Here is a 72,089-nt window from a genome sequence, read left to right on the forward strand (position 1 = left end):
GTTGCTACCATATCATTGTCACGTTTGGTGACGAGGAGCATGACTGAAGCATTATCTCAGCATAAAAACATTAAACTTGTGACAGATTTGAATCATTTTTTTGTTGTTTATGTGGCAGAGGTGGAGTTTTGGGGCTTTTTTTCCTGGGCTCTCAATGATGTGCATTAACTGATTACCAGAGCTCCAATGGCCCTGAGCAACAGTACATCTTTCTAGCAGATTGATCAGCAGCTTCAACACAATCAGCAGGTTACCTCCTGGCTCACCTGGAAATCATCGAGCTCGGCGGCTATTGCTCATCTGTGTGACAAACATCATATCAATCCCATGCTTTCATGATGAGAAGGGGATTTAAGATCCAGTGATTTATTAGATACAGATATGAGAGGCATGAAAGAATTTGTAGCTGATCCCCTATGTTTCTTTGCATTTGCATCGCTGTGTAGACGCCTATAGATGTGTTGAACATCTCCCTGTATAACCAGCACGAGTTGTTCAGTACAGACATGCACTCAGTGTTATTTCCAGTTTAGAGCAAGACTCGCCATCAAATGTTTCTTGAATGCAGTGAGTGATGTGTGTAGGCACCAGAGATGAGCAGTAACGCGGTAAAAGTAACACGTTACTGTAACTCAATTACTTTTTTCAAGTAACAAATAAAGTAAGGGATTAATATTGCAAAAAAGTAATTAGATTACTGTTACTTTCCCGTAAGCACGTTGCGTTACTGAACCGTGATTTTGTTTTTGAGAGTGTCTCATGACAATGATGTATGAGTGTGCGGCGTCTGTGGCAGCGACATACATGTGTGGATCAACAATAATGTGGAGTGCGGTAGAGAGTACGACCGTGCAGCGTTTAAAGCTTGAAAGTACTTACATTACTTTGAGTTTGATTCCATAAAAAGTGGCAAAAACATTAGTGTCCGCTGTACACTCTGCCAGGGAAGAAAACGTCTTTCTACAGCGAAAACAAGGGGACAGGACTTCGTGTCGCTCAATCTTTGATTTTATCTATTTTTTGCTGTGTTTTACTTGCATCTGTTTGAAAGCGTGAGTGTAAACGCGATAAATTATTTTATTTTGTATGCTGGAAAATGCAGAAAATCGGTTTAAATGTTACAGAATTTCTTCAAGTCAGAGAATGTTGCATATAATTTCATCTTTGGTTGATGCAATGTGCATAAAGTTAAAAGATTAAAACTATTTCTAAAAAGAGACTTTTTCATTAAATTCAATTTTATATGATGGATTATGCAGAAAAAATAGAATTGGGCTGAAAGGTCTATTGTTTTATTACATATTTATTACATATTATATAACTAAATAATAAAGTAACTAATTACTTTTGAAAAGAAGTAATCAGTAAAGTAACTTTCTTGGAGAAGTAATTAGTAACTAATTACTATTTTCAAGTAACTTGACCAACACTGGTAGGCACTGTAATTTAATTCAAATGAATTCAAATGCCTCTAACTTGATGCCTTGGTCATGTTCAACCTAAAAAGCTCCGACATGTTTCAGTATATGAGCTTTCATCAGAGAGCTGGGCACATTTCCTGAAAACATCGTTTTTTTTGTTCCACCAACAACAAACTTCAGTAAAATATTCCTCTAGTAGTTTTCTATTAATAGGAATCTTCACACTTGGACATAGTGTAGGAGTCAAAAAACATCAGAAAATATTGTGGGATATTGTGGGTCAAAATTACACTTTTTAGTTTTGTATTTTTTTTCTCAGTGTATGTTGACAGCTGAAAAATGAAACCCACACTTCAGTGCAAACACATGCAATACTTATAACGTCCAAAATTTCCCCATAGACTCCCATGCTAATGTCCAGTATGCCACAAAAGTTTCAGGCTCTATAAAAAGTTCCCCCTGCAGACATCTGAGGATTGCTGAAGCATCTGGATACAGAATTAGCTTTGTGGCCACTTTGACTGACAGGTGTGCAGACACGAAACTGCAGCAGGTCGGTGTCACTGAACTGGACCTCTTCACTGTGAGTTTGCAGTTTGTGCCCTTTGGAGCATTTAAAATGCGTTTTCTGGCTGATATTAGGCCATGCAGTGTGGGACAGACCATCCAAAATGCCTATGCTCCAGTTTGGTGAACGATTTCATTATTCAAATAAGATTTAAAGCTCTTTTCCTTATCTTTACATTAAACTATAATAGCCGAACAACAGCAGTACACAGTTATTCCAGCTGACCTTATGTTATTTATGCCCGCAGTGCAAACACTGTGTTTCAGTTCAGAGCAGCATGACTGACTGGAGCATCATGCCCTCTTCTGGCAGGCCGCTCTCTGTCCCTGATGGAGATGATCTATTAACCTTCACGCTGCTCGCACAGTCTTCACTGAGGCTTTCATCTGTTTAATTTTGTACTTTTCTGTAATAAATACAATTTGAAGGATTTCTCTTCATCATTCGCCACATTATTGTGCTCTGTAGTTTTACTTTACTATGTCTGAAAACCAAATATTGTACTTTTCAATTTTACTTCTTTTCTTCTGTTTTCGTTCTAGGTTTCTGAGTAAGATTTTAAAGGTAAAGTCTGTCATTTTTGAGATTATTTAACAGAAAAAAAAGTTTTGTACTCATAAACATAACATAAACACAACAAACTGATTAATGAGTAATTTTATCTTCCTACAAACTGATGCCTTCTCATAATTTTAGAATTAATCCATTAATAATACAAAGGACTGGGTGCCAGTTTGCAGAAGCTGCCGTGCTGCTCGCTATGTTGAATACAGTGGCCAAGTTGGACTTTGCCGTTCTCCCTGTGTCTATGTACATGGCTCCAGACTGGCCACATACAAAGTACAACAGAGAGAAGAGAACTCGTAGGCGTGAAGGCAAATTTTAATTAATGTCTGCACCTTCAGACTCAAGATATGAAGGCTCATACCTATGTTTTATCATCTGAGAAAAACACAAAAAATGTGACAAAACAGCATGATCAGCATCTTAAATAAATGCCATCCTTTTCATCCTCACCTCAAGCCTCATCTTCTGAAGGGCTAACACATAAAACTTGCATAAACATGCTTATTTATTCCTGATACAGTTGCAGATCCCCTTATTGTCAACAGATTAGACATGTGACACTCCCATCTGTGGATATCTGACAAGCTAAACCCTCTGATAAACAGTTTGATTACATTCTCACATCGTATGAGAGTTTATCCATGTCAAAGTCCAACAAAGTTAGCTCCACTTCAAACCTAGCCCTTTTTTCCACTAGTACCTACTCAGGTCGGCTCGACTCGACTTAACTTGGTTTTTAGGGTTTTCCAATAAGTGGTAGTACCAGATAGATATCTGGGTTTTCTGTCATTCTCCCTTTCAGACTCTTTTTTTGTGCAGCCCTCCTCCTCCCCACCTCCAGCATCACACAAATCAGTCAGAGCTCCATCCAAGCCTCAGTATTCATCTTCACCACCAGCGGCGTCTAAACTCCAGGGGGGTCCTGTCCTCAATCCATTTTGCCGTGATGGTTCATCGGGATCTAATCACTAAATACATTAAGTTCTCCATCTCAGTAAATCATGTCAGTTCTTCCAAATGATCTCTCCTTATTAAACAAGTGGCAAGATTTTGCACACTGTAACTTTAAGTGCATTCATAATACACTGTTTCTAAAATATGCGAACATGATTAGAGTTAAAGATTTTAATGGTAAATGGACAGGTTCTTATATAGCGCTTTTATACTCTGAGCACTCAAAATGATTTACACAACTATTATTTAGACTCAAAGGCCATTTAAATAATGGAAGACAAGGAGATGCTGAATTTATATTTATTAGATATTCATACAAATCTTTTTTTACTCTTTCTGTGCTTCTCTCAAATCCTGTCACATTCATCCTCTGACTGTTTGGATGTGTCCTTCAGAGTGCTGTAGTTATTATGCTGTTTCTTTTTGCTGAATGTAAATGTGCACCCTTTATGAAGTCATTTTTCCAAGTTGTTCCTGCTTCTTTTGCTCGTTTTAGTAGTCGCCACAGTGGATCATCTGCCTCCATCTCACCCTATCCCAGCATCCTCCTCTGTTACACCTACCCTCTGCATGTCCTCCTTCACTACATCCACGAATCCGCTCTGTGGTCTTTTCCTCCTGCCTGGCAGCTCCATCTTCAACTTCCTTTGTTCAATATATCCTAATCCCACGGACAAAAGGAAAACTCCAGGAGCAGTTTTAATAATAAAGAAAAGGTTTCACTGCGCTGTGTGGAAGAGGAAAATACAGAATAACACTCATGTCATGATGGTCCTTTTAAAAACACTGCACACACGTAATCTTATTTTTAAGAGAAAGTTAAGGATGATTTTATTTTCAGCTAAACCTGATTTAGTCTTTTTTTTCTTATTGTTTCCTCTGAGCCATGATTGGTTTTTTGAGGCCGCCGTCTCACATCCACCTCACTCTGCTCATTCATCATGTGGAAATTGAATTGTTCTCTGTGCCAAGATGCCACAGCGTACAATCAGCCATTAGTTTTTAGCCCAACAGCTGGATGCTCCTGTAGCAAATTGCTGCAGACTGCCCTGGAACAGGCCTGTGATTTATCACCTCAGGGGAACCTGCTGGCTAAGGGGCCAGTCAGCCTCTGGGGGTACTAATCTTTCAGAGCTGCAGCGTATTGATGTTAATCTTTTCTTTTAGAATAGTTTTACTTAGACTTTTCAGTCCTGCCATCCAAGTGAAAGCTCCAGTTTGCAGGATTTTTTGTTGGGACTATTGACTACAAGTGGATGAATATTAAAAGCCAGAGCTTGCATGAAATCACTTTTTTCTGGGATAGTATTTACATGAATTTATGACTATTTGGTTTTTAAAAATATGTAATAATAAAGTACCAGTAAAGAAATCACTGTTATCATCCTGAAACCCTCACTAATAATAAATACCTAACCGTCAGAAAAGCGAGTGGGATTATTTATAACCATTTTTTTAACCAACCTCTTTTCTGTTATTGTCCTACATCAGAAATCTTCATGAGTTCATCAGAGTCTGACTGAAATATTAGTCGGCCACTGTGTGCACTCTGTGATAGGCCAAAACAGAAATGAGCCCCAAAATTTGCAAAAGAGTTTGAAGTTTTGTATTTCTGGTTCTCTCATCTCAAAGGTCAGTGGATCTCATTCATGGATTTTTGGTCAGACTTGTGAAATAAAGTCTGTTGTTAACATAAACTTGCTAATATTTCTTTATCAAATCAAATGTCAGTTACTTCCTGTTTTGGTCAAAATGGCTGCAGCTTGTGGATTTACAGTGCAGGAGAAGCTGTACATGTTGTCATATTTACAAAGTCCTAAATTTAGATTTTGGATTTTCCTTTAAATATAGACAGATCTACTCAAGTCCTGCATTTGTGCAAATTAATGTAATTTTAAGGACGTTGTCTGAAGAGCTTGTAAAAGACATGATGACACAGGTACAGAGCCATTCATACCCACAATCAGACTGAACAATTGCTTTTTCCTCAGCGCTGTGACTGCTATGGACCAGGCCAGAATACACACATACAATAGCTTTGTAATACTTGAAATATCCTTGCAGTACAACGCACTGTTCTGTACACATTATCCACTATTCATTTTCACAGCAGATGCTGTTGCACATGGCACTTTACTCATCCTGCTGAACTGTTGCATAATATTATTGTATCATCATTGCAGTCTGTGTGATTACTGGTGTTATTTTGCTTTTTTATATATTATTACATGTATTAATATTTAAAAAATCCTACCAATGGCTGCACAAAGATGGATTGTAAAACGGCAGAGAGACACTAATCATGGCAGCACAGGAACAAGCTCTCAGCCCAAGATACATATAGGCTGGGGTCTACCACTCCAGGCAAGACCCCTGGTGCAGGCTGCATATAATAGCAGGATGCAAGATGTTAGCAGGCAGGGCTTACATTGAACGCCATAACCAAGTGACTGGCATCATATACAGGAACACTAGTGCCAAGTATGGCATGGAAGTCCCGAGGTCAAAATGGGATAGGGTTTTTAGGTTAGCCCTCTTGGGTGGTTAATGACCACACTGAGCTGAGATCCTGTGAGACTTCTGGATGACTTCCGGATATAGATGGACAAACTGGTGATGGCTAACAGTAGTTGTGGACAAGCAGAGGCAGATGACTGTAGTAATAGATGTAGTTATACTGAATGATAACAACATTGGGAAGAAGGAACATGAGAAGCTGGAGAAGTACCAAGGGCTGAGAGAAGAACTCGAGAAGAAGTGGAGGGTGAAGGTAACAGTGGTCCCCGTGGTAATCACAGCACTCGGGACAGCGACCCCCAAACTGGGTGAGCAGAACCGTCAGAGATCTCTGTCCAGAAGAGCGCAGTCCCAGGAACAGCAAAGATACTGTCACAGTACTGTGTCTGACACAGTGTTTTATGTTTATGGGTTTATTTATGTTCTTGGATTATTGTAATTCATGTTTTTTGCTTGTGTTTATTCTTAGTTCCTAGGATTTAGGTTTCTGTCATTTTTGCCTTCCCTGTGTTCCTCATCTAGTCACTCTTCTCTCCATGTTCCCCCTGTTTCCCCAGTGAGTAGCGTCTCTATGTCTCTGTGTCAAGTCAGCGTCTTTGTGAATGTTTCTGTTTTAGTTTGATAGTCCTTGTCCTGTGTGCCGTGTATCTAGCATTGGTTCCCGTTGTCACATTATGCCCAATTAGTCCCAGCTGTGTTTCCCTCCTGTTTCCAATTCCCTCGTTACTCCTTTTGTATTTAAGTCCTGTGTGTTCCTTTGCCCTTCGTTGTGTCGTACCACCCTGTGCATTGTAAGTGTCTCTAGTTTCCTTGTTCTGTGCTCCTTGTGTTCTAGTTTCATGTTCCGGTTTTGTTTTTTGGTGAGTTTATTTTATGAAGAACTTGTCCAGCAATAAAGCTGGCACTTTAAGTTTACATTCTGTGTATGAGTCGTGCGTTTGGTTCCTTCATCCTGCTTGCCACACTCATGACAGATACTGCCCAGGACTCTCGAGCTCCCAGGGCTCTGGTAGAGGACCCGAGCAAGGATAAACAAAAACTGTCCAAACATCCATAATATACCTTTGGCAATGACAATAAAGATATATTCAATTTTATTCTCTACAGGTATTTTTCAAACAGGGATTTCATTTTGAAAAATAACTCCAATAATAAAAGGCAGAAAATCATCTCAAGCACTGGAAAGAGCATGCTAATGAAACAGGTGGCACTGTATCTGTAACCATGAAGAAATGTTGGCCAATCAGAAGCCCACAAACATCAACGTAGTTTGACATCAAAAAAAGGTGCTGTTGTGCACACCTTTCACATTGTGACACAAAATCATTCACTCTCCACCATTGCACTATAATTATGTTGTTTTGCCTGTTCTCTTTTGCTGGCTTGCCCACACCCCACAGTTTTTAGCCTTCATCCATCCATTCAAACTAATATCCAGTTCAGGGTCGTAGAAAGCCCGTGGATAAGTCACGAGGCTGTTTATTGTCCATAAAAGACCAACTTTGGCTTTATGTTTTACTCCACCTGCATCTGCAGTGTGTCTTGTCCCAGCAGCGGGGTCGCCCATAGTTTGGGAACCACTGCTAGAGTATACAACGATTGCGCGCAAACTGATGTTCGTTTATATTTTTGTGTCAACTATATTTTATACATTTATTCTCTTTGGATGATTAACGGCGTGGTGATGTTGTATTTGCTGTATTATACAAACACCGTGTTAAAGAAAAATTCTATAATAAGGATTATTTAAACACGCATTTTAAAAAAAAAACATCCCACTCTCACGATAGATTCTCTCCACGTAGAGTTCTTCTTTTAAGCGCCACAGTTTTTTTTTAAACAAAGTCAAAAACACCGAGTTTGGATGTGTTGCTGCTTCCTGTGGGCCGGTGCAAACCCAATATTACCGCGTGGCACTTACAGACAAAAAACACCCAGGTTGGCTCGAGAAGGGACCTCCCTCCGGGTCAGATTTCCAGAGGAGTGCGACCCCCTGAACCCTTCACGCACGTCCTGTTTGCGCTCAGCCTGCGCACACGGGCTGATCTGCACACCCCGCAGCTGCGCACATCCAGCGGCTTAAGCCCATCCGCATGGCTCACAGATCCGAGCCGTCCCCCCTTTCCCCTTCCCCCCCACCTCAGCATCCTTTTCCAGCAGCAGGAGAAAAAAAGCGGAGACGCTCAACAAGCAAAAGTTTTCCTCTGACTCTGGAAAAGAGGAGTCGACATGGAGGAAATGGAACTGCTAGTGTGACCCCACGGAGAGACTCCCGACCCCCGTGGAAGAATGATAACTTAGCCACCACTTTGGGACGCGGCTTTTTTTTCCTGTGCGCGTGTGTCAAGTAAACTGTGGGAAAGTTTGAAGCTGGGGGGAGCTGGCTATGGCGCGGCACAGCGAGGAGGACGCCGGGATGGCCAAAGCTCCGCCAGCCGCACGGCAAAGAAAGAAGAAACCCAAAGAGAACAAAACCAGGACTGTCCACGCAAACATCCTGCACGACTGCGCCAAAGGGGACGAAAACCCCAACCGACACTATGCAAACAACAAGATTAAGACGACCAAATACACCGTGCTGTCATTCCTGCCAAAGAACCTCTTCGAACAGTTCCACAGGTTCGCCAATGTTTACTTCGTCTTCATCGCTCTGCTCAACTTTGTTCCGGTTGTCAACGCGTTCCAGCCCGAGCTCGCTCTGGCTCCCGTGGTCTTCATCCTGTCCGTGACCGCCATCAAAGACCTGTGGGAAGACTACAGGAGACACAGGTCCGATAAAGAGATCAACCACATGGACTGTCTGGTCTACAGCAGGTAAGCTGGGCCTCGGCTCGATCCTGCAGCCAGCGGTGTCCAGCTGCTGCGCAGAACTTTGGGGGAATGTGTTTTTATAGCGTCTCTCTGCTAAGCCCCACTCACACACACACATTCATTCATGGCGTCCACAGCTCCCTAACTTTGTACTTTCTGCTGTTTAAGAGGAGAAAATGCACATCATTGAACAAGAGCCTGCTGTAAATGTGCGACATTTAACCACACAGGCTCGTGCCAGGCTGCTGCCATTCAAAGGAAACCCAAATATGTAAATATACACAGAACAGAGTGTGAAGCACCAGCTCACAGGAACACAGTATACAGTAGTTTATTATCTTAATGTTCACACATGGTCCAATATTATAGGGATTTTTAACATTTTGCAGTAACATATACTGTGATTTATCACCCTTTTCAACTGTGTCAGTAACTGTTTTATCCTATAAGATAAAGTTTTCTCACTTCAGTTGTTTGTTTGTTTGTTTGTTTGTTTTACAAACTGGTCAAGAGTACCAACACTGTCAGCACAACCAGTTGGCAATTCCACACAGTCCGTTTCTGATAATACAACAATTAACTGTGATAACTGTTGAAAATCACATATTTGTTGCTGTTCACAGACAGAAACTCACATTTAACTATTACAGCTATTGATTCGCACTGTTGTGTTACAGCAGCAGGATAAAGGATAAAACTAGTGCAGTCTACAATAAACAACAAAGTAAAAATAAAAGTGCCGCAGGCTCCCAGTAAGCTCTTATACTGCGAGAAGGTGCAGAAGTGTAAATGTGCAACAGTGATTTAAAAATCAAAACAAAGAAAAGTACAAATAAATTTGGTTAGAAAAGAGAAAAAGATTAGAGCAAATTGTATTAATACAGAATATTACAATACTAGAGTATTCGGATACAGTCAGCTGGCAGCCAGTGGAGTCGAGTCCCCTCGTGTTGTGCTCGTTGACAAAGACTCAGTCAGACTGATGGCAGCGTGCTGTCTGTATTGATAAGTTAGACACTTTACCCATCAGGCAAACCTATCACATGAAATCCCCCCCCCCCCCCCCCCCACACACACACACACGCCCCTCTAGTATCCAGCCAGTAGGTAGGCACTGATTTACAGGTTTAAACAAAGCATTAAGAGATGCAGTGTTTCCTTTGCTGTTGTTTCATATAGCAGGCACAGCGCATGATAATGGATTTCAATATGATAATTTAGGATGTAAACAAGGCAGAATTTAGCACTGCTGCTAATTTACACCTGAGCGGGTCACACACAGGTGTTCCAGAAACACTTCAAAGCACACAGAAACAAAGACGTGGCTATGCAGACCTTTTTTCCTCTTTTAGAAATGGTAAGCTTTTTCAGTATGTATTCTACTTTCTGACGGCACAGTTTATCAAACTGTCCAAAGCATTCCAGGTATGTGACGCTCGACTGCCCAAAAGCTCTCTGCTCCACATGTACGCGCTTTAATTTTGTTTAATGAAGTCACGGAGAGAGGACGAGCAGCCAGACTGTGAACAATTTCAATTACAAATAAAATATCTGCAGATTTAATCGTGTGGAGATTCAGTTTAAGTAGTTAAGCATAAAGAGGAGTTTCTTAACCTGTTAGTCATCTTGACCATAACTGCTGATGATGTGACCAAACCGTCAACAGGTTACAGTAGGTACACAAAAAGCTTTGCGCCCCCCTCACTAAAAAAAGCAAATTAAGTGCACACAGACATCCCTTCATGCAAGTCCAGAATATTGTGGTCACCTCGGTTTCAGAGGAGTATGAAACTGTGATAGCTCAGCCTCTTGCCTCTGTGTTGTTTCTGCTTATTATGAGCCAACCTGATGACCTGTTTCTGACCATTTTCCTGACTCCGTGTGTGTGTGTGTGTGTGTGTGTGTGTGTGTACGCAGACTGTATTTTGCTAATGAAAAGCAGCACTGTGGTCCATGCACAGAGCATAATTCACCGTCATCAAAAGGCTCAGTGTTTAGTGACTCCACAGTTTTAGCTGAGTGCTGAACCTAAGTTGTTGTGTCAGGGCTGGACATGAGTGAACTTTTTTTCTGCGGTGGCAACATTGTGAAAAATGTTGCCTTTCTCAGCTAGAGCCTGACTGGTATGTCACTCGGCTGATACTGGGTTATCTCTGAGATTAGTATCCGCATATACGAGGTTATACGAGATGTTTTGCATAGACCGGATTTTTTTCTTCTTCTTTGTTCATTTAAAGTGTTGTCAACAGCTCCATTGTTCACAACTACAGATCAGTCAGCGTGGAGGTGTATTCTGTGTAATGGCCACCAGGTGGCGAGTCTCCAGTTACAAAAAGACTTCCTGCGATAAATATATCTATGGCTCTCTTTCACCTCTGAAACTTACCTGATGAGTTTATGGGGTCATGAATATTTTTATTTTTCATTATTAGAGTCAGAAAGGAGGATTATCCGCACGGTATCTCAGTAAGATCTTCCCCTTGCTCATCACCTCCAGTTCCCAAATATACGGCGACTGGGAAAACACTCAGCTCGAGGCTTGTTAACGAGATTTAACGTCACAGCGGTCGTGTCCATCTTTTCTTTCCAGTCTATGTTTACAACGTACGTGTAGTACACGGTGTGGAATCGTCACATTCAGAGTAGAAATGTAAAGAGTGCTGACCTGCATATCTCTAAAAACTTTTTACCTTTGGCACTATAGACTGTATGTGACAGATGGACCAAACAAACAGACTTGACCTGAGTGTTTGCGTGGTCATACACTAACAAATTGTGACTGACAAGGCCTTAGCCAATGAGCATTCACTAAAAAATCAGCTATGAGCATAATTTATAAAATAACAAAAACAAAAAGAAACGGAAGTGTTTGGCTCACATGATGATCAGTCATGAAGCTTGTTTTGTTTTGTTTTTTTATGGGCTGTGGTGGCGTAAAGTTTGGGACTGGCTGTGTTATACAATCCCTGAAGATCGGTGCAAATAAATGTAGTTCTGTGGAATGTAAATAGTTTGCACCTAATCTGCTGCACAGGGTGCCAACAGCTGGAAACCATCTGCACTCCGAGTCTCTCAACCAGTTCGACCTCAGCTCTTTAAGGCTGGCATATTCTGCCATAACTGAGTAATGAATAAGCGATCGCTGAAGTGTGGAGATTAATTGAACATTTTAAGCAGCGCCGCAGGACACACCTGTGACTGTCGGCGTACTTTTTATCAGGCGGTGCGCTTCGCGGAAAGCTTTGGGTATGTGTGAATCTGTTAACAGTGTGGATTACAGGAACTGGTTCCCCACAGTAACAAATACAGTCATTCTTTGTTTTTGGCACGGGTGGGGGAACGGCTTCACAACCAGCAAATCCTTTTAGTTCTTATCATTTGTTCCACTCTCCAGGTCAAAGATGGATTCCTCTATAGGAGCACACACGAGTCAGAGGAATTCTGGATTAGAATCAGCTTCAGGTTGATTAGTTGCAGCTTGTCATAGTCTATTTTTTCCCTTTATTAACGGACTGATGCCAATGTCACTGCTTCTAATATCCAAAGTATGCACTCGAGTATTCGTTTCTAGAGTGTGAGACATCTCTTATTTCCTCCTCCTTCATCTTCCTGCTTCTTTTCACTCAATAATAAATTTATTTTCATGTGGTTTTGCAAATATTTATCGTCCTCGTTGTGTTTTTGTTCACTCCAAGATTTATTTGTCAGGCGAGGAATGCAGACTAGAGCTAAAAGTAATTTTTTTCTGCTGGCACTGAATGTATTTGACTGTCAAAGTTCACGGAAAGGAATGTTTTCATATTAATGTAGGGAGGGTCGTAATGAATTAGTAACTCCTAGGCTCTGCACTATGGAGTTCAACGTATCCACAATATATTTTCTTTACCTGGTTTCGCTTATCCTAAAATCATCAATCAGGCTCAGAGGTCATAAGAAGGTGGTTATCAGCTCGATAAATCAAACCACGATTTATCACTATAGCTACAAGCATGTTTCGCACGAAAGAGGCGCATCTTGTGACCAATCAGAGACACAGACAGGACCACTTTCATTACGACACAGGAAGCTGTCCCTATGACAACAAATGTTATGTTCAGCTAAATTAGTGCACTTTATGTAAGTGTTTTTCAGACATTTTCAGTCTTACCCTTTCTGCCCGGCAGGGTTAGTCAGCTGACTTGCAAATTTTATATAAGGTCAACAAACACAAGGCCTAAGTTTCCTGTTTTTGAAATATGTTTCTATTTTAAGGCTTCTAACCACAAAATTTTGTTCGGATCGCTTGGAGCCAGAAGGAAAAAAGCAAGGAAGGAAGCCGATCCTCGCAACCTGTGTTTTATCAGTAATGTTTATCAAAGACAGATTAATCAAACTCATTATATTTCATGGGTTATATACAACCCGGTTTGATGCCAAACAAGTAAAACCACTGCATAAAAATTCTTATATATTTAAAAAAAAAGACTTTTTCATTTCTTTAAATGGAAAGAAGTACTCTCTGAAGATGTTCATCTGAGCCGGGGGTCTCAAACCTGCCTCTTCCATCTTCAGTGGCTCCTCGTGACTTGAAACTATGTGACAGATATAGATATAGGCAGATCTTACTATGAGGCCTCTTCAAGGGGTAAACGTAAAGCTGCATCCCGTCATGCTGCTCTGTTGTTCAGGCTCCGGGACTGTTTATATGTCGGTAATAAGCTTTACTGACGTGAAAAGTTTCAGAGTAATTCATTATTTATAATAGTGGCATCATGTACTTCCTTTGACTGACATATTGAGGAAGAAGTGAAGCTGAATGTGCTTGACCGCGAGGAATGTCGCAGTCGCTTTCACCAGTTTTAGCATCAACAAACAGGCCGTCCTGTTTCTGCGTGGAACGTGTTTGCTGTCCAGATTTATGGAGGACGGGCTGAAGTTTCCATTTTTAGATTGTTGAACTGTGGAAAACAATAGCTCTGCATCTTTCACGGTTCGCCCTCTTATTGTTCCGCCAGAGCAGAGAGACGCTATGTGGAGAAGTACTGGAAGGAGGTGCGGGTGGGAGACTTCATCAGGCTGCGATGCAACGAGATCCTCCCCGCTGACGTGCTGCTGCTGAGCTCCAGCGACCCGGACCGCCTGTGCCACATCGAGACCGCCACCCTGGATGGAGAGACCAACCTGAAGCAGAGGCAGGTGGTCCGCAGCTTCTACGACCTGGTGAGATGGATGCTTCTCACTTCCTCTCTGCTGTGTTTTCTCTTTTTTTGTCAGAAGAAAAAACTTTTAACAGGTTGAAACTTTGAGTTCTCTCCAACTTTTAGTTGTCAGGAGTCTCTTTATGGCAGGCGGGGGAGTTAACGTTGTAAAAAGTCCCCTCGAAATAAGATATAATTAAAATCCATGGCTGTTTGTTTTTTATTTTAATTCTAATTAATATTTGAGAAAGTCTTTCTCTTTGCAAATTGAACTTCATGTCTTGTTCTCTATAAAATCTTAATGAGGCCTGGACTTTGTCACTGGTCATACTAGATTTTATCTAGAGCTACATTTCTTGCACTCATGTACAAATCTGCACTCGTGTATTTGAAAGCTGTCACACACGAGCGCCCTGCCCACCAGCAATAGTTGTGAAATGAAGCAGTATAGACATATTCAGCAATATCAGCCATTTTTAACGTAGTATTTCACATGTGTAACAGTCAAAGCCATCAAGCCTATTTTGGCCCACAGGTGCGCAACAGCTGCGAGCTGAGAAACGTGCTAGGAGAGAATGCAGCGAGCAGGGAGGTTAATGCTGATCTTTTTGCTGAGGTGGGAGAGGTTAAACGAGGCTTCTTCAAACCCGGCAAGAGGTGCACGACCAGCCGGAGCGCAACAGGCCAGCAGTTGTGACGCTGCTGTTTTTGGTGCGTGTGGGAAGCAAAAACCAGGCGCTAATCGCCCGGAGCCTGATTTACAACTAGGAGGACTTGATTTTGGGAAAGTTCCTCAGGTCCAAAAGCAACTGTTTAACAACAAGACAAGCTGATCATTTATTAAATAACTTGTGTGGGTGGTTTCTGAGTTGAAAGTCATTGAGTTTTTTTATGGTGGTTAGAGGAAGGGTAAGTCAGCTCAAACAGTGCAGCCTAATCAATCTAGTTAATATGCAAACTGCCCTATTAAAGACTAATACGTTCCATTAGCTGCAACTTTAGTCAACTAACAGAGGAAATAATAGAATGAGTGCAGGTGGGAGTCTCACTTCCTTCACTTTATCCTATCTCGGATGGGCTGTTTGGGCATTAGTGTTTTGTAATGCTGTGTAACTGTACTTCCTGGGGAAAGGATAAATATTCCACCTGTCACCTGAAGCTGCATTCTTTACCTGAGTATTGTTTGCTTTCTGTTTGCAGGACTGCGAGTTTGACCCTCTAAAGTACAACAGCATCATCGAATGTGAAAAGCCCAACAACGACCTGAACAGATTCAGAGGCTACATGTGAGTCCCGCCTTTTCTACGCAACTGCCGTGAGGCTGCAGCTGCCACACAGCAGCTTCTAATGCTCGAGTGTATTAGTGATATCAAAGTCTTGTTTTCGTTTCCCTGTAAATGAATGCAGTGTTGTTTGGAGTATCGCCTGCTGCTGGCTTCTGACTGGAAATAATGCGAAACTGTGGTTTGTTGAGAAGCCAGCGGTTTCCAACTCGTAATTATGACTCAAACGGTTTTTCCAAGTCGAGATTAAAATTTGCTTTCCCAGGAAAAAGGGCGCAGGGTTTGAACAGTTGAAGGTGTATGTGCTGTCTCGTGACCAGGAGAACCTGCAGATAATGAGCCCTGTGTGTGTTTTCACTCTCTTTTGTCTGTTGCGGAAATGGTGTGTGCACGATGTACAACAAAGAAATAAGAAAGGAAGGACTAAGAAACATTTCCAGAGAATAAAACCTGAAACAACAAAACCCACTCTGGAATCTCACTGAAGGGAAAGTGAATTAAAAACATTCAACATGAAATAAAAAATAAATAAAAATTGCAGAACTATAATAACTCTGGTCCATCTCCACTTTTCCTTAACTGCTACCAGGAAAGGAAAGCACATCACTGTGTGAGATGACAGATTTTCACATTTTAAAACCCTCTGTGTGTCATCTCCACAGTATATTTGTCTCCAGGTCACCCAGTGTAAGGTTTGTGCCACAGATGTTCTAAATTAACAGTATTGGCAAATACAAAATGAATAATTCTATCAATGAATTTTAAAATGTATTATTTTACAAAATAACAATGATTAAGATGCTAAATTGCAGTCATTAGGAAAAAGATTTGTTAATTTCCCTCATAAATAATATAATTGTTGTGACAGGTGGTCTAAATACTTAGCTAACAGGCTAATGTTTCAGGACATAGAGAACCTGAAAGTCACGATGCCGATTAACTTTTTACAAACTAAATGTTTACAAAATGAGCAAGAAGTGAGCAAAGAAAACCTAAAAGTTAAGTAGAGTCAAGAAACTAAACTAAAGCTGAAGTAACACACTGAGAAAAAATGCAAAACACAAGCTAGGATGGGTGAACCAGACGAGTGGACAAAGAGTAGACAGAACAGGAAACGGGAAGTAATCAACGCAGGTGAAGACGGACGAACGGGAAGTAAAGCCCAAAACATAGACACAAGTGACAGCCCGAGTGTTAGAGTAAAACAGACACATCCTAAACACGGAGACGAGATGACGCACGGCAAACATGAGCGAGGAAAAGGCACGAACTCACAAAAATAAACTTCATCGCCAGGATTTGATTTCACAAGTGCAAAAACTCCGAACGATAACAAGTAAGACAAATTGGGCAAACACAAAGCTTCAAATCCTGGAACAACCTAAAAACGAAAAGCACAGATCATTCATATTCATGCACCAAACTCTCAGATCGTGACGGAGTCGGATGAAAGATGCTGCAGAGTTGCATTTGCAGCATCTCTCTGGGACTTTTTGAGCTTTGCTCATATAAGAGACGAGAAGTCAGAATATGTGAGTTTCTGCTGCTTTGATTTTGACGCACGTTTTCCAAGGCGAAGCTCGAGACACCTTTCGACGTTCCTCAGAATGAGTCAGGACCGTTCGCGTCTGCAGTCCTGCAGTAGCGCTTGGATATTTGATGCGTGCAGTTGTGTTCATGCTGCCTGTAGCTATTGGTTACATAATACTTCCTGTGTGGGTCAGACTTGGTCACTTTTCTGTTAATTGCATTATGTTGGACAAAATGGTTTATATTGAACATCTCACACAGCCATTTGAGGTCATAACGCATATCTATTCCCACTCTTTTTACCCGCGGTGGTAAATGCCGCGGGGGTCAGGTTTCCGCCGTCTAATTGAAGTACACTTTATGGGACCTCCTAACTGGATTTGTTTCAAATATATGGCACCCCTCGCCCGAGAAGCCTTCTGGATGTGTCTGCTCAGGCTATTTTTGGATCTTTTGTAATATCATAGTGGAAACACTCGTTAAAGGCATCAAATACGTCTTTCCAATAATTTTCCGACTTTCCTGGGGATGAGTAGAAGAATGGGTGCCAATTTATGGTCCTGCACTTAACCTCAGGTAGTGTTGCCTTTACCTGCAGACTCTGACTTTTTCTTTATTTATAGTACTGCAGTAAATTGGCACTGTAGCTTTAGCAGAAATGGAACTACTCTTCACAGCAATGCAGACCTCAGCTACTGCTGATAGCAATATGTGGTGTGAATACAGGGGTACTTCCTCAGTGAAACACCATGTAGTAATAACAACATTATTTTTATTTTATCATTTTTATAGCGGCTCTGAGTTTATAAAGAGCTTTAACAGACAGGCTAATGAAGTTAAACAGAGAGCCAAGCAAAATGGTTATAATGTGATGGTTAAAAATACACACCAGGCAAAAACTTGCCTGAAAGATGATAGGATACATGGGTGATTAGCCAGGTGGACGCTGAGGATCTGAGGCTACGAACTGATTCCTAAGAGCTCGTGTAGCTCGTGTAGCTCAGGCCCAGACCCAGATGTGTTTTTTAAAGCTTTAAGTACAAAGCTGTGAAAAGTGCAGGGAGCCAGAGGTGAAACGCAGGGATCGGGCTGACGTGATGCTGTTTGCTAGAACTGTGAGAGAGTGATGTTTGATTTATAGCAGAGAGGAGGGAGCTGCAGAAGTCCAGCCTTGAGAAACGGACGCTCGGGTGATTTTCTTTCAAAAGTATTGGTTTTTGAGAATCTGAGATTCTGTTTTGGAGAAAGTTAGACTGGTCAGCTTCTCTAAAGCTTGAAAGTTTAAATATTTTGATGTCATTTTGACACAAAAGCTTAAATTTTAATTTAAACTGCCTCATTTAAAACTTTGGAAATGTAGTTTTAATTGTTTCTAGCTTCTCCTTTTGCTTCAGTGAAAACATGTCTTGTTTTTGTAGCTTCTTCTAATGCTGTCAGCGTGTGCAATTTTTCAAATTTTGATGGATCGGCTCTGAGATCTTCTCAGCTACAAGTTATAATAGCAAAGGTACATAAATAGCAAAGATATGGCCACTACAGCGCAGGTTCTTTGAGGATTTAGAGAACAACAAATCATGCAGTCTTTCTCCCCAGACGCCGACTGCTGCTTCTCTGGATTTTGGCTCTATGAGTCATAAAGTGTTGTTGGAGTTCGTGGCTCTTTATTCTAATTAGATTCAGTGAGTATTTTGGAGTAACTCCATCTTTTACAAAGGTTGCTCCTTTTAGAGCAGGAGTCGAGTCCCGCTTTAGTTGATCGGCAGCATAAAGCCCAATCTGTTCCTAAATGAGCCGTCCCAATAAAACAAATGCATTATATCTGACCTGTCTTTAATATCAGTGCAGTCTCAACAGCATGTCTTATCACATGCGGTTACAGAAGGTATAAGCAGTTGTGTTATTTGATTCTTTATGACTTAAACAGTTTGTCAAGATCTGGAAATACTTGATATTTTCAGGCATGTGAGGAACACTGAAGTTGTTAAAGATCTTCAGTCATCTCAAAGATCTCAGTCAGTTTCCCTACTTTGTGCTGGACTGGATCCTTTGCTGTGCCAGTTGTGCCCCACTGCTTTATACACATGTTTAACACTTTATGTGTTACTTAACTGAAGCATAAATCATGCTGAGGATGCTGGTTGTGTAAGACGCCAAATCTGGGAGTCCCAGCCCTTCTTTTGGTTTGGATTGTTTAAACCATTTCAGTCTTCCGCTGGATCAGTTTTCCTAAAATATGACTGCGGGGATCATGGGAAATAGGCTGAGTAACCTTGGTTAACCTCGCTAGTTCTCAGGAACATGTTTATCTGAGTTAAAACTGTTATAGTTGTTGTAGTGTACACCTTTGAGAAAGAAAACTGAAATGATATTTTGCACATTTAAAATTAAAGTAAATGAAAACGTGCAAGAAACGTCTTTTAGTTTTCATCTTTCTGTTTTTTTAGGGCAGACTTGTCAGCAGTGCCAGCCTGAGGAGGCTTTGGTGCTGTGAGCTGATTTCAGTTCAGTTCAGTTCAGTTCATTTTTATTTCAAACATTTCAAACATGTGCCTTCACAATCATTACAAAATATCATTCCATTATTTGTTTGAAAAGGAGTAGGCTGAAGTATTTACTTATTTGTCCCTACCCCCTCAAGTTTTACCTCTCATTCATTTAATTTTTTTTTTGTCTTAAATTAAACAAACAACATATGAAACATATAAACATATGAAGTAAAACAAAACATAACATACATAAATCAAAAACAAGAAATTAGCAAGCCCCACCACAGTATAGTTTCTTTCATATGAAAAATACAGAATGTGTATATTTGCAGATACACAAGTTATGGAAAAACAACAAACCAAAACAAAAAAACAAAAAAACAACCAAAAAAGAACCGCAACACCATTACCAGCAACATTACCATCCTGGGTTAACCCCGTTTTCTTCATTCTTATACTTATTTAAAATTAGGTTTTTATATTTTACTTTAAACTGTTTTATGTTTTGACTGTCTTTTATTTCTTCTGTTAGACTGTTCCATAATTTAACTCCTGCAATTGAGATTGACATAGTTCTTAAAGTTGTTCTAGCACTTTGTATTTTTAAATTCCATTTCCCTCTTAAGTTATACCCACCTTCTCTTTCTATGAACAATTTACAGATTTCTTTGGGAAGCAATTTATTTCTGACTTTATACATTATTTGCGCTGTTTTAAGCTTCACCAAGTCTTGGAATTTAATAGCTTGCATTTTGACAAAGAGTGCATTTGTATGGTCCCTGTACCCTACATTATTTATTAATCTAATCGCCCTTTTCTGTATTATAGTTATTGTTTGTGTGTTACTTTTGTATGTGTTTCCCCAGACCTCTACACAGTAGCTCATATATGGCAGTAGTAAAGCACAGTATAAAATGTGCAGTGCTTTCTGATCCAACATATGCTTTGCTTTTCCCAGGACGGCAATGCCCCGTGCCAATTTCCCCCGAACATAAGTAATGTGTGGCTTCCAACAGAGCTTGTGGTCAATGATCACCCCAAGAAATTTTATTTCATTTACTCTTTCTAAATATACATTGTCAACACATATTTCTACTTCGATGTTTTTCTTTTGGTTTCCAAACAACATAAATTTGGTTTTATCGAGATTCAATGATAATTTATTTATATCAAGCCACTTCTTTAATATCGTTAATTCCTGTGTGATCATTTCCAAAACCTGTGGCAACTCCCCACCTGAACACAGTATATTTGTGTCATCTGCAAATATTACAAACTTTAAAATCTCCGATACTCTGCAGATATCATTTAAGTACATAATAAACATTTTTGGACCCAGTACTGAACCTTGAGGTACTCCACAAGCTATATCCATCAAATTAGATTTATATTCATTTATTTGTACATATTGTTGCCTATTCCCTACATAGCTTTTTAACCATTCCAAAACCACTCCCCTAAACCCGTACTTTTCCAGTTTTTTTTTAATAGAATTTCATGATTAACAGTATCAAACGCCTTCTTTAGATCTAAGAAAACTCCGAGCGCATACCTCTTATTATCCATACATTCCGTTATCTTTTCCATTAAATCTATCAGTGCCAAAGCTGTTGATCTGTTGTTTCTGAACCCATACTGACTATCTGTCATTAATTCATATTTTTCCACAAAACTGTCAAATCTTTTTATGAAGAGTTTTTCCAGTATCTTAGAGAACTGGGAGAGTATTGACACTGGTCTATAGTTTGTAAAATGATGTCTTTCACCGGTTTTGTAAATGGGAATAACTTTAGCAACTTTCATTTTTTGTGGAAAAACTCCTTTTTGAAACGACAAGTTGAATATATATTTTAATGGTTTTACGATACCATCAATAACTGTCTTTACCGTTACCATATCAATATCATTCCAGTCTGTACTGGTTTTGTTCTTAAGTCCTCTAACCATGTCATAAATCTCTTTCTCTTCCACTGCTCTTAAAAACATTGAGCTACTATTCCTTTCAATATTTTCACCAGTGTCCCTTTCTATTCCATCAACCTTTATTTCTTCTGCCAGTTTTGGCCCTATGTTTACGAAGAATTCATTAAAGCCATTTACTATCTCCTCCATGTTATTAATACTTCTTGTCCCTTCTATAAAGTACCCAGGGTAATCATTATTCCTTGATTCATTTTTGATTATTCTGTTTAATACATTCCATATATCTCTTGTGTTATCTTTATTGTGTTCTAACCTTTTAATGTAATACTCTCTTTTACAGGATCTCATTATATTAGTTAATTTATTTTTGTAAGTTTTATACTTCATTTCAGTTTCTATTGTTCTCTTTTTTATGAATTCTCGATATAGGGTATTCTTTTTTTTGCTGGCATTTTGTAGTCCTTTTGTCATCCATGGTCTTCCTGCATAGTTGTGTTTCCTATTGATTTCAATTACTGGGCAGTTTTTATCAAGTAATGTGTTAAATGTTCTTAAAAATCCTTCGTAAGCTTTATTAACTTCTGTTTGTTCATATACAATATTCCAATCTTGCTTTAAAAGTTCATTTCTAAGACAATTTAAGGTCTTCTCTGTTCTTATTCTTTTGTAAATAATCTTATGTCCATCGTTGTTCACTTTATAATGGCAATTATACGATGCAAAGACTGGTAAATGGTCACTTATATCATTGATTAACAGCCCACTTTTTATCTTTCCTTCTATTATATTTGTAAATATATTATCTAATAGAGTTGCACAATGAGATGTTATTCTGGTCGGTCTTGTTATCAGTGGAAATAAACCTATGCTGTACATGGAATCAATAAATTCTTCTGTACTCTTATTATGATTTGGATTCAATAAGTCAATATTAAAGTCCCCACAAATAAACATTCTTTTCTGATTTATATTTGTAAATAAGTCCTCCATATTATCCTTAAATAAATATGATCATATAAAACCTGTCCTGAGCTTCCCCTGAAAAATGTCCTCCAGTACAAGAAACGCAAGCTAACAGAGTTCAGAAGTTTTGTCTTTACACCCCTGCTTTTACCACCATCATGCCTCTCCAGGTGTTGTCAGTGTGGTTTGACAGCTGGATTCACGCCAGCTGTTCTTCCAGCGTGTCCCCTCAGTGAGACGTGTTGTGTGTGAGAGACAGAAGATGAGACGCGTCCTCTGCAGCAGTCGGGCTGACCTGCGCACATGTGATTATGACTTGTGTTCGTCTCTCAGAAGGAGACCAGATGCTGCGGGTATTCAGTTGCCAGGCTACAGTGCAGCGTTGGGCACAGAGCCTCATCTCACCAGAGTTTTATTATATTACAGCCACTGACACGAGTCTAATTTCAGACTTAGAGCACTCTCTGCGTATCACGTGCTGTTATCGGCTTCTCCCACTGTCTGAGCTGCTAGTGACGGCTCTGTTATCAATCTATGACGTGTCAGTCATAAGCCAAGCGCTGGACTTTCCTGTTGGTAAACACGCCGATAGTTGTGACTCTAAAACCGGCAACAACAGAGATGATTAAATGCGGCTCTCCAGCTAAAGCTTGCTGGGCTGTTAAACTAACGTGCTTGTAATCCTTGATTTAGTAATAGGATTAATGCTGACATTAAAAGCTCAGCACCTCCCTCATAATATCACTTTGAGTTTCAAAGTGAGGGGGGGGGGGGGGGTGCTGCTTGGTAACTGCTCCAGTATCAGAGGGAATTTGTGCTGACTCCTCTGGAGAGGTGCGGGGATAGGAGTGATTGATTGACCGAGGTGCTCGGCGGTAAAAATCGATGTTGTGTTTGGACCGGTAATTTTGTTTCTCTCAGTATTTCTCACTTGAGTGTAACTGTGATCCTTTGGCTGTCATTCTCACGCCTCCTCTCACCTGACAGAATCCATCGAAGCGGCAGGAGAGACGCGCTTTACAAAGAGAACCTGCTGCTGCGAGGCTGCACCATCCGCAACACGGAGGAGGCCGTGGGAATTGTCATCTATGCAGGTCGGCCCCCGAAATGACACCTCGGCTGCCACGCAGCTGATCCCACCTCTGACTAACCCGCCGTGTAACTCTGCAGGTCACGAGACCAAAGCCATGCTGAACAACAACGGTCCACGTTACAAGCGCAGTAAACTGGAGAGGCAGATGAATGTAGACGTGTTCTGGTGCGTCATCATCCTGCTGGTCATGTGCCTGTTTGCTGCTGTTGGTATGTAAACAGCTGTTTGGAAGTTTAAGGCGACCTATTGTGTTCATTTCCAGCTGCTTGGTATCTCCTCAGGAGTGGTGCAGCTTTGTATCATCCACACCTCAAAATTCTCCTTATTTGTGTATATAAATAAATATTAAAATAAGATATTTTAAAAATGCATACAGGGAAAATGAGAAGAACTGTCAGAATCTTTTGGTTCTAATAACAGAAATCTGCTCTTTCCTTAAAAGATAAATGAATTTGTTTAATCTGGATTTGCTACTTAGCGTCACACCTGGGAAAACATATTTTGTCGTGACTTTGTCGTAGTCGATCTTTAATGAAAACCCTTCGTACGGTAGCCCTGAGAGGTCAAACAAACTGCAACTTAAGAAAACACCAGCAAATTTTTAAAAAATGCTGTAAAATGTCACAAAACACAGCGGAAAAGTTTCTGTGGAGACATTAAAGTGTTTGCATTAGCCATTTACTGTTAGCTTGTCACTTGTGCAGCTGCTCCGTCACGTTTCACCTCCCCAAAAACGTTTCCGTTTTGTTTTGTGAGTTTTTTGTTTTTCTTTGTGTGCTTTTGCTGCGTTATTCTATTTGTGGTTGTTTTTGATCTTTCATGGCCACCGTACCTTCACCTGTGTTAAACAAGGAATAACAAAACTCTTACACAGAGCTTCCTCTGCTTCTCTCTCCTGTCCTTCCACTGTTTGCATGAGCTGACCTTGTGCTGTTGCTGTTGCAGGTCACGGGCTGTGGATGTTTCAGTATGGAGATAACAGACCCGTGTTTGACGTTCTTAGCCCAGAGGGGACCAACTTATCGCCCATCATGTCAGCCATTTATCTCTTCCTCACCATGATCATCGTCTTTCAGGTACTAAAAAGAAAGCAGCTTAAAGAAGCAAAGGCACAGATAAAGATATAAAGGCAATATCACGGACTGTGGAATGTTTTATTCTGCTGTACATCGTGGCAGTATTTCAGCCTCCCTCTGCGTGTGACCTCTAGATCTTTTTCTCTGTTTGTTTGGAAAAGCAAAGATGAAAAATGTGTTGCTTCGAGCAGCAAGACAGTCTCTTTAATCTGAGCTCAAAAGGAGAGAAAGTGAGACCCAACAGTTATTGATCTGGTTGTGTTTTTTTTAGGCAAAAAGTTTCAGGGAAAATGTCGGCGTGTCCCGTGTCACAGCAGCAGCAGACGAGCCGCCCCGGTGTCGGCCTTTCAAAATAAACGAGAAATCGCAGAGGGCAGTTCTTTGGTCTCGCTGTGCAAATAGTAACAGTAATGCCAGAAAAATGATACACTCTGAAATAAACACATGACTGTTGAGCAGCACGAGGACTGTGTGCAGACGTCGCTGCCTTCCCCAAAGCTATGACTCATTTCTCCGGAACTACTTTCCATAAGCGTTGCCTGGAAATGTTCCACTCTGGATTACACCAACATTTTTTAAACAATCCAGCATATGCCCAGTGTACTTAAAAAATCACTTGTTTAGCATTTTGGAACTAAGAAGCAATAATTCTTTTAATTATGATGTTTTGGTTTGGGGGTTGTTGTTTTTTTTGTCAGATATAGCCCCACAGAAATCCCAGATGAACTCTTTCCTCTTATTTCAGACATCTATCTGTTCCTATTCATCCATTTTTAACTTGTTAACTGTTTTAGATATATCTAGCCACCATGTGTAGCCAGTGTAAGCATTGTAATATGTGCAATATGTAATGAGTTGCAAGAGGAAAGTTATAGAATGATACAAAAATGAGCCACCAAATGACGAAATATAGCACTTATATTTTATTAGATGTTGGTGATGATGATCTTACTGGTTATGGTCATGGAGGGAGTTGTCCTATTGGTTGACTTCCACATTAAGAAGGTGTGACTGGGCCTTCCTGTCCTCTCGTTTCCGTGCTTTTTATTACCGTAGTTACTACTGACCATGTAGTCATAGCACTGCTGAACCCAAACCCTTTCATTCGCTGCTAAATCGTCCCGGTTACGACTGCTTGAGAACCTCTGTGACTTCTCAGTGGACACAGCGAGCCAATGAGAAGAAAGCTCGCCTTCTGTCTGTACTTCACTCATTCCAGTAACCTGTGAACTGGGATGGATTGTGAGACGGATGAGCTATGACGTGTTTGACGTACTGGTTTTATCCCGAACTTGTGAACTGAGCAGTTTGAGCTGTGTGAGGTCACAGACACTAAAAAATAAATATCTGTAAAATATTCGGTTATTGCGACATCTGCTGCCACCCTCATGCTTCCTCCCCAGCCTCTGGCCTCAGGCTTTCCATGTGTGATCATTTAAAATTTGCTTTAAATTAGTATTACCGGTACTAATTAATGTACTTAATATTTGACTGTTCAAGATTTTCTTTTTGGGTTTTCCAATAATTGAATCTCTTTTTTACAAGATTTATTTAATTATTTATATGAATTGATTTTTTTTAGCTGCAGTTTACTTTTTTCTGTCTCTACTGTTCATCCATTTAACTTCATAACTGACTTTTCTTGTTGCATTTAGCTACGTATTGCACCAGCACATCCCTGCAATTTCAGTGTATCCTTTCTTTTCATATTTTCAACCCTTTAACCATTTGAGGTTTATTTGAGTCGATCTATTTGATCTCTTTTACCTGTTTTATTTTTAAGCTTCGCTTTTAACTTACATTGGGTTTTTTTGGGTTGTTTTTTTTTTGGGGGGGGGGGGTCCCTCATTAACGCATTTAAACTTTTTTACATCTTTAGCTATTTGTTCTTCTGCATCTTCACTCTTTATTTGATTTGATTTCACGTTCAGACGTTCACACCATCTTTCCATCAGTTTCCAGGATGACAGCCTGCTCTGCCTCTCTCCTCTCCTAGGTCCTGATACCCATCTCCCTTTTTGTGTCAATTGAAATTGTCAAGATCTGCCAAGTGTACTTCATCCATCAAGATATGGATCTGTACGACGAGGAGACAGACTCCCACCTGCAGTGCAGAGCACTTAATATCACAGAGGATCTGGGCCAGATGCAGTATATCTTCTCTGACAAGACAGGCACGCTGACGGAAAATAAGATGGTGTTCCGGCGCTGCACTGTGGCAGGGGTGGAGTATTCCCATGATGCCAACGGTGAGACGACCAGCCAACCCTCTCACACGCTCCCTTAAAGAAACAGTAAGCGGTCATCATCTTCTAAGTCACCACTAACGGTGTGTGTTTGTTTTTCAGCTCGAAGACTTGCCATGTACCAGGAAATGGACTCAGAGGAGGAAGAGAGCATGTCTCACGGTGGCACCCTCCCCAGGCGGGACAGCGTGACCAGTCACCAGAGCGCCCGCGTGGTGCTGCGGTCCCAGAGTACCAAGTCCCACCGCAGGACAGGCAGCAGGGCCGAGGCCAAGAGAGCCAGCATCCTGTCCAAGCACACGGCCTTCAGCAGCCCCATGGTGGGTCCTCATTACTGCTCTACAATCCTCATCCTGCATCCTTTACCCTAACAAACCTCCGTCTGTTCTGCAGGAGAAAGACATCACCCCCGACCCCAAGCTCCTGGACAAAGTCAATGACTGCAGCAGTCAGATGGACTTCATGCGCTTCCACAGCCAGCCTATGTCCCAGCTGCCCTCTGACCTCTCAGACATCATCGATTTTTTCATCGCTCTCACAATCTGCAACACGGTGGTCGTGTCCTCCCCCAACCAGCCAAGACACAAGGTAACACTCACCTGTTCAGGTCAGAAACATCAGTTTGGTCAAACCTCTGTCAGGTCAGAGAGGGATTGTTTGTGGACTGGGCCGCACAATGATGTTACCTCAACTTCATTCCACACCTCCTGATTTCTTCTCTTTTGACTTTCGTGTGTGTGTGTGTGTGTGTGTGTGTGTGTGTGTGTGTGTAAGAGAGAGAGACTTGCAGGTGAAGCAAGCCTCCCCTTTAATTCCTCTAATAGGTGCATGTGTGCAGCTGGTAAAGACACTAAGCTCATAATAAAGTGTTGACAGCGTGTCAGTGCCTGACTTGCTGCAGTCATCAGAAAGCATCTTAGCTTTTTATCGGGGCAAGTGTCGGCTCTGGGAAATTATTTATATAAAATCTGTTTTGGTTTTTTTGGACTATGAAGCCTAAAAAAGACAGAAGAGTTACAGGCCCTTGGTGTGCAAAGGGGTCGGTTCAGATTTCATAAGTACAGGAGGTAGATGAGATAGAAAAGTCTAAAGCCTAAATATATTTTCTGTTAAGAACAATTTTTTTTTTCTCTTAAGCGACTCTGAGCGTCAGTATCTCAGGATCTATCATAGTGTGAGAAAACTGCACCGATTTAACGTCTGTGACATTGAAGAGCATTGGTACCCTGCATGCTTATTTTTTTCTGAGAATTCACTGGGGAAAACCTAAAGTGCATTGTGGGTAAATGTTTAGGGCTCATGGTGGGATAGTTGCCATTATTCCATCTTCATCGAAATAAGTTTTTGTAGAACAAGTCAGGTTCTTGGCAGGGGCAACAGGAAAGGTTTTATAGGCATGAATTAAAAAGGAAGCATTAGATTGTATATGTTCAAAATGGCAGGATATTATAATAGTCCAAATCCATGATTCGGTTCATTGCTTAAGCAGCTCCCTATGACTTATTAGAATAAACACCAGAGCGCATGACAGTTTCATGTGTCACCACATGCACATTACTGGGCTGTTGTTCAGCCTCTTTTTGCACGCCTTCTGTTTACACCAGCACGACATGTGCACAGCTAACCATCACACCACAGACTCGTCTCTGCAAAGTGACGTGAAGTCTCCTCTGTCAGTGATGTAAGGAGGGTAATCTGCAGTGGCAGCAGATCAGCGTTTGGAGTTTTTCCATATCTGGGATTGTGATTTACAAAGTATTAGGGCTGTTCGATATAACGATATATATCGGATGACGATATAAAAACGTCTATCGTTTCATTTTATGCTATCGTTTGTTTCGTGGTGTCGCAAAATAAGCTGTTTATGGCAATATTTTTCCATCGTTTTGATGGTCACTGTAGTGGCTATATTAATTTCTTAAAGTTCTCTCTTTCTCTTACATTTAATATAACCACACTACGGAGGGACAAGCGCCTGTTTTTTATGCGTTGTTGTTAGCAACAACGACGGTAACAGCATCGCGTGTCTGCTTGTTTATGTTCCACATAAACCTTTCACAATAAAGCTCAAGATCCTGTTGAGACTTTTCAAAATAAACTTTTCAAAATAATCTGCTCTTTCACGTGAAAGAGCAGATTATTTACGGATGAGAATTAAAAAAGAGCCGGCAGGTGCTAAAAAATAAACCTTAGAACAGGCCTTTCCCCGCAGCACGCCGTGTAATAAATACTCATAAAGAAAACGGCGGCCTTTACAACTTATGTCTAAAAATGTATCGTTTCATGCATCGGTTGAAACACTCGACTCCAGCTACACGACGCGCAGCTGGAAACACTTCCCGCAAGTCGAGCTGCCCGAGATTCACAGAATTTACAGAAAATGTTACATTTTTGTGATTTATATCGTTATTGGACGATTCTTATTCTTATATCGGGATATGAGATTTTGGTCATGTCGCACAGCCCTACAAAGTATCATTAAGAATTCATACATAACTGGTTTGGTTCACAGTTGCACTGATGGTTAGTGGACATGTAGTTTGAGGTCACAATCATATAATGCTCCAAATCATTAGTTCCCATGGAGACACTTTACTTTCTTTGATGGTTCCTTGTAATCTATATAACTATTAAATGTACAGACTGGAGGTATTATAAGTAGTATTGGTGGAAAACATTTAATTGAAAAACAATAATAGACAGAGTATAAGAGCATTCTGGATCTCAGAGCCCATCGACCTGCTCAGAAAATTATGGGGTTGCACAATCATTAGTGGTTTAAAGCATGGGTCTGCTGTGTGTTGCTGTCTGTAGAAGTAGATTTATTTTTGACTTCTTTACAGTGAAATAAGTACAGATCCTGTGCTTAAAAAATACTAACGAGCCTGTTTTGAAAATGTAAGAAGTAGAAAGCACAGATATGTATTTAAGCGAGGAGTAAAGTAAAATAAAACGTTGTCAGAATTCTGCCTAGGTTTAGTAAAGTATTTGTACTTTGTTACCTCCCACCTGTGGTTGCAGGTGACCTCGTTCTCATACAGCTCACACTCATGAGGTGAACTTCAGGTTTTTCACAAATCCTTTGTGATCCAAAGAAGATTCATATCTTAAAGCTGTGTCTGTATCAGTGGAGAAAAATGCAACTGAAGTCCTTCCAGCACGCTAACAAATGAGCTTTGTGTTTTGTGTTTATGTTTTTTTGATCCATGTGGGAGTAGTTTCCACCTTTTGAGCGAAAGCTGCATGTTACGAGTTTAAAAAAACGTTCCAGATCTGACGCTGAAAGTGTGCGCTTGCACGTAGCTTTCACTACTTTTTCTGTTAGCGTATCCGCGTTTTGTTTCTGGGCCTGGGTGTGGTCCTCCTGTCAGGAGGCGATATCCTCTCCTCGCCTCACGCGGCGTGCACTGGCTCACAATGGATCCCGACTGTCAGAGCACAAATCTGCTCGATGAAACTGTACACGGTGGCACACCGTTTATGTATGTCTGTGTTTCTCTTTGGAGGTCATCTGATAAGATGCACGTCTGCACAGAAGCGCTGACTTTTCTTTCGGTTTTTATCGGTTGTTTTGCTGTCCCGTGTTCCAGAGCAATTGTTCACATTTTTATTATGATGCCCTTGTGCGTAGCTGGGCCACTGAATGATTTATTCTTGTATATATATGTGAGAACTGTGGTTCCCGCTGCCAGGAGACCTTAAAGTGAGTCGCTTTTTCTTCTGTTGTACTGCGGCACCTTGGGATGAATGATTGGCCGAAGGATTATGGCCAGGAGAAGCTTTTTCATCAGAGATAAAGTCCTCTGTAGTACCAGAGCTTTTCAAACATTTCTAAGGACTAAAACGATGTAGAACATCCATCTTATGAGCTTCTTAACCTTAAGAAATATTCCCCCAAAAGCAGCACCTGAATTCACTCGGAAGTCAACTTCTTATTCATTTCATCCATTTGAGCATCTTTCTTAGTAATGCCATATGCTGCAGTAGTCATAGAGCCAGAGGCCAGTGGCTAAATTCATCGTTATTTACGTTAATATCAAGTATTTTAACCTCAGGATCTCTTTTAACCAAGTACCAGTCTCCCCTGCAGAAAGCTGCAGTTCCTCCAACGTCCATCGGAGGCTCCAGAAATGAGTCAGTCCCTCTGGATTGCCACATTAACATCTCTGACTTTGCAACACAAATGGGTTGAAGCCTTTAGCTGTTCACTCCAACAACAGTGGTTGATGTGACAGTGGCTACATCCATCTTTTATTTACAGTCTGTGATCTACACCGATTCCCACCCAGTGACAGAATCTCGCCTCAGAGCCCGATTTGGATTATTTACGCAGTGCTGCGTAAGTCGTTTTAACTTGCTGGCCTTTTTCTTAAATCCACTTATGCACAAAATCGATTTTTATATTTGACCTTTTTAGGTATTTTGTACTGGCTGATGAGCATAAATGATTTTTTTTTTTGACACAACTATTTAACAATCTATAGAAAGAGCACTTGGCTTTTATCGCTGTTTTTTTACTGTGTTGGTTCTTTTTATGGAAGAATCTGTCCCAATGTCTGTTTAAGTGAGAGAAACACTGTTGTGTCACATTCTCTGCGTCAGACTCTTATTGCCCTAAAATGAGCCTGATGGGTTGTCTCGTGTCTTTTATCACTTTCAGTGGTCTGTGTTAGATTTAAGAGCACCTGGAGAAAAAAATGAAGATGGAATCAGGGTCTGTTCTCTCTTGGATTATAAAAACATTATTTTATGCCTACACTTTCTGCTCCTGCAGGTCAGGATGAGGTTCGAGCTAAAGTCTCCAGTGAAGACCATCGAGGACTTCATCAAACGCTTCACCCCCAGCCGACTGACCTCCGGCTCCAACAGCAGCAGCTCCTCCAGTCTCATCACCAACCGATCCTCCAATAAGGGCTGCTCCAGCCTGCTGTCCTCGCCCTCGGCAGAGAGCACGCTCACCAAGCTGCACGAGGAGCAGCCCTCGGGAGGTTTGGAGCAGGCTTTTAGCCCCATCCCGCCATCCTACGATGGAAAAACCTCCTGGAACCTCGACGAAGGAGAGCTGCGCTACGAGGCAGAGTCGCCCGACGAGGCCGCTCTGGTCTACGCTGCCCGGGCCTACAAGTGCTCCCTGGTCGGACGCCTCCCCGACCAGGTGATCGTGGAGCTGCCTCACCTGGGGAAGCTGAGCTTCGAGCTGCTGCACACACTTGGCTTTGACTCCACCAGGAAACGCATGTCTGTGGTGGTTCGACACCCTCTGACTGATCAGATCACCGTCTACACTAAAGGAGCAGACTCTGTCATCATGGATCTCATCAAACCCCCCGACACAGGTAGGAAAACACTTGTTTGGGAAATCTCTGCAGACCGTTGTGACCAGTGAGATTTTTTTTTTTAAATGTTAATGGGGATAATAAGCAACGGCACTGCTTTGGCTTGTGATCATGATGTGGTTTGGAGTGCTATGTGAAAGATGAAGCATTGTTTAGTGAAATTACAGTTTCATTATAGCATGAGATATCAGACATGGAGATCAGCCTCAAAACACAGCATTTAATCTTTGCAGCTGATTCTGTGGTCCACTGAAACTGCAAACATAACAAATTTCTCCCAAAAGAATTATTGACTGAGGGAACTGATTAACAGATGACTTTCAAAAAGCAGGCATTTCCTCTAAATCAGGGATGTGAAACTCATTTTATGTCATTGATCGACCAAACTGGTGAAAGTGCCAGTCGCAGTTTGACATTTTGCTAAACATTTAACAGTTTTTCTACATAAGAAAGACGTTCTGCAGTAGCAACTGAAAGAAATCTGTCAGGATGACTCTTTGGGCTTTAAATTGTAAGACATAAATGTTTAAAATTACAGTAAAAAGCTCCAGTAGCCCAGACTGAGTTTTTAACTGTTAAATAAATATATTAAAACAAAAAAATATAAATTTCTATCATAGTTGGTGGAAAAACAGGACATTTTCTGTCATTTCATTGTTTCCCTTTTACTTCAGTGTAGTATAAATGAGCATGGGGGAGGTCTTCATCAGTAGAAAAGTTGTCAAAGTCTTAAACATTTGCCCTCCTTCACATTTTTCACACCTGTCCTGCGGGCCGGTTTGGAGTCTTTGCTGGGCTGATTCTGGCCCCAGGCCTAGTTTGTGACACTTCCGCTCTAAAGCTGGCTTTTGACATTTCTTTATACTTTTCTGCTTCGTTATGCAAATCAGTTTCTGTCATTAAAGGTGAAGTGAGGCTTTAGCTCGATTGACTGCAGGTAGGGCTGTTCAATATAATGATATATATCAGATGACGATATAAAAACGTCTATCGTTTCATTTTACGCTATCGTTTGTTTCGTGGTGTCGCAAAATAAACTGTTTACGGCAATATTTTTTTCATCGTTTTGATGGTCACTGTAGTGGCTATATTAATTTCTTAAAGTTCTCTCTTTCTCTTATATTTAATATAACCACACTACAGACAGACAAGCGCCTGTTTTTATCCATTGTCCTTAGCAACAACAACGGTAACAGCATCGCGTGTCCACTTGTTTATGTTCCACCTAAACCTTTCACAATAAAGCTCAAGATCCTGTTCAGACTTTTCAAAATAAACGAAATCACGTGAAAGAGCAGATTATTTACGGATGAGAAGTAAAAGAAGAGCCACCAGGTGCTAAAAAATATACCTTGGACTCAAACGTTAGAACAGGCTTTTCCCCGCAGCACGCCGTGTAATAAATACTCACAAAGAAAGCGGCGGCCTTACAACCTATGTCTTAAAATGTATCGTTTCATGCATCGGTTAAAACACTCGACTCCAGCTACGTGACGCGCAGCTGGAAACACTTCACGCAAGTCGAGCTGCACGAGATTCACAGAATTTACAGAAAATGTTACATTTTTGTGATTTATATCGTTATCAGACGATAGATGTCTTATATCGGGATATGAGGGGTGGCTGTAGCTCAGGTGGCAGAGCAGGTCAGCCACTAATCAGAAGGTCGGTGGTTTGATCCCAGGCTGCCTCCTGGCTGCATGCCAAATATCCTTGGGCAAGATACTAACCCCGTATTTGCCTACTGGTGGTGGTCAGAGGGCCCGGTGGCGCCAGTGTCCGGCAGCCTCGCCTCTGTCAGTGCGCCCCAGGGCAGCTGTGGCTACAATGTAGCTTGCCATCGCCAGTGTGTGAATGTGTGTGTGAATGGGTGAATGACTGAATATAGTGTGAAGCGCTTTGGGGTCCTTAGGGACTAGGAAAGCGCTATACAAATGCAGGCCATTTACCATGAGATTTTGGTCATATCGTACAGCCCTAACTGCAGGTTGACTCTAGAAGTAGCTGTGTGTAGTCAAGAGACCGCTATAAGGCGAGACTCTGCTGTGATCTAGAAGAAATTAACACCACGAGTTAGGACTGTTTGCTTTTGTTGTGTCTATGTATATGTTGAAAGTGCATGTATGTCATGTGACTACAGTGGTTAAAGTATCCACACTTTACCTGCTTCACATTTTGTCCAACGTGGACAGACACATGTGGAAACGGGACGACAGTGTTATTTTGTTTTTTCTTATATAGTAACTTTGAATCCCTTTTGGAATAAGGCTGTAACGTGACAGAACAAGTGAACACTGTATACTGTCTGTAATTGTTGTAGAGTCTTTATGCTACAATATGAAACGCATTGAGATGACAGACTTCATGAATTGGTGCTTTATATCTGATCGTCTATTTCAGGTTTGAGTGGTTCATTGTATACAGTCTGTGGAGGTCTGTGGTCTTGGTCTTTATAAACACTCGAGGTTTCACTGATACTTCCCCAAACCCTCATGCTTTCTACTCAGGTGAAAGGATAAGGTCACATGTTATATAAGGACTTTTATTTTTAGAGCTGCTGAACTCAGAGCCTGCCTTGACTAGGGTCTTAAAAAAGAAAACTTCCCTGTGTTTTTTTTTTTTTCCTTTTTTTCCTTGTTCCATATTCTACAGCTTCTTTTATGTCCTAAAGGCAAAGGTGTAGCAGGGTCTTACTATTCCAGTCACACAAAGACCTACACAGACCTGTACCAGACATCTGTCCAGGGGTGCTTAGCAAAGACTGTTTCAACCCACAGGAACACGTGACACAACACGCAGTGTGGAGGTCTGCAGCCTGGGATTACGTCACCTTTTTTAATGATATTATTGCTTTAGAATAGTTTAGAAAATTCCCGTGACAGTGTCAAAGAGTTAACAGGTTAACATCTTTATTCCACATCTTAGAGAAATCTATAAAGAACTGGAAACTGTTTACTGACTCAAATAATAATAATAATAATAATGGATTGGATTTATATAGCGCTTTTCAAGGCACCCAAAGCGCTTTACAATGCCACTATTCATTCACTCTCGCATTCATACACTGGTGGAGGCAAGCTACGGTTGTAGCCACAGCTGCCCTGGGGCAGACTGACAGAAGCGAGGCTGCCATTTCGTGCCATCGGCCCCTCTGGCCAACACCAGTAGGCGGTAGGGTAAAGTGTCTTGCCCAAGGACACAACGACCAGGACAGAGAGCCCAGGGATCGAACCGGCGACCTTCCGGTTACAGATACGCTTCCCAACCCCCTGAGCCAAATTTAACCTTTCTTAAAATTCACCGTAGTTTCTTGGATATTAGTTATTTGTTGGGAAAATATTTTATTGTTATCTCTAGGGCTGTTCGATATAACGATATGTATCGGATGACGATATAAAAACGTCTATCGTTTCATTTTACGCTATCGTTTGTTTCGTGGTGTCGCAAAATAAACTGTTTACGGCAATATTTTTTTATTGTTTTGATGGTGACTGTAGTGGCTATATTAATTTCTTAAAGTTCTCTCTTTCTCTTATATTTAATATAACCACACTACGGACAAGCGCCTGTTTTTATGTGTTGTAGTTAGCAACAACGACGGTAACAGCATCGTGTGTCCGCTTGTTTATTTTCCACATAAACCTTTCACAATAAAGCTCAAGATCCTGTTCAGACTTTTCAAAATAAACTGAATCACATGAAAGAGTATGCAGAGAATTTACGGATGAGAAGTAAAAAAGAGCCGCCAGGTGCTAAAAAATAAACCTTAGACTCAAACGTTAGAACAGGCTTTTCCCCGCAGCACGCCGTGTAATAAATGCTCACAAATAAAACGGCGGCGGTTAAAACTTATGTCTAAAAATGTATAGTTTCATGCATCGGTTAAAACACTCGACTCCAGGTACATGACGCGCAGCTGGAAACACTTCCCGCAAGTCGAGCTGCCCGAGATTCACAGAATTTTCAGAAAATGTTACATTTTTGTGATTTATATCGTTATTGAGACGATAGAATTCTTATATCGGGATATGAGATTTTGGTCCTATCGCACAGCCCTAGTTATCTCCAGTTATCGCATTTACATACAGAGTTTTCAAACTGTTTGACGTTTGTCTTTCTTTAAACTCTGTTTATCAGTTCCGGTTTTCTTGTTTGATTAACTTTCCTTACCATAATCCAGTCTGAATCCAGATCTCTGCTGGCATCTCCGTAATTGTGATATTTTGGAGCAAAGAAATCCTCTTCCCATTCAAATGTTTTGAATCCAGATAAAAAACTGGATAATGTTAGCAGATCTTTTACGATTCTGTAATTCCATTTACTTTTTGCACAACCGGATTTCAGGATTTGGTCCTATCAGATTGGATTAATCCTGCCAGATTATATTTCAGCAACTGGGCCCTGAGATTTACTAAAGCATTAAAACCTGCAGTTCCTCCAACATCCACCAGAGGCTTCAGAAAGGACCCACATTTTAAAACATCCAACTTTACAGTAGAAATAAACATGTTTTTATTCGGCCACAAAAAAATGTGTCCCTCTTTTATAAAAACAGACAGATACATTCATCTTTATACTGGAGTGAGGTAGTCACTGGGTGTGGCTGCTTTGATTGGCAGACTGCTGGCTGGCTGCTAGGATTCATCTTTGGTGCAACTCTCTGACAGATGATGTGAAAGGCAGAGAAAAACACATACAAAAATGCAATCATTTCATTCCACTTATTATAATTCGCTAATATTTTAGAGTCATAATAGTCCTTGACATTAACTGGTTCACACAGAATTTCCACATCTGGACACAGATGGCATCGACTTCTCACAAAGATGAAAAACAAAATGAAAAATGTTATAATGAGCCCCTAAATACACTGAGTCTACTATGTGTGGGAAGCACGAGTAGTAAGTGAATAAATCGAGTCGTAACTGTGTCAGTAGATGTTGGCATATCGTGGACTGCGTGTGTATCCTGCAACAGTGTTTACCACACTTTATACAAGCTTTCCTATTACGGCACAATTCCTTCACCGCATCATTTGCTCAGAAGTGTAAAAGTGCTCTGAAGTGCTTTTGTTTTCATGGACTGAATCAGCCGGTGCAGCAAACTGTCTTGGATCCCCTTCAGTAAGAGCATGCTGTCACGTTGTGCGAGTAATACATTTCTTTCACGTGCCTGCTTAGTGGCTCCCTCCTGTTCATTAAAGGCATCTCAACACGGCTGCGTAAAAATGGCTCTCCAGCTGAAATGATCCTCCTACGCCGAATGAGGACTTGTTAACTGCAGCAGACAAATGGAGATGAGCCCACCCCCCAAACCTCGTTTTGGCATGTTTTCTTGCTGACATGTAATCTTATCCTTTGGAGAATTCTGAATTACAGTATGATTAATTGTATTGATTTTCCATCGTGCATCCCGTGCTGAGTCCTGCACACAGTGCTGGGTGCACAAGTTTTTCCGCTTACTTAAAATTCAGTTGCTCACAAAAACAGATCATACAGCCTAGTGTCCCAGTTGAGCAGCTTTAATGACCAGGGTTGCGTGTGTTTTCGTGCACACTTTGGTTCCCCATTGGGCAAAAGCAGCCAATTAGAGCTCAGCAGGCACCGGGCCTTCTCATAACCCAGAATGTCCATAATAGCTCCATTCAGGGGATGAGGGAGTTGTTCAGTGTCATTCTAATAACAGGACACGTGGAGGTGACAGACTGTAGACCTTTGGAGATGAAAGTGTGCCTGCAGACTCCTGTTTAGTAGTTGCACTGTGAAACTACATTTATTATTTATTCACACAATAAATAATTCATTTCAGCAATAAAAAAGGGCGTGTCAATCCCTGTCAGTAGGTCCCAGATTTGGATCTGAAAACAGCTGAAATCGAGGAAACTGTAAAGTTAAAATAAACAAATTGGTGTGGTGTCTGCAGTAAAGTAGGTATATTGGACTCTCGTGGTGAAAACGAGGCAGAGTCACTGTCAATTTAATAGTTGGTGTACGTTCCAGCCTTCGCCTGTAGTCGTGCAAGGTTGTGTTTCGTTTTTAGGGTGGCAGTCGTAGAGATAAAGAGCTTGGAGTACAGTCAAAAGGAGTCCGTTGAGGTGATTGTGGGTTCATGTAAGGATGCTGCTCAGAAGCCTCCCTTTTTTCAGGCACTCCCAACTGGAGGAGACACAGAGGTAGATCCGTATCCCATTGGGTAGATTATATCTCATCTGGGCTGGGAATGTCTCAGTGTCTTCCAGGAGGAACTGGAAACTGTTGCTGAGGAGAGAGACATCAAGAAAAGCAGCTTAGTTTTCTGCCAACGTGGCCCAACTTCAGAAAAGCGGACGATAACGGATGTTCAGTCAACTAACTTGCAGACATTTAGATGATCACCTGTCACCTCACTGGTCTACACTCATGCGGTAGCCCAGAAACATCGATTTCTTTATAATATATTATATATAGAACTAATCAAGCATCAGGAAGGCCATCAGGCATAAAATCTCTGCCAGTTCAAACATGTGGATCCATCCGCTGTAGAAATGAGGGCGCAGCCAAAAGTACTTTTATCCGATAGCCACACTAGCCATCTGTTTAGGGGTCATTAAGGTAGCAGCTAGCAACTGTGGCTAATAATTAAATGATGACATTAAATTGGGAGCGAGGCTGCAAACGCTGTGATTCCTGCCCATCTGTAACAGTGTAATAGAAATTGTTAATTTAACAGTTGTTTGTTTCCAAAGTCACAAATAATTTTGCATTAGTAACTTTGATCAGACTACATCAGACAGATTGAAATGCATATATATATTTGCACTACCTTTTAGATTCTGAAAGTATTTGTTTCATAGAGATCTAATAGTTTTGTTAAAGTATATATTTTACAGTATCGATCTATGGCGTTGGTATCTGACAGAAAACAGCCTGTTTGTGTTTACAGTGGTCGGAGATGAGGTGAGCATTAAAATCATGTTGTCAGGCTTGACACAGCCGGGCTTCTTGTTGCAACCATATATGGTGCTATTTAAGGCACTTCAGCTTTGGCTTTACTCTTCAAAAGCAGCTCTGTCTATCTTTTATATACAGTCTGTGACACGAACTGTATATAAAAGACAGGGGAAAAATGCACCTCAGTTTTCTGACTGGAAACCGAAACATGATGTGAATTTCCACCTGTGTCTGGGAGCTTGTCTGCTCCCAGCAGCTGTTCATCAGAAAAGCAGAACTCACGCTGTGTTTTTGCTTTCGTTTTTTTCCTCCACAGCCAAAGAGAAAATAGACTGTTGGTGTAATTATAACTTCTTCATAACACAACTCGCTTTTAGCGGTGAATAAAAGCACTTAGTTTCGATTATTTCCTGACTTTCCGAGCTGGAACTGTTCGATCGCTGCCAGTTTTGTGCTAATTTGTTCCTTTCAGTAAAAATAATTTTGCGTGGCGGTGCATGTGAGGCTGTGCCTGCCAAGCTGTTGTGTTATTAGTGAGATTTCATGGCTGGCAATCAGAGTGTTGGCTGGTGCATCTGTGTCAGGAGACCCATAAGGCCAATCTGTTTGTGCGCCGCTCCCCTGCCAGAAAGATGGCCGAGGTGTTGCCAGAGAGGCGCTCCAGCAAGACGCTTTGAAACATCTTAGATAACTTCGAATGTTCAGTCGTTTTTAAATCATTTGGGCAGAAAATTGAAATAGATTAATTATATTTGCGAACGCCATAACCCAGATGCCGCTTAGTGAGCAATATGATGGCTTTACGTTGAGGTGTAGCATGCATGGTTAATTTAGGTGTGAGGACAGATGGCTTCTTGGATGAAGTCTTTTGTAATTTGGAACTAAAATGCTGAACCACTCATGCAAATTCCCCCAAAGCGAGAAAATCCCATCTCCGTTTATTTCTGTCCTTTTCTGTTTTTTAAGGAAACTCCAAAGGGAAACGTCAGAAAAAGATTGTCTGCAGGACCCAGCACTACCTGAATCTGTACGCTGCAGATGGACTTCGCACGCTGTGCATAGCAAAAAAGGTATGCAAGCACGGATCTGTAAACCTGAACAACTGCCCTCCATCATTAAACTGCTTTAAAAGGGGGACGGAGGTGGTGTGTCTCAGTGGCTTCTTGACAGGATGTGTTTGCAGCCCGGCGCAGATGATCACATGGACCAGCCCTTCCACAAGTGACATTCTTCGTGACTCAGCTGCAATCTGTGCCACTTTCCCAGGCTGTTAATTTATGCTCTCACAAGCTGGGCTCATTATATTCCTGCCTGTGCAGCGCCATCACCAAAGCAAAGCGATAAAACACCTTGTCAAGGTCTCACATTCTGTTATGGAGGATCCTGACACATGACTGTGTGTGTGTGTGTGTGTGTGTGTGTGTGTGTGTGTGTGTGTGTGTGTGTGTGTGTGTGTAAGAGAGAGAGAGACTTGCAGGTGAAGCAAGCCTCCCCTTTAATTCCTCTAATAGGTGCATGTGTGCAGCTGGTAAAGACACTAAGCTCATAATAAAGTGTTGACAGCGTGTCAGTGCCTGACTTGCTGCAGTCATCAGAAAGCATCTTAGCTTTTATCGGGGCAAGTGTCGGCTCTGGGAAATTATTTATATAAAATCTGTTTTGGTTTTTTTGGACTATGAAGCCTAAAAAAGACAGAAGAGTTACAGGCCCTTGGTGTGCAAAGGGGTCGGTTCAGATTTCATAAGTACAGGAGGTAGATGAGATAGAAAAGTCTAAAGCCTAAATATATTTTCTGTTAAGAACAATTTTTTTTTCTCTTAAGCGACTCTGAGCGTCAGTATCTCAGGATCTATCATAGTGTGAGAAAACTGCACCGATTTAACGTCTGTGACATTGAAGAGCATTGGTACCCTGCATGCTTATTTTTTTCTGAGAATTCACTGGGGAAAACCTAAAGTGCATTGTGGGTAAATGTTTAGGGCTCATGGTGGGATAGTTGCCATTATTCCATCTTCATCGAAATAAGTTTTTGTAGAACAAGTCAGGTTCTTGGCAGGGGCAACAGGAAAGGTTTTATAGGCATGAATTAAAAAGGAAGCATTAGATTGTATATGTTCAAAATGGCAGGATATTATAATAGTCCAAATCCATGATTCGGTTCATTGCTTAAGCAGCTCCCTATGACTTATTAGAATAAACACCAGAGCGCATGACAGTTTCATGTGTCACCACATGCACATTACTGGGCTGTTGTTCAGCCTCTTTTTGCACGCCTTCTGTTTACACCAGCACGACATGTGCACAGCTAACCATCACACCACAGACTCGTCTCTGCAAAGTGACGTGAAGTCTCCTCTGTCAGTGATGTAAGGAGGGTAATCTGCAGTGGCAGCAGATCAGCGTTTGGAGTTTTTCCATATCTGGGATTGTGATTTACAAAGTATTAGGGCTGTTCGATATAACGATATATATCGGATGACGATATAAAAACGTCTATCGTTTCATTTTATGCTATCGTTTGTTTCGTGGTGTCGCAAAATAAGCTGTTTATGGCAATATTTTTCCATCGTTTTGATGGTCACTGTAGTGGCTATATTAATTTCTTAAAGTCCTCTCTTTCTCTTATATTTAATATAACCACTGTGCCGTTACGGGTGCATGTCTGATGCAAGGGCGTGAACACCTTTCTCATATCACCACTCTGAAGACCGATGGGCGTTGTCAACAGGTTTACTGACATTCAAAAGGGTAAAACTAAAAACAAGACAATGATTCCTGCCCATCTGTAACAGTGTAATAGAAATTGTTAATTTAACAGTTGTTTGTTTCCAAAGTCACAAATAATTTTGCATTAGTAACTTTGATCAGACTACATCAGACAGATTGAAATGCATATATATATTTGCACTACCTTTTAGATTCTGAAAGTATTTGTTTCATAGAGATCTAATAGATCCTGACACATGACTGTGTGTGTGTGTGTGTGTGTGTGTGTGTGTGTGTGTGTGTGTGTGTGTGTGTGTGTGTGTGTGTGTGTGTGTGTGTGTGTGTGTAAACGTTTTGTGTTTGTGTGTCAGATTCTGAGCAAAGAGGAGTACGCCTGCTGGCTGCAGCGGCACTTGGCGGCTGAGACGGCCATTCAGGGAAGGGAGGAGCTGCTCTTTGAGTCGGCCCTGCAGTTGGAGACGAACCTCCATCTTCTGGGTAGCTCTCAGTTACAGCTGAAACTGTTATTACGAATGTAATTACTCTAATGTTGGAGAGTTTGTCACAGACTTGCCTTCTCCTTCAGGAGCGACGGGCATTGAGGATCGGCTGCAGGACGGCGTGCCTGAAACTATAGCTTCCCTGCGGAAGGCGGGCCTACAGATATGGGTGCTGACGGGGGACAAACAGGAAACTGCTGTGAACATCGCGTACGCGTGCAAGCTGCTGGACCCCGAGGAGGAGCTCCTGACACTGAACGCTGACTCTCAGGTGAGCAGTAGCACCAGCCAGGTTTTAATAAACTCTGGTTTCCTAAACGTGGAGCGCTTTCACACCTGCACGCTATAATTCGATTCTTGCTCATTTCCCCCTTGGTACCATTTGTTTTGGCACATGTGACTTCCTTGGTCACAAATAAACTCTGCAGCCACCGACTGCAAAGTGTACGCTATAGTCTTGAGCTAATCAAACGGCAGCAGATTCCTGTGTGAACAGTGGTGGTCTAAACAATCAGTGTGCCACCCAAGATTAGAAAGGTGAAAACGGAAAAAGTGGCTGCAATCAGCAACGCCAAATCACAACAACAGTCGCCTCAAGGCGCTTTATATTGTAAGGTAGACCCAACAATCATATGACCCCCTATGACCAATCACTTTGGCGACAGTGGGAAGGAAAAACTCCTTTTTAACAGGAAGAAACCTCCAGCAGAACCAGGCGGCTATGTGCCGCGACCAGTTGGGGTGAGAAGAGGAAACTCCTCTGTCATGTGAGCATCTCAAGCTCCTGCAGTGATGAGTCACTGAAATGCCGGTAAAGACCGACCCCGGTCATCTTTGCCTAACAACGTTTCAGAGGACGGAGTCTCAAGCCATTTGGATTCTTATTCACAGTCTAAATGTTTTTCTACAAAAGTGATCGGCTGCCTGAAGAGAATAACTGATTGCACAACTTACTGCATTCATTTTGCATTGCTCAAGAACATCGCCTGTGAAATTGCCAGCAAATAATTAGATTTATTATCAGATTTAATTCATTTATCCCAAAAATTGCAAATTGTGTCTTGCAGCATCCAAACACTGAACATAAGATTTAACAAAACAGCATAAATAAAGTATAATTACAGAGAAAAAAAAAGAGCTCAATAGGTAACAAGCTGAGTGTACTGTTGTGGAATAAAGTTGGCTCATAAAGCAAACTAAAACTTGCTGAATGCATTAAAATATCTGCTCTAAACCCGACCGACCCGAGGACAGGCAGGAGATCTTTATTTTAGTTGCCAAAGTTTTAGCACAAACTGACAGCAGAATGGGTGAAAAACGCCCCACAGAGCACAGCGCAGAAAAAATGTGCTGGCCACGAATCTCCTGTGGTGACGAGTCGGGTGGAAATGTACGACATGTGTCAAATCAACCTTCGGCTCCGCTGGTGGGATGACAAACAGCTAGTTTTGCGTTGGCATCATAGATTGTGTGTAAAGCGTTAGCACAGCGTTAGCATGCTGCTGTTGTAGAGCTTTGTTGTCAGACTCACAGCTGTGTGTTGTTGTTTTCTAGACCGAGCACAGGTTGATCTTTAGTGTCGCGTTCTTGTCCCTTTCTGGAATAAATCAGAATAAATCCTCATTCCAAAAGATGGAGATCGCTCATGTTTGTGTCTGATCTGACCCACCCTACATCATGTGTTTCTACTACAGACGTTTACTGTGTTTACAGTAAAGCCTTACACAGGATTTAAATTCATATTTGATCTTAAAGTATCCAAGCTCTAGAGCTCCGGAGATTGTTGCAGCTGAATTAACATGCCGTCCTGACGCTGAACTTCTCTGTGACCCAGGAGGCGTGCGCGCTGCTGCTGGAGGAGAGTTTACACTACATCCAGGCCAAATTCCTCTGCAGCCCATCAGGCCCAACCACCAAGAGCTTCAACACGAACTTCTCACCCTTTGACATCTACTCCTCTTCATCTCCGTCCTCCCAGTCCACTCCCTTCTTGGTGCACCGGCTGGGCCTGGTGATAGACGGGCGGACGTTGGCCTACGCCCTGGATAAGAGTTTGGAGGATAAGTTTCTGGCCGTTGCACGGAGCTGCCGTTCCGTGCTGTGCTGCCGGTCCACGCCGCTGCAGAAGAGCATGGTGGTCAAACTGGTGCGGAACAAGCTGAAGGTCATGACTCTGGCCATAGGTAAGGACCGGGTGAGCATATTCAGACACAGATGGGCCTGATTTTAAAATCCCGTCACAAGCTCACTGCTGGACTTAAAGACAACTGACCTCACCCGGAGTAAAAACTAAACATTTGTCCTATCTCACGCTTACACGTGTTTATAGTTGCAGATATAAAAATGAGGCCTGTTAGACTCTAACGTTGTGTTAAAGCATTCCTTAGCTTTGAACGGCGTAAACTGTGAGCTGTTGTCTTGAACCTTCAGGCTATCCCCAGTATGTAAGATCCCAGCAGCGTCCGGACAGATCAGAACGTGCCTGAGCTCTCGAGCACAGCTGCTAACCTGCTCGCAAATTGTTCCCAAATATTAACGAGCTTGGATGAGGGATTTTTTTCTCAGCGTTGAAAGACATTTTTGGAACACACAGACTCTTCCAGACAAGTGTACAAGTGACTTTCCCCATCTTCATCTTACTCTTTAGCTGTTCTAACAAAGGCATGAATGCCATATTTTAATTGCAGTGTGCACACCTGAACCTGCCAGCCCTGAACATTCACTTTATTTACTTTATTCATTGCATCTTTACCTCATCGTGCAGCCAACTGGCTGCTGCACGGCTCCAGTGAAACTCCTGTATGTTCCTCCTGCCGTGATCTCCGTGTGAGCTGATTTTGAAATTTGCCTGAGATGGAGGTGCACCATTCATCATTCAGCCTCCGCTCTGAGTTATTCTTAGTATTTCTACACTTTCCCTACTGAAGCTGCAGCAGCAAAGAGGCGACGCGAGGACGTCACGGTGACCTGCGTTGGTCTTTTCTCTGTTTTCCATTTATTTGGTCCAGCTGCGCTCAGGAGGAGCAGGTTTTATTTGCCAGCGGGGCGTTTTTTTTTTCAGTCAGTGCTATGTTAGCTTTTGAGCTTTAATATCTTTCAGTACTTCAGTCTTATTATTCAGACGTGTCACACTTCACGAGCTGGTACGGAGCCTTACTCACATTATTTGTAATAATAATAAATCATGGCCTCCTCGGGCCACTCTAGGGTTTTAATGCAAGTATCTGACCAATAATATCGCTGCGCTGGGGTTAATTATACTAACACACTGTCCAGTTCTGGTGAGAAAAATTCAGGAATTTAATTTGGATGTTGCTGATCACTAATAAGCAGATACAATAACATCCAAACATGGTCACATCTGGCTCCAGAAAAACTGATATGGCAGCAGCCGAAATGCACTCTGGTTATACTTTTCTGAAAAAGTCGTGATGGCACATTAATCACGTTGTTCCATCCCACTCACAAAAAAAAATCCAGCCTTGTGAATTCTCAGTGAAAAAGGAAAAAAGGAAAAAAAATTCCAGCCAACTTCTATTTGAGTTCTTCTCACCACCTACCTTTCATTATCAGTCTGTGCTGCCACTGCGGTGCCATTGTGACAACAAAATCCTCCTCCCCTCCCACTCCACCACCTGTAGTGACAAAAAGAAGGGAAAACAAATGTATCCACACATGCGGAGACACCGCCTGTCGGCTGCCGCAGCAGGAAGGCCTCCGCCTCACGGGAGGCCGAGCTGCAGAGGTGGCGAACGGCACCGCAAGCGCGCGGCTCGTATAACGGCTGAGGAGTCTGTGAAAGCTTCACGTTCCTCTCGCAAACACTGGGCACGCCGGCTTCTCCATCTTGTCATCTTCACGCTCAATAAAGCCCCCCCCCCCCCCCCCCCTTCTTATAAACTGATGTACCTCCTCCTTCTAACGGTCTATTTTCTCTCTTTCACTTCCCTACATTAATCACAGGAGATGGGGCCAATGACGTCAGCATGATCCAGGTCGCAGACGTGGGTGTGGGGATCTCAGGACAGGAAGGCATGCAGGTAAGGTGATGAATAGAGTGGCACATGGGGCGGAGAGGAGAGGTGGGTGATTTACGGTGGGCTGTAGGAAAAAAAAAAAAAAAAAAAAAAAAAGCAGCACAGCCTGAGAGCGAGAAGAGCGAGAAGAGCTGCAGATAAAAGATTGGGGAATTGGGAAGAGGGGGAGACACTAGCATTCTTTAGGGTTGTTAATGGCTTTTCATTACACTTAAGTGCGGTTTTTAGCCCACATCCATGACCATCCTCTAAATAGGATTGCCTGTGCTGTGCTGAGTCAGCAGGAAGGCCCTGTGTCCTGCAGAGAAGCAGCGCGGCGTGGACGCTCAGCTCCAAGGCCACAGCTGAGAGAGCATCTTCACGAAGAAAACCCTCCTCCCCTCCGCTCATTTACCTGCAGCACCCTGCTCCAGAGCTGTGCTCTTATGATGGAGATTCCCAATTAACTTCCAGGGGAGGCTTTGCTGGCACGCTGCTGTGTAGCACATCTGCTAAAGCCTCAGTATCCTGTCTTTAACCAATCCGCTGCATTAATTACCGTTAATCAAACTGCCACTTAATGAGACAGCGGTCACTCTCGGGGACTCCGCCGCACACCACGTGCTGAGACGCTCTTTACTGCACCCCGAGCCTGCACGCGCTGCTGCATTATCATTAGCGGACCATTCGTCTATTAGCGACGCGCTCCCTGTGTAGTCGTTAGGAGGGGTTATTGGAGCGCAGCAGAAGCGAGAGGCCTGCTGCTGTTTCTGTTGCTGACAGCCGAGAGGTGCCGTAAAGGGTTAGCGGCGGTGTTTATGATGTAAAAGCAGGGCTCAGTACTGGGAGTGTTTTACACGGTGATGGATGAGACTGACAGCTTCCTGCCGCGCTAACGGTGAATCCAAGGGGAGGCCAACTCGTTTACGAGTTATTGCTTTGGAAAGATTATACCCGCTAAAGATTCATTAAGAAGAGGCGAGAACAGTCAACGAGTAACTGCCTAATGTGTGCTCGTCTCGTGTACGTAGGAGAGAGGCGGCAGGAGACTGAACGTTTGGTTCTTGTGGTGTTCTGCAGGCAGTGATGGCAAGCGATTTTGCCCTCCCACGTTTCCGGTATCTCCAGAAGCTCCTGCTGGTACACGGGCACTGGTGCTACTCCCGCCTGGCTAACATGATCCTGTATTTCTTCTACAAGAATGCAGTAAGGCCCCTCCCAGCGCACACAGATCTGAGTCAGAAAGGATGAGGTGTTCTGCTTTTTCTCACTGCTTCCATCCCATTTGTTCCCTCAGATGTTTGTGGCGCTCATCTTCTGGTATCAGTTCTACTGTGGCTTCTCAGGTTCAGCCATGATTGACCAGTGGTATCTCATCTTCTTCAACCTGATGTTCTCTGCTTTCCCACAACTCATTACTGGCACTCTGGACAAAGACGTGTCAGCAGAGACTCTCCAACAACTACCTCAGCTCTACGTGAACGGCCAGAACTCCGAGGTGCGCTCCCTCCTAATGATCTGACAGCACATTTCAAATTTTTACTAAGAATATGGGGAAAAAAGAGAGTTCCACAGCCTGGGAGCAGAGCAGCTGAAAGCTCTGCTTCCCATGGTGGTGCAGTAGGTAGGGAGAAGTGCTAATTCTGGATTTAACAGGGAGACGGTGAAGATAAGCAAATATGGGAGAAATATGAGCGCTGCGTCTACAGCCAGTTAATACTCCCTCTATAGCATTTTAGATCAGCTGAAGGCTTTTTAGAGAGCTTTTACAAAAGTCTGATAAGAAGAAATTACAGTACACCAACCTAGAAGTGAAAAATGCATGAACTAGTTTTTCAGCATCACTCTAAGGCAGGATGTTTGTAGCTCCGTAGTGTAGTAAGTTTACACAAATTGCGGCTGTTTCAGGTGCTGAGTTATCTGTGAGCCAAAAGCTCAGACTGCTCTAAACGCTCAGTTCACACTACTACTGTTGACTCATATGAGAGAGCAAATGTCCCTACTGTAGTTATCTCTGTCATAGAAGCCCCACCTTCTGTTTGTGAGAGGCAGCCAATCAGAACGATGTTAGCTTAAAGGCAAGTTGGCTTGAAATGAGGGGTTCCAGTGAGCCCTAAAATCTTAATCATGCAAAGTTCTCCACGATTTAGTCTAAGAATTAAACTTGGTATTACCATGAGGGTTTTTTTCCTCTCCCTGGCATAGGTGAAAGACTTCACTCTTTGCTCCAGAGAAAACCCAGTTTGTCAGTCTTGACTCAAAAGTCAAAAATAAGCTGGAATTCATTTTGCATGCTGCATAGATACCATTCAGTTTAGAAATCCACATTTTTCCTAAATAAAATGAATTTATGTTATAATATGCCATGATTTCTGTCATTAACCTTTGATTTCTAGCATAAATTTTAGCGTAAAGGTTAAAACTGTTGCGCTTCTTCATTGTTTTGATGGGTCATTAATTTTATTTCTGACCCAGAATTAATCAGGACTAGTTAACTGCTTCTGGTATCAAATGTAGGTAATAGAGACATTTTTATATGTGTTTTGAATATTTACATTTTTAACATTTTTCTTCTCTACAGTCACACTGATGCTGAGTGTCTGTGTTTATCCTGCAGGAATATAAGCCATATATGTTCTGGATGAACATGATTGATGCCTTCTACCAAAGTCTCGTCTGCTTCTTCATTCCTTACTTTGTAAGTGTCACGTCTGCCATTCGTCTTCACCAAGTTATTAGAGTTTTACCTTTGTATTGATTTGTTTTTTTTAGTGTTGATTTTAATGTTTTATCCTCTTTACATGGTTGTTAAAATGGATTCGTCAGCAATGAAATTTATTAATTCACAATTTATTTATTAATTTCTTCAAATTTTATTTAAAAAGAATGTTTTCAGTACAAAGCATGAACCTGGAAGTGTTGTAGTGATTGCTAAGCTCACATTTTTATTTATACAAAACTGCAATATATTCAATATATATCAATAAATGCACAAAAAATGCTTAAAAATACAGAAATTCAGTGAGATCCTCCTATCGGTATGTAAGGTGTGGTCTTATGTTGTTTTGGTCGATTATCAGTTCTAGCAAGCACGTGTATTCACGTCGCTTTATGTTGTGTTGGGGAAAAAATTGACTAAAAGAACAAAAATCTGTTTTCTGTATATATTTTTTTAATGAAATGTTCTTCTATGCTACCCAGGCCTACGCTGACTCTGACGTGGACCTGTTTACATGGGGAACTCCCATCACCACCCTCGCCTTATTCACTATTCTGCTGCATTTGGGCACCGAGACCAAAACATGGGTAAGAAATCTGATTATAAAGCCAACAGATGACAGCAGCGATCCCTGATGTTTATTTAAAAATAAAAACAATTTTAAGCTCATAGTCAGTCTGCTTTGGATGGTTACAGCATTGTAATGCTCAAAATCTCTGCGGTGGAACATGAGTGGTGTTTCCAAAACCTCACTGTTGGCCTGTGATTATCATTCAATGGTAACACATTACAGGAACCTTTGTAATAAATTATAAAAATGATAGTTTTATGCAAAAAATTCATAAAATTACATATTTTGTAACCATTTTTTTCATGGATTGGAAAATCAGCATCATAGAAATTTGCCAGACATGAACAATTTATTGATTTATTTTTGAAAACTTCTGTTTCATAACTTGTGAAAACAAAGTTGACATTTAGTTTAATTCCTGGATTCTGTCATATGTAGCTTTAACATACTACTTTAACCCGTTTAATTCTGTTATTTATCACCAAGACCACATTAATCACGTAGTGTACATATTTACGACTTTTATTGTGAAAGGCAAAAGAAGCCTAAAACAAACTGGGTTTCCGGTAGAGTCTGTACAGGAGGTGGATATAGAGCAAAATTGAGTATTTTGGTCTAAGTAACCCAAAATGTGATGTCCACATATATGGACGCCAGGTCCGAGGAGGTTAAGCAGAGATTTGAAGTTGTGCAGAAGATGGAACAAAGACTAGAAAACGTCAGAAACAAACCCCATGTTTTTCCCAGGGTGAGACCAGCCTCGCTCGAAACTGAACCAGGCAGCCAGAGATCAGAGCTTAGACTTGGAGTGCTATAAACTCCAGTTACAACTCATCACAGCGTGCCAACACCTTACACCGCCAGAGAGCTCAGACATGATGCTCATAAACTGTTGAAATTTATGACTTTGCCCTGAGTCCGAGTCTTCTCCATCATCTCTGTGGCTGTAAATTCAGCCTGATGAGGGGTTTTTTTTTTCTTTCTTTTTTTTAAACACGTGGGAAGAGTGTCCTTTTTACTTACTGCCTTCATGGACATGACTGCCCCTCATTTAGAGGCGCTTTCATTAAAAGGAGCACGATGGAAGGTACACTTCCACACACTCGGATGGCAGGCCCTTCATTTCCTCACTGCTCAGGAACATAATGCATGCCTGACTGGTAAACTGGTGTGAAAGTCAATTAAAGGTAGGTAGGTGACAGCAGCCCCCCCTCCTCCCCCAAAATACAGAAGCTGTGAGGCTGTAATTAATTACGTGTGTCAGTACAACACTTCAGTGAGCCATCGTACACGATTCACTGTGTCAGACGTCTCATCAGCCAATCATCTCCAGGATGCAACATGAGGAGTTTTTTCCCCTCGCTGACTAAACTCATTTTAGGGCACGAGAAGACGGTTTCGCATCCACACTTCTGTCTTTCCGCCTGGAGGAAACTTCTTTAATGTCGCCTAAATGTACAGCAAGCTTTAGCTTCCAGTCACGTTTGCCTTCATTTTAATATATATGTTAACAATATTTTGCAGGCAGTAAATCAAATCACTGTGTATCCCTTATAGAGAAATTGAGAGTCTTATATAAAAACAGTGTTATATTAGTATTTCCGTGTCATTGTATATTCAGTACCGGTGCGTGTTCTGCGCTACAAGCGAACTTGGTGAGATCTGATTATTCGCATGTGAAAAATCGAGCTTTGTTTGAAAAAATAACGACAGTAAAATTACATGGTTGGTGTGAACGCCTGCGTTAAGAATAGGTGTGTAACGTCTTATGATTTTAAGTTTCTGTTACTGTTTCTCATCCTCGTGTCCTTCCCCCTGCAGACGTGGATGAACTGGATGTCGATCGCCTTCAGTATCGCCTTATTCTTCACCGTGGCGCTGTGCTACAACGCCTCCTGTCCCGCCTGCTACTCTCCTTCCAACCCCTACTGGACCATGCAGAGGCTGCTGCAGGAGCCCCTCTTCTACCTGCTGTGCTTCATCACGCCCATCGCTGCGCTGCTGCCTCGGTACACCGTGTTCAGTTTGTGGATGAGTGAAAACACGAGCCTGTTTTTCAAATATTTATGATCCGAGTGCTGAATAGCGTCTGTTATTGATACCAGATGCCTTTCATGTTTATCCCAGCCGCCTGGCGATCTTCGGTGGAGCGATGCTGATGTCAGTCTCTGTTTTACTTTTCAGATTTTTCTACAGGGCGTGTCAAGGCACGCTGTTCCCGAGCCCAGTCCAACTTGGAAGGCAGTTGGATAAACTCCCCGCTGACATCCGCAGGAACATCCTTAGCCTGAGTCGGGTCAAGGTGGGGTCGCCGCTCTGCCCCAAGCTTCCTTTCCTGTCCCTCGCTAAGGCCTCGCCTAAAGGTTACTATAAAAAGGATGGGAGGAGCGTCTCTGGCTCAAAACAGGGGCCTCTATTACAAACAGATGAAGCAAAGAGAAGCCCGCTGCAGCCCACAGACAGCGATATGCACCTTTCAGATCTCTATACACCAGCTCCGTCAGAAGTAGACACCCTTCCCTACACCAAAGACAACCCCGCCCTGTCAGGGGAGCTGCAGACTTCTTCTGCCGCAGACTCTGAGCATCTCAATAAGACTATAGAGCCGTCAGATGTCAATCTGTCCAGCTGTGTCACCTCCACACCTCTGCCCGCTCAGGCAGACAGCGTGCAGCTGAGCATGCCCCCCGACGGAGCCTCGCAGTGCGTCAGATACACGAGGAACTCAGAGGAAAGACTCAAATCTGAGCACGCCGTCAGTTCGGCACACAGGACAGAGCCGCCGACAGAACGGCCGCTGCAGGCCGCTTCCTTCAGTCTTAACTAGGAATTCAATTGCACAATAGTTTGTTTGTTTTTTAAAGATCTAATTATATTTTTCAAGCAGATTCTTTTATGAAACATGCAAAGAGGTACTTTATATTTTGGATGTAAATCTAAAGCAGAGATATTTTTGCCTTTTGGGAGATTTATTTTTCTGATACTGGGAAACTTAAAGTTCACACAGAAACATCTCAGTACTCTGTCAGGTCTTCATGAAAAGAAGAGCAGAGAGATTCCACCGTGATATGGTACCCAGTTCGTTCTTTCAGCTTGGCCTGTAAATGCACCAAAACCGGGATCGGAGCCGTTCGTGGCCTCGAATCGGTGCTGACGAGGAAAGAAGTTCCCGTACTTTACTTATACTTAATGGCCACGCAGAAGCATATTTCTGTGAGGACTTCCATGCAGATGATACCAAAGGTTTATATTCAAGTGCAGCAAGTTGTGGTGCTGGCTCTGTGCACATTTTCTTCTTCTTGTTGGATCGGGAAACATAGAGGTCCGTTTCTAGCTGTTCTCTTGCACAGTAAATTCTTCTAAATTATAGTTATTAGAGCTGTTGGCTGTAAAGTTATTTGTGCATTATGACCAAGAAATCGCCATTTCAGTCTTTATGCACTAAGAATCCACCAGGAATTATGCTGTGTGTATGTGTGGGTGCGTGTGTGTGTTTGTTTCTACAGGGTTAAGACTTGGTTTGAAATGGTTAGCGTTAGGATTATGTTCAGATTAGGGTTCGGGTTAGACGTTTAGCTGGGCCATGGAATACGCTACATCCTCGCAAAAGCAAAACTCTTATGTGTGTGTGTGTGTGTGTGTGTGTGTGTGTGTGTGTGTGTGTGTGTGTGTGTGTGTGTTTATCCAATGACTCATTGGATCTCTTTTAAGAGCCAGTTCCGCATAAATGTAGATTTGCTAACTGTTGCCAAGAGTTGAGGTCAATCCGGTTTCCATGACTCTGTCAAATATAAAGCTGAAGTCGGAGGCGTTATTTTCTAAAAAAAAAAAAATAATAATAATAATAATAATTTTTAAAACCTGCTTTCCAGCATCTCTAAAGCTCATTAATTAACATTTCATAACATCTCCTTTCTTTCATTTTTGTAATCACCATATCATAAAGATAATGTATGTATCATTGCTAGCGGTTAGCTGCTTCTGTCTTCACCTTCATGTACTGAACCCGTCACTTGTCAGCCTCCATCCGAGTGAAAACCCTCCTCTGTGTGTCTGCGCAGATGTTTTGCAGATGTCTTCTCATCTGCATCCTTTACAGTTTTACTAGGAAGCACTTTAAAAGCCCCATTTTGCTTTTAGCTTTTCAGTTTTTAAACACCACGTTTACAGTTGGATATTTTTACCTTAAGCTGTTTCCCTCTGCTCTTCGACTTTATACACAGCTAAGCTAACGCTATCATAAGAAGCAGGATTTTTGCTACCGTAAGCTTTTTTTTTTTGTCTTGTTTTTTTTTTTTAGTCTGACTTTAATCATGTTTGATCTTTGGCCCTGTGCGAGTAACATAGTAGCATTTAACTAAATGCGATCTTAAAACTGGAATTATTCTGACAAAGATTTATATCTTCATAAGCAACAACCAGTACTCAGAACAGGAGGTCTTGGCCTGTGCAAGTGTCCTGACTCCAACACAAACATGAGAGAGAAGGATTAAATTTCTTTTGTTTGTGAGAAACAGCCAGTTGGAAAGAGTTTCAGAGTAGAAACTGGGCGATCGATGCCCAGAATAAGAAAAAAGGGGCATTATTTTGAACTTTTACTCATGAAAAGCTAGGCTAACGCTAATGAGTGAAATAGTAAATACATAAAGCTGAGCATAACAGAGGCACCGCTTAGTCTGTGCAAGTCCCCTTTTTCCATTCATGTCATGTGTTTAGTTTATCTGAAGCCCATCTGAGGTTTTTTTTTTTTTTTTTTCCTAAAGCTGTAAACCAAATCCTCGGGGCTCAGTCTGTCCCAGATCTTAAAGAGACTGCTTTAAGTTTGCACTTTGAAAGCTTTCAGTCGCTGAGTGTCGTCGGTGCTGCAAGGAGAGCGGGAGCTTTGCACCCCTCTTACCTTTGCAGACACTTTGATGCGTTCCTCCAGTTTATGGTTGAGCATTTAAAGCAGCAGCACCTTTTTAACATTTTCTGAAGGGCGTGTCTCATTCCAGGATGTTTTTGTAAAGAGTTCAACTTTTGCCAAAGGTCATCTATATATTCTACGTGCCTTAACACTGGATAAGAAATGAGAAATGTGCTCGTGATGCTGATTCTGTTTGTTTAATGATGATGGAGCATATATTCGGAGGCTGCAGGCTCTGTGGTTTCTCTCCACCTGTCCTTTTGCACATGGTGCTTGTTCCATTGGCATGCTGTTGTCTGCAGTCTGTTCGCTTTGTTTCAGAGGTTCTGTCATTTGGGGTGTTGCACTTTGTGTGCCAGGCTGAAGCTTAAGTGTTTCTGCGATCCTACACACACACTGTCACACAGCGTATCTGAGCATATTCAATATTTTTCTCCTTATGTTTCTTTTGGTTGCTGCATCGGCCGAATGTGAGCTTCACTGTTTGAATGGTTTCGCTCTCAATGCTGATCAGCCACAGCATTAAAACGTTTTTTAAAAACCACAATTATTTTGAAGCACAGTAGTTTTCGAAAAGTCAATGAGACATTGAGTCTTCATGTTAAAATAGCTGCCAGGTTAATGGGATGTGAGATGGGTTATTGTTGTTGACCGAGACCAGAAAAACAGCAAGTCGCTCCACTTTCACTAAATTAATTTAGGAAGACATCGAAGCGTTCAAGGTGTTAAACTCTGCCACTGCCAGCTGGTGAAGCCGTGTTTCTACCAATCAGATCTGTTTTTTATGTTGTGGCTGATCAGTGTATTGAAAGGTATTGATCAGAGATTTTGGGATAAACACTGAAAAGCTGCAGCCGGTCACCAACGTAGAAGAACTGTTTTAGGTTTTTATTAATATTCCACATTTTTATCAGTTCTTTGGCCTTTGTGCAACTGGAAAGTTTCTGTACATGGCTACTTTTGAACAAAATAAAAATGCTAAAGAATTTATTTATGCTTTCCTGGTCTTATTAATATACTAGGGCTGCCACGATTAGTCGACTAGTCACGATTATGTCGACTATTAAAATCGTCGACGACTAATTTAATAGTCGACGCATCGTTTGAAGCTTTGTAAGATCACAAAGGACGCAGGAATGAGTAGTAGGATTTAAGAGTGTAATAACGGACTGAAACAGAAGATGGCAGCACTGCATGTACAAGGATGCCAGCTGCCGTTAAACCCCGAAGAAGAAGAAGCTGTGTCCCAGAATTCATAGCGCAGCCCAGCGCAGCTGTCAACAATGGCGGCAGCTAGTTAGTTTTAACTTTACTCTTATTATTCTTTCTGGGTCACAAAATAAACGTTTAACATATTTTCAGGCGAGAATGTAGCTGTGTAAACCTCAAATATCTGCTCAGTTTATCAAGACACCACATATTTTCAAAAGCGCTCCGACGTTTTCGGAGACGTCTGTTACCCACTAGCTCGTTAGCTAGGCGGGGGCAAGGCTAACTAGCGCCGTGAGAACACCGGACTCCCGGCAAATCATTTTCAAACCCACCGCCGTCTTTCGCTACTCAGGTTAAACATATATATAAGTCACTTAGATAAATTAAAAATGTTATTGTTTGGCTTTCTTTAGTATTTTATTTGTTCCTGAGTAAATCGGTTTGGCTGAGATTAAAGTTATAGTTTTTTGCACAGCTAAAACTGTCAAGCAGACAGCTGATTATCAGAAGTGTGAGACTCTGGAGAATATACTCCGGTGTCCTGTTATATTTTAGAAAGCAAGGAGTTTATTAAACTTCACCGAAACAATCTGCAAATTTCATTAAAAATTAATAAACTACCATCTTGTCTTTATTTTTAGTTAGCACAAACACTTCAAGCTGTAAGCTAATGATAGTTATATAAGACCAGATGCTGCCGGTGCAATAAGCAGTACGCTGTACGTCCAGTGGATGATGATCTGATTAGTCGACTAATCGCAAAAATAATCGGTGACTAGTCGACTATCAAAATAATCGTTTGTGGCAGCCCTATAATATACATTGACTTATATTATGTATAGCAGGCTTGCCCACTATAAACGTGAAACCAGTGAGCCATTGATCATACCGTAGATAATTCTCCTTTCTGACTTGCATAATTGCCATAATTTACTAAATTAAGTTTAAATTTTATTCAACAAAAGCTGAAACTTTTGACTGAGGTCATAAGGACATCAGGAAAGTGTTTACTGGGGTCCCAGACTGAGGGAGATGTGCACTATTTTCCCCTTACACTTCAATTCAATTTCAAGTTTTGTATAACCTGAGTCGCCCCCTGCTGGCCGTTAGAAAGAATGCAGGTACTCCCACATTAGCATCGCCAGCTTTTTATTCTACCTTTGTAGTTTTGGTAGGAAAATCCTGATTCAAAGTAGAGTCTAACAGTCATCCTCAGAAACATGACTGTTGGGGGTTTTGTGTGTTTTTTGTTTGTTTGTTTTAAAGCTCATCTTCCGTTTCCTTCTCTGGATCCATGTGCTGTACAGTGTCCTCAAATTAATGACCGTCGCAGCACTTTCTCCTCGGACACTGAGATAGTGATGACTCCTTCCCTCATCAGCTGTTTTTTTGTTTGTTTGTTTGTTTTTCTGCCTACGCATGAAGGTGTGACTTTGAGCAAAGCTTTTGTTTTTTGGGTTGGATTGCTGATAAGTAACATGGGTGTCCGTGGATCAGAAGGTACAGCGGGTCCTCCACTCTGTGTTTCGTTCCCCAGCTCGTATCCTTGGGCAAAATACTGAACCCCGAGTTTCCCCTGATTCATCCACGAGTGTGTGAATGTTAGGTTAAACGTGTTTAAGGTGAATGGGTGAATAAGATTTGTAGTAAGAAAGTGCTTTAAGTGTTCAAATAAAGTAGAAAAGCACAGAAGTACCAATCCATGTACAGTAAAACTGACTTTTGTCAGTTTTATGATGATAATTAATGTAAAAGATTGATATTATCATTAAACAGCTCCACTTGGATTTGAAGACTTACTCTAATTACTTTTTAAATCACCTGCACAACGATGCTCATTCGCAAGTTAATAGAGTTTGATTAGATTTTTTATCATAAAGGAGCTCCATTGATTGTGGCCATTAAAGAGGCCCAGGCCCTCTGCGTGACCCGTAGTTTTAACGAGCTTAAATCAGACTATTTTCAATTTCCCTAGCTGCCTCGTATATATAACGTGGTCCTCAGCAGTCAGAGACCTGGATCGTGGGAGTGATGATGCTTTAAGAGCCTCTCCTTTTCCACTCCTTTCTTCCATAGATGTTTTGTTCATTTGCACCAGTGAGGATATGCAATGCATCATTTCTGGTCGCAAATAATAAATGAAGGATTTTTAAAAAAAAAATTTTTATTGTGAGCCAGGGCCATCTGTCTTCCAGTTGGTGGAGGCATTGCGAGGCTCCGTTCTGCTCTGTCACGTAGGAGTGGCTCAGAAAAAGCATTATTGCACTTTTTCAGTCTAACTTCCCACTGACACAGGAAGCCTGCCAAACGAAACAGCAGGGACACCAATAAACACCACACAGAGATAGACAAACACCTACGAGTAGTTCAGGGTCTTTGGTTCACCTGAGAGTAAACTGTGTGAGGAAACACTACAAGAAAAACATGACTAAGAAACCTATTTATGGGTTAATTCTTACACTTTTAATAGTAGTTTTTAGAAAAGTCCTTTGGATGATTTTTCCATTCATGCTTAAATTTTTCAGACCTTTATTTGGGTCCGGGTCATAGAAGCATATGTTTAAGAGGGTTTCCAGGGTTTCCTCTCACTCGGACAACCAGAAGCATCTTACATCAGAGGCCCCACGGTGGCATCAGGGTCAGATGCTGAACCTCTCCACCTGGCTCACATCAGCGTGGAGTAGCTGATCTACTCGGGGCCCCTCCCGGATGACAGGACTCCTCACTTGTCCCTTAGTGAGGGGTGCTTGTGTTTGAGATGCTTTAATTCTTCTAGTCATTACTCAGAACTCGTGGCCACAGTGACTCCCCGTGAATTGTGTAATAGAGTAGTAATAGGCAGTAGAGTCTCTCCAGGCAATCCCGTCTTGGTTGAGGAGGCAGGCTAAGAATGATGCAGTATCATAATTGATATCCATCTATTTTTTTTTTTTACGCTTATCCAATTTGGGGACTAGAGCCTACCCCGGCTGCCATAGGGCGAGAGGCAGGGTACATCCTGGTCACGTCGCCAATCGTTCTCAAGGCTAAAACAGAGACGGACAGCCATCATACTCACATTCACACCTACAGCCAATTTAGAATCACTGATTAACCTAACCCCACTGACTGCACGTCTTGAAGTGTGGGAGGAAGTCTGAACGCCACACAGAGGCCCCGGCCAGGTGCTAGAATCAAACCCAGGACCTTCTTGCTGTGAGGCAACAGTGCTACAGTTTGAAAATGTTCACCTATAGCTAGGAAAACCCCCACTGACCTAAAAATGTGCCTTATAGCAGACACTAATGTTTCTTGGTAATTTAATTTTCTTATTTACAAAACAGGACAAATTTAGGAAAATGGACTATGAAGAAGTATTATGAATACATGTATTGGAAATGCTTTTTGTTTTACACATAAAGTTGAAAAAGTATTTCAGAAAGTGACCAGATGCTTAGTTGGTATAAAGACCAAACTCGTCACTCCGACTGATTGGGGGCATCTCTAAAACAGAGGATCTTTGTGCCATGGAGTGTAAAGCAGAAACCTTTATGTAAGCATATTTTGTTGTTTTTGCCTCATGAGCAGTTCAGCAGCCCGTTTGCCTGAGCGTGTTGTGATAATGTCGACATTTGCTGAAGTGTTGAAAATCCCCTGCGCTGATGAGCCCGTGTTATGATCCAGCTCCGAGGATGTCTCTAAGGTACATGTATCCCGATCGCGCGAGACATCACCTCCGTCGTGATCGCCTCGGTGACCCCTGTCTCTGCCTGCTGTCTGGCACATTTCCAGGAATTGCTTAATACCCGTGATATAAAACGATCCTCTCCATCCTACGTCCTGCCCTGCATGCAGTCTGCAGCATCTTCTCTGGAACTCTGGACCACCCTGCAGTCTCACTCCCAGTCTGCATCGCAGAGGCTAAAAACACAAACACTTTTTTTTTTAGTTTGAACTTCATTGCCGTGTTTCTGCTTTTGTTCTTTCAGCGATTATGCGATAACTGGGAAGGTTAATGAGCAGTTAAAAACTCCTTCTGACACACAGTAGAGAGTAGAGAGAATAATAATCTGTTAAATATTCTGTAACAAGTAAAAGTCTTAGATTCTAAATTTTACTTAAATCTCAGTAACTTTTTTTTTCTAAATCAATCAGTTGCTCATTTCCTGTGGGTGTATTAATTAAATGATCTGGACACAGTTTCAGCCTTACTGCCAGTTTTTGTCAGTGGTCATTTAAAAATCCCCAAAACAAACAACCAAAAAAAACCCAAATCCCTGCAGCCCACAGAGCATTTTCCCACAGATGACTACTATTAATACTGCAGAATTCTTGCAAACAAAGTATTTTTCCCTTGTCTTACTGAGTTATATTCAGCTGATGTCTCATGTTTTATTTTTGTGTCATGATAATAAAGACCGAACAGACCAAGGAACCTGCAGGATGGTGCAGCTGATCACAGAGTAACAGGCCACTTGAAGATCTGAAGGCTAGCAATACAATAGAAGGTGTGCAGTGATGTTATAGGTGCCTAGGGGCTCTCCTCTTACTTTGATGGGCTGAGTGGGGTGGAGATTGACAGTGGTGTGGCGGTCGTTAAGTTGGGGTTGGTGAATCCTGCCAACTCTGCCCCCCCCCCCCCCCCCCTGCCCCCCCATCCTTTCTCTTCCCTTGGTCTGCCTCCCTGTGCCATGATGTGTGCTTCAAAATGATATTCAGGTAGTTTGTATGACCCCCACGTGCTTGCATACGTGCTCCTAAACTTTACTTAGTTTTTATGAGGCAACGAGTTTGCATAACTTTAAGTTCTGGGAACTAGTGAAGCTAATGCGTAAGTTCAATAAGGGAAAATCTGTAATCACTCATCTGCTTTTCTGTTTACATGTCTCCTGCTTTCCCACGCTCTCGATACTCTGACTAAAAGGTATTCCTTTAATTTTTTTAACAGTGTATAAACCTATTTTATTCACATAAGAGATAAGAACCTTTTTTATAAAAGGAAAGTAATATTCAGAGCTCAGCTTTTTCAGTTTAGCGTAGCCTCTCACTGAGGGTTTGAATCTATGTGTTGTGGGACAGTATTATCGCCTCTTTCATAAAGGATGCTCCAGTGTCTACTCTGCTAAAGCAGGAAATAAAGAAGGCTGTAAATCGTCTTTCCTGCATATCTTGAGAGTTCAAACATCTCTGATTATGGCTACTTCTGGGTCGCTGAACCGTCCAAAACAAAACTCACTATTTGACCACACCCATCATTTCCTGGTTATGGGACCTGCCACTGCGGTTAAAGTACTTCTCCATACTGCATACTCCTCAGCTTTTGCATAATACAACAGTTTCTTTAGACGGAGAGAGTTCATTCAAATCCAAACATAGTTTCAAAGAGAGAGACAGAAATCATGAGGGGCCATAACAAGAAGTTTCCTGCACACATGCGACCTGTTTGAAAGTAGGTCTGGTTGGGTATTTTAAAGCAGTTCTTCTGATTTAGCTTAAAGACATAAAGTCCCAAAACTTTAAAGCTTCAGCATTAAGATTTTGATTTTTGGAAGAGCAGAAATAAACATGTCTACAGCAAACACATTTCCCCCATTATAACTAACCCATATCCATACTGGAGTTAGGGGTGTGGTCACCTTGATTGACAGGTATACTGGTGCCTCATCTCCACTGCTTTGACTCATTGAAGAGGACCTCTACCTCTTTTTTTAAATGTAGTTATCTGAGTAATAATACGGCTTTGCTGTGTGCCATCGGCTAACACTCATCTAAAGAGCTCCAGTTTTGGTGATTGAAATGAAGTATAACCTGGAAACGCACTGGTGTCTATGAGGTGCTTTGTGTGCTCACAGTGACTCCCAGTGTTCATGCGGGTTACTGCGGCCATGATGTACAGTCCTAGAAAAGACCCTGGTGCAAAGAAAGACACAAGCATGGAACGATCTGCTGTTTTAAGTGTCCTTGACGGCATGTTTATTTGGAGTGTAATCGCTCAGAGCTCATTTTAGCACAGATGTAATTTGAAATGTAGCTTGAAGGCTGATGAATGTAAGAATGTAATTCTGTTACGTCTCTCCTTTTTTTTTTTTTTTTTTTTGGCCTGTCCCGTTTGGCTCTTTTGCCATCAGAATTGTTGTCTAAAGGCAAAGAAAGATGCCCAACGGATTTACTTTACCAAACTGACCATCCCAGCCTTGCCGTAATGGTCCATTTGATTCACCTTTTATTGTTTATTTTATTTTCACTTACTGAATACGGGACAGACTTGACTGGGGGAAAGAAGGGGAGAAAAAAAGAGGGAAAGAGAAACAGCTGAGAAGAGGGACGGGGGAGAAGGGCAAAAGACAAAAACCAACAGAACGGGCAGAGAAAAAAAATGCATATATCAATCACCTGGATCACCTGCTGAGAAAGAAAAAAGAAAGCAAGCAGAAGAGAACAAGAGTAATAGAATAAACAACATCACAATGATATATGGGAATATGACAGTAAATACTAAATGTTAAACATTATTGTGCAGCACATAAGATAAACAGAACACAGTGTGCTTTGAGGTAGGAGCCAAAAAGGGTGTAGTTTGTGGGTGTGATCACCCGTGTGTACACCTGTGAGCATGGACGCGCTTGTTTTTTGTTTTTTTAAAAGGTTCCTTCATGTAATAATCTGCTAGAGGGTGTGGGGGGGCCACAGCCCCGTCCTCCAGGGCGTGAAGCAGGTGTGGATGAGATCAAAACTCCAGACATCCAGAGGCCCCCAGAACACAAGAGACCAAGGAAGACCAACAGAGGGGCAGCTGCGCCACTGTCCCGGAAAGAGCTGAGGAGAGTCCCAGATGAGGGCTCACTCAGCAGCCGCGGAGCAGAAGCCAGGGGGAGTTGCAGTGACGCGCCCGTGAGCTCCGCCGGCAGCCAGCTGCGCCTGAGTGACCGAGCCCCAGGCCGAGAGGCCGGGGGCACCCCACCTCCGAAGTGGCCCGAGCGAGCCCCAGGCTCCAGGCCCCGATAAGCGGCCGCCAAGGAGTGAGCCGGTGTGTACCTGGACGCCCATCCCCGGACACAAAGAACCACCAACGCACTGATGTCTGAGGGGGTCCGCCACTGGCAGGGGAAGTGGTGGTAGGGGGAGATAGGCCTCCAAACCTTGGAGGGCCTGAGATGTCCCCAGAGAGGTGGCGCCTGACACCCAACCTGACATATAGACACAGACATACAGGCACACACAGATACAAACATCCATTCCCACCCTCATGCTCTCATATGCACTTACTCCACACTCAACCAACGTGGAGACAGACATAAAGAGACGTTGTACACACGATCACACTCCCCAAGCGTACTCTACAAACCGGGTCTAGGTGCCCCCGCCCCTGGAGGGGGGAACTGCACCCAGACCCAGGTGGTGTTACCCTTTTCCCTGCGGTGGGGGGAGGCAGACCGCCCCGACTCCGCAGCAGCAGGAAGGCTCCACACTCCAGACCGCAGTCGGACGGCCAACTCCTCCTCCTAGTCCTAGCCCCCCTGCTCCAGCAGGTCGCAGAGAACGGGGGTGAGAGAAGACTCCGAACCTCCCTCCACCCGCTCATTGTAATGTTGATGCATGTGTGTTACGTCTCTCCTGCCGAGCTAATATTGGCTGTATTCTGACCTCCACTTTTAGGAGATGAAGGCCTCTTGCTGTGCAGTGTGACACAGGGGATTGATAGGCACACAAACCAAATGTCACACAAAGAAAACTGTATATCAGGTTTGAACACTGACAGAATAACAAACATCTCCTCTGCACCATGAGAGCAATGCACATGGATTAGATAATGCATAATTTACAAGGCGGTTTTGACTGTACCTGCTCTGCGTGTCAGCTTTGATTTATGGTGGCTGAATATGATTTAGAGGTTATGAACGAGATGGCAGTGTGTGCTGGCCCACATCAGCTCTGAGAGTATTCAGACTCGTGCTATATATTCTGTTCCGTCTCTTCAGTCGAGCAAAATCATTCCCATGATTATACTCGAGTGAGGGATTTTCAACATAGAATTTCTAAAAACACCGGTTTTCTTTAGAAAGCATAAATTATTTCTTTTTGTGCACCATAACAGAATTATTTCTCCTCCAAAAACTACCCAAAAAGCAAACCACTGCCATGTAATTATATTATTTAACTTTTTAATGCTCAAAGCTTTCAAAATCAAATAAAAACTTACTCACAGTATAAAAACTTCAGCGAGGTTTTGTGAGTCACACAGTAAAGAACAAGCCTGTCAGAGGTGGGAAAAGAAAAGATTTCAAAGACTGAAAAGAAACCAATGAAAGATGTGTCTGAAGAATCAACAGCCAGGTCACTAACAAGTGATTTAGCCAAGTCTGGAATTGAAGTCTCAAAGAAGACAATCACAAGGAATGGACTGCAAGGTTGCAGACCAAAAAAACCTACAGAATAGACACCTTAAAGTCAGCCCAATGTATGCTGAGGACAAGCTGGAGAAAAGATTATACATACTGGAAGCACACTAATGCATGATCTTCATGTTAAATAATTTAAATAAGTATTGTTGCTGAGTTGAGTGTAAACCAACAGATCTTCGTGCTGTAATATTTTGGGCAACTGGACACAACATGGCCAGGCTCTAAACAATCCTGCTATACTATATATTGTTATATCAAGTGTTCTCTATGTAGAGTTCTTCTGGTACATAATGAAGAAAGTCAAGTCAAGTCAAGTTGGCTTTATTGTCACTTCAACCATATACAGTTTAACAGTACACAGTGAGGCGAAACAACGTTCCTCCAGGAACCAAGGTGCTACATGCAACATAAATTTACAACATAAATTAACAGAAAACACTAAACTAGCTAACTAAGAGGCCTAGTTAGCTGGCTAGCAGAGACAAGACAGACTGACCTAACATAAATTACAACATAAATTAACAAAAAAAAAAAAAAAAACTAACTATCTAACTATCTAAGGAAGACTTTTTTTTTTGTTATCAGACAGCAGACAACAAAGTGCACGTGCAAATGTGCAAACAAGAGCAGCAGCAAAGTGACAGAATGATAGAAAAACACAACGTAACATAATAATAAGGTTTTGTGATGATGAGTTGAGGTAGTGGAGGAACAGTAAACATTCCTTAGTGTAGCAGCAAAAATTAGGAAGTACAGAAGTTAGTGCAAAAAGTCCAGTAATAATATTGTGCAAAAGAGCATTTACAGGTTGGTGTGTACGATGGTTTGGTGGTGTAGGTCAGTGTGTTTGCGCTTGTGTTGATTAGTCAGTCCAGTCTCAATATTTTCAGGTAGTTGAGTTAACCTGAGTGATAGTGTGTGTGTGTGTGTGTGTGCGTGCGTGCGCGTGCGTGCGTGCGTGCGTGCGTGTGTGTGTGTGTGTGTGCGTGCGTGCGTGTTTATCAGTCAGTCCCTTTTTGCTGAGGAGACGGGTGGCTTGTGGAAAAAAGCTGCTGCACAGTCTGGATGTGTGTGCCCGAATGCTTCGGTACCTTTTTCCAGATGGCAGGAGTGTGAAGAGTGTGTGAAAGGGGTGTGTCCGATCAGCCACAATGCTGGTGGCTTTGCGAATGCAGCGTGTGGTGTAGATGTCCTCAATAGAGGGGAGAGAGACCCCGATGATCTTCTCTGCTGTTCCCACTATCCGCTGTAGGGTCTTGCGGTCCGATATGGCACAGTTCCCAAACCAGACAGTGATGCAGCCGCTCAGGATGCTCTCGATAGTTCCTCTATAGAAGGTGGTCAGGATCGGTGGTGGAAGCCGGGCCTTTTTCAGTCTTCTCAGAAAGAAGAGACGCTGTTGGGCTTTCTTGTGCAGGGAGCTGGTGTTGAGGGACCAGCCGAGGTCCTTCTCCAGGTGGACGCCCAGGAATTTGGTGCTGTCGACGATCTCCACAGAGGAGCCGTTGATGCTCAGCGGTGAGTGGTCGCCTCGTGTCCTCCTAAAGTCAACAACCATCTCTTTTGTCTTGTCAACATTCAGAGACAGGTTGTTGTCTTTACACCAGTCCGTTAGTCTCTGCACTTCCTCCCTGTACGCCGACTCGTCGTTCTTGCTAATGAGACCCACCACGGTCGTGTCATCAGCGAAATTAATGATGTGATTTGAACTGTGTGTTGCTACACAGTCATGAGTCAGCAGTGTGAACAGCAGAGGACTGAGCACACAGCCTTGTGGGGCCCCAGTGCTCAATGTGGTGGTGCTGGAGGTGCAGTTCCCGATCCGTACTGACTGAGGCCTTCCGGTCAGAAAGTCCAGGATCCAGTTGCAGAGGGAGGTGTTCAGGCCCAACAGGCTCAGCTTTCCGATCAGTTGTTGGGGGATGATTGTGTTGAATGCTGAGCTGAAATCTATGTACAGCATTCGGATGTGTGAGTCCTTCTTGTCCAAGTGTGTCAGGGCAAGATGGAGTGCAGTGGAGATGGCGTCGTCCGTTGAGCGGTTATGGCGGTATGCAAATTGCAGTGGGTCCAGTGAGGGGGGCAGCAGGGTCTTGATGTGTCTCATGACGAGCCGCTCGAAGCACTTCGTGATGGTGGGTGTAAGTGCAACAGGACGGTAGTCGTTGAGACAGGACACAGAAGACTTCTTGGGCACGGGGACGATGGTGGTGGCCTTGAAGCACGTGGGAACGACGGCACTGCTCAGAGAGATGTTGAAGATGTCGGTGAGAACATCTGCCAGCTGATCAGCACATTCTCTGAGCACTCTGCCTGGGATGTTGTCTGGTCCAGCAGTTTTACGTGGGTTGACTCTGCGTAGAGTTTTCCTCACCTCAGCTGTAGTGAGACACAGGACCTTGCACAGAAAGGCGAAATATCATCATATTAAGCAGCCTTAAGTAAATATCATGGAAACTGTAGTTAATCACCAATTTTAACTGTCATATTTGAATTCAACCCATTCAAATCCATGAGAAATGTCATATTTTACCTCACAAGCAGACAACTTCTGATTATTTACCAGAATTTTCTGACTAAAGTGACCCATTGTGGAGGACCAGTCCACACCTAATTTTCCTTTTTTTTCCCCAGTAAATTTTAAATCTTGACATCTTTTCCTATATATGGTGATCTTCCTTGAATGTTCTTCATCAAACAGACACTGATATCAGATACGTGAATGTTAAGGAAGAAGAAAAAGAAGGGGAGAGAACATTGTATTATTATTATTATTAGTAGTAGTAGTAGTAGTGGTAATATCATCATTATTATTAAAAGTAGTAGTAGTATCATCACTATTATTATTATTATTATTATTATTATTATTATTATTATTATTATTATTATTATTGTGTTTTTATGATTATCCTTAATGACTGAGGAATATTCTTTACATATTAAATTATTGAATTAGTGAATCTTTTACCCACAGGAAACTTGTTTCTGCTGTTTTCACTCTGCTTGCTGATCCTGGATGATGTGGCTGTAGCTGCAGCCAGTTAAATTAAAGAGTTTAGCAGCACGGTGAACAGTAGGGGGCAGCATTGCGCCTGCGCTGTGTGGAGGAAACCAGGCGGAGAAGAAGAGCGTATATGGCGCCGTTGTTTACAGGCTGTTAGAGGAAATAAATTCGCTGTGACTCAACAAACTAAAATCATTTGGAGCTCTGCGTGTTGTCAGCTTCTATCGGCCTTATTAACAAGCATTAATATCCCTGTAAAGTGTATTATTTTGTGACGTGGGTGTGACCGCGGTCCGAGTGACTGAAGAGATTTTTTTTTTGCACTGTCACTGACAGACAGGACTTCAAATCACAGGTCGGTGCTGAGACAGGACACGACACGACACTCGATTCACCGCTCACTGCACGTTTTTTACTCTGAAACGAAGCGATTTAGAGTCTGTTAAACTGAAACGCTGACAGCTGTTTGAAAGCAGAGTCACAGACTAATTACCAGTAACGCTGATAATTTAGAAAATATTATTTATATTTTTATGTTGTGCAATGTTATTTATATATTTATAAGTTGTATACTTCCTGTCATACAGCAACCAAAACATTAGACATTACAGAGCTTAAATATATTAAATTAATTGAGTAAAATAGACAAGTTTATAAGTAGATCAATAGTGTATGTATGTATATATATTTAGATATAGATATATTTAGATATAGATGTATGTATGTATATACGTGTGTATGTGTATGTATGTATATGTGTATATACACACATATATGTATATACACAAATATATACACACACACACACACACACATATATGTATACACATATATATGTGTGTATATATATGTATACACACATAAATCTATATATACATGTGTATATATAGATATGTGTGTATACAAATATATCTATATGTGTATAGCAACATCCACACTTACATGAAGGTGAATGAAAAAGCTGCAGGAAGAAGAAATTTCATCAACCAGCCACTTGTACAAAAAAATAGTTTCTGTTATATTTGAATGTTTTTAGTTCAAGGCACCTTGTCCTTGATGGACAGGCTGACAGATGATACAAGCAGGCATCTCTGTGGACTGTGATGTTTGCAGATGACATTGTGATCCATGGTAAGCGTAGGGAGCAGGTGGAGGTATGCTCACGAGAGAAGAGGGAAAAAAGCCAGCTGAAATAAGAATATGTATGTGAATGAGAGGGAGACAGGTGGAAAGGAGTAGAGATTTAGAAGGTAGATGAGTTTTAATAACTGGGGTCAACCACCCAAGGTTTCAGAGGTGATTTGTGGCAAAAGAATAGAAGCAGAAGTGAAAAAGAAGGTTTAGTGACACCTGCTGTCGTGTATAGCTGTGGTGACTTTTTAAAGGTCCAACCGAAGGAAGAAGAAGAAGAGTATACATTATATTTATATTCATATACAAAGGAAAGAATCTTATACTCTTAGAAGTATGGTCATGTGAAAAAGAAAGTTTTCACGGGGCTCTGTTGGCCTGTTTCCATATGAATTAAGAGGAGCAGTAGAAGCCAAGAGTTGCTAATCAAATGCACTGATTAATTGATGATCAGTAAACGTGAGCACCATGTTTGGCAGTTTGCTGCTCTGACGCATTTAGGCGTGTGTTAACACAATGCCACAATTTTCCCAGCGAGTTCATACCATGGTCAGATCATGCCATGCTCAGAAAAACTGCAAAACTCTGACATCGAGTGGTGAGATTTTACACACTGCACCTTTAATATAGAATAATAGAATAGAATACTTTCAAAATCATTTACATCACCAGGGTTGCAGCTGTAAGACTGAACATTGATGGCTGGGCTAAATGGATGGGCGCTAATGATGATGATGATGAAGCCTTTATTTGAGCTTGATAAACCTGCTAACTTGTGCATTATCAATTGCCTTAGATCTGTAGATCTTGCCTTAGATTGTGGTGCTTCAAAAGAGAAAAACTTTATTTATATAAAAGATTTTATTCCAGCTAGAAACACAACAGTGGAGTAGAGTAGAGGCTCCAGCACATTATATTGATAATGACAAATTAAAACAAATAAAACCATGAGTTAAAACCATAAAAGGAGCAGAAATAATAATAAATAACTATGGTATTTATTTATTTTTTGTTGTTGCTTTAAGTTGTTAAGACTTTAAGCTTTTATTTAAAGGCTTTTACCTGCAAATAAGATCTTACAGTGCTTTTAAACTCTACTTTCAGAGCATTGTTCACCGGGCCTGCAGAGGGGAATCTGAATCCAGCCGAATGTAAGACCGACTATAATCTGGACCTCAGCTGGCACAAGCTAAGCTAATATGATTCATTAGACTGATGTTTTTGGTCACAGTTGCACTCCCTCTTTACTGTTCATAGATGATAATATTTTAGCCTCTCACAGCAAGAACATGTATAAATTGACTGTTAAATACATAAACTGGATCTAAAAGATGAACATGGTTTGCAGATCTGAAAAGTATAAACAACACTTAGTGCCTTAAACCTGACATCTTTTTAATGTCTAGTAGGAGGCAGTGACTTCTATGAGAAAATGAGCTCACTGCTCACTGAACCGAGCTCAGTAAACACTTTCCTGAAAAGTTTTTGGGTTCAGTCACTAGTTTAAGTCATCTTGAATAAAACATGATGCTCTTTTTCTAAATTATTGTCCCATTAGATTGAAAAAGCAGAGCAAAGCAGGGTATGATTTACTATGCCATGGATAAGTCATTTGCCTGTGAGCCACCAGTGTCCCTCATTTTTAGATCCATCATGTGGAAGGCACTCAGCCTATGGCTTCGCAACAGGATGTGTGACCCTATGTTGTCTGTGTCCATCTTTTATATACAGCTTGTGGTTAATATAGTTTGTACAGGAAAAAAAGTTAATTTTTGTTTTTCTAACCCTAGAAAGTGATGATAATATCAATTACTTTTCAAAGTCTTCTCCAGTAAATGAGATAGGAATTGATCAGAAAACGAATCTGTTCTCATTTCTGTTCCTCGACATCACAGACATAAAAGTGCTGCAGTTTATTCAGACTATGAAAGAGCAAATCATACTGATGCTTCAGAGCAATCAGTCTAAACAATAAGAAACAGAGCTAAAATGAGTTTTCTGCTCTGAATACTTGACGTGGTTATCTCCTGTACTTTATGAACTCTCAAAAGTGTTGGAAAAAAATCACTAATACCTGCCAAAGTTTCACCCACTCCTATTTACTTGAAGGGCCTGTAACTCAGTTTATACAGAACCAAAGTTCATTGTTTGTGTTTTAGTTGTTGTTGTTTTTTAACCCTAGAAGGTTTTGTTACCATCAGTCTGACTTCTGTCTGAATGTCCTACGCAGGAACAGAGCGACTGCAAAGCTTCTAATTGAGCGCTACTTTCGGCAGTTAACTGAAGGCTGTGGAAATGGCAACTGCACGAATGAGTTTTGCGCATCATGTTGTGATTTTCAACCTTTGGATAACAATTCAGCAGCTGCCAAAGCGCTCGAGCTGTTTAAGATTAATGCCAAACTCTGTGATTATCACCCCTCCATCACGGCCAGTGCTGACGGAAGAACTCAGGAGGGCAGTGAGATGAGCGATAAAGACCCTGGTTTCACCAAGGAGGACTTCTCAGGTACTGTATGGCTAGCTCTGGACTCTTGCAGATGCTAACTTTGAACCAGTCCCTAAATTAGTTTGTTCTGTTGCAGAGGTTCATCACCTCACAGAGAACACAGTCTGTACGATCTTGGGTTTCTGTGAAGAAGAAGGGGATTATTCTGCTCTCGTCCGAGTCATCGGCAGGGTCTTCTCCAATGCAGAAGCCCTGATGAAGAGTTTCAGGAAAGATGAATCCAATTCTACCGACAACCTTGAGTCTTGTAAACCGGCAGATATGAAGAAAGATGAGAAACAGAGTGAGAGAAGCTCAGAGAAGACAGGTGCTTCTTCTGCAGCCTCTTTGCCAGGTGAGGCTTTGAATGAAGTGTTTGATGCCTGTGAGGTTACAGTGGACATTGGCGCTGTGAGGAGAGTCTACGACAGACTTCTGTCTATCGACCAGCTGCAGGTGGCCCTGGTGAATGCTCTCATTTACCTCACTCCAAATGTTGAACTTGACCTGGAATATCTTGACGTATACGAAACAAACCCAGATTACCTGAACATCTTCATTATCGTCATGGAGAATAGTAACCTTCACAGCCCAGAGTACCTCGAAGTGGCGTTACCACAGTTCTGCAAAGCAATGAGCAAACTTCCAGTGACCGCGCTTGCCAGGCTGACGAAGCTCTGGTCAAAGTACGATCTCCCGCACATCCGCCGTATGATGGAGACCTTCCAGCAGCTCATTACGTTTACAGTTGTTAGCAACGAATACGACGGCGAAAATCTGGTAAACGACGACGAGACTGTGGTGGCTGCGACGCAGTGTTTACAGGTCGTCTTCTTTGCAAGCATTCTGGGAGGTGACGTGGACGTAGAGCACAACGAGGAGGACGAGGAAGACTCTGACTCAGACGAGCTGACGCTGCACGAGCTGCTTGGCGAGGAAAGGCTCTATAAGAAAGGCCCCCGCATAAATCCCCTGGAGAAAGAACTGGGCGTCCGACCGATGGACAGCATAAAGCCTCTCATCCCCTTCGAGGATTTTATTAACGAATCGCTTAACGATGTCATCGAGATGGACAAGGACTTCACTTTCTTCAAGGTCAATGCAGAAACAAAGTTTTCTTTCCAGACTTGCCCTTTCATCCTCAGTGTCATCACCAAGAACCAAGGGCTGTACTACGACAACAGGATCCGAATGTACAGCGAGCGACGCCTCACGGCTCTTTTCAGCATGGTCCAGGGGCAGCAGCCCAACCCCTACCTCAAGCTCAAAGTGCGCAGAGACCACATCATCGACGACGCTCTCGTCAGAGTGAGTTGCGCTGCCTTAGGGTAATTGGAGGATGTCGAAATCAGTGTTGTTCAGTTTGAAAAGTGAAACCTCCTCTGTGTTGCAGCTGGAGATGATCTCCATGGAGAACCCGTCCGACTTGAAGAAACAGCTCTATGTTGAGTTTGAGGGTGAGCAAGGTGTAGATGAGGGAGGCGTTTCAAAGGAGTTCTTTCAGTTGGTTCTTGAAGAAATCTTCAATCCTGACATAGGTGAGAATTTTAAGCCCAAGTGGACTGTGGACATTATG

At 42.0% G+C, this 72,089-nt stretch overlaps 2 protein-coding genes across 3 annotated transcripts in view; both read left to right on the plus strand.

The window, feature by feature from the left end:
- Positions 1-8,196: 8,196 nt before the first annotated feature.
- atp10a (ATPase phospholipid transporting 10A) lies at positions 8,197-57,298 on the plus strand. Its single transcript, XM_085263891.1, has 21 exons — positions 8,197-8,841; positions 13,833-14,037; positions 15,216-15,301; positions 23,188-23,294; positions 23,371-23,502; positions 24,239-24,369; positions 26,366-26,618; positions 26,718-26,935; positions 27,009-27,203; positions 31,390-31,951; positions 39,847-39,950; positions 41,958-42,084; positions 42,173-42,357; positions 43,921-44,269; positions 46,050-46,126; positions 47,183-47,308; positions 47,400-47,600; positions 48,720-48,800; positions 49,304-49,408; positions 51,214-51,401; positions 51,577-57,298. The coding sequence occupies exons 1-21, from the start codon at positions 8,414-8,416 to the stop codon at positions 52,217-52,219; spliced, it is 4,503 nt and encodes a 1,500-aa protein (XP_085120017.1). The 5' UTR covers positions 8,197-8,413; the 3' UTR covers positions 52,220-57,298.
- Positions 57,299-66,905: 9,607 nt separating this feature from the next.
- ube3a (ubiquitin protein ligase E3A) overlaps positions 66,906-72,089 on the plus strand; it is a 12,169-nt gene continuing 6,985 nt past the window's right edge. Inside the window, exons 1-5 of one of the 2 annotated variants that reach the window (XM_085263967.1) lie at positions 66,906-67,250; positions 69,131-69,177; positions 70,257-70,534; positions 70,611-71,821; positions 71,907-72,051. In XM_085263967.1, coding sequence (XP_085120093.1) covers positions 69,176-69,177; positions 70,257-70,534; positions 70,611-71,821; positions 71,907-72,051 — 1,636 coding nt within the window. In that variant the 5' untranslated portion in view covers positions 66,906-67,250; positions 69,131-69,175. The remainder of the gene's footprint in view (positions 67,251-69,130; positions 69,178-70,256; positions 70,535-70,610; positions 71,822-71,906; positions 72,052-72,089) is intronic. The other variant, XM_085263966.1, reaches the window with a different exon arrangement.

Source organism: Mchenga conophoros, linkage group LG23 (genome assembly GCF_057382185.1).
Source record: "Mchenga conophoros isolate Kocher_MC1m ecotype Shallow Benthic linkage group LG23, M_conophoros_male_GT1.1, whole genome shotgun sequence".
NCBI lineage: Eukaryota > Metazoa > Chordata > Actinopteri > Cichliformes > Cichlidae > Mchenga > Mchenga conophoros.

Bases quoted from the DNA above. Each gene is read 5' to 3' on its own strand.
- atp10a (XM_085263891.1), top strand. From the start codon at position 8,414: ATGGCGCGGCACAGCGAGGAGGACGCCGGGATGGCCAAAGCTCCGCCA. The intron at 8,842-13,832 runs GTAAGCTGGGCC...TTGTTCCGCCAG, and splicing joins GACTGTCTGGTCTACAGCAG to AGCAGAGAGACGCTATGTGG. The intron at 39,951-41,957 runs GTATGCAAGCAC...TTTGTGTGTCAG, and splicing joins CGCTGTGCATAGCAAAAAAG to ATTCTGAGCAAAGAGGAGTA.